At 40.1% G+C, this 72,089-nt stretch overlaps 1 protein-coding gene across 1 annotated transcript; it reads left to right on the top strand.

The window, feature by feature from the left end:
• The first annotated feature begins 14,074 nt into the window (after positions 1–14,074).
• On the top strand, positions 14,075–25,178 carry NUCKS1 (nuclear casein kinase and cyclin dependent kinase substrate 1). Its single transcript, XM_075196147.1, has 8 exons — positions 14,075–14,581; positions 16,767–16,810; positions 18,739–18,844; positions 19,745–19,803; positions 21,544–21,687; positions 22,266–22,421; positions 23,371–23,517; positions 24,004–25,178. The coding sequence occupies exons 1-8, from the start codon at positions 14,565–14,567 to the stop codon at positions 24,213–24,215; spliced, it is 885 nt and encodes a 294-aa protein (XP_075052248.1). The 5' UTR covers positions 14,075–14,564; the 3' UTR covers positions 24,216–25,178.
• Positions 25,179–72,089: the final 46,911 nt, after the last annotated feature.

The following is a 72,089-nucleotide window of genomic DNA, read 5'->3' as shown; positions in this document are numbered from 1 at the left end:
GCAGAATGGGAAGACTTCGGCGTGAGTTGGTCAGCTTAACATATATTGCAATATTTGGAATTAACATTCCCTATTTTTAATATCGAAAGTACAGCATTAATTATGTGTTTAAAGAGTTGGAGAGTGCAGAGTATACCAGTTTTTTGTCTATACAATGTGGGCAACCCCCTCCTGCACCCCAGTCTGTACATGGAGAGTGCAGAGGATCTATGTCTGTTTTTTTTAATAATAATAATAATAATAATAATAATAATAATAAATATATATATATATATATATATATATATATATATATATATATATGAACTCATGACCCCGATGCTGTGAGGCAGAAGTGCTAACCACTAAACAACCATTCTTACCCCTAATGTATGTATGTATAATAACTTTATGAAAAAAACAAGAGTTGATGAATGAGATTATTATTTAAATGTTTTGCATGGTTATATAACAATGTTTGTGTGTAAGAGACATTGAAGTAAGTCCAGAACCAACCTGCAGCTAATCAGTGCACGTGAACTTAACTGTCTGAGGAAAATACTTAGAGAAAAACTTAGGGTTTATATACGTATTTATTGTGTAAATAAAGGTCACTTTGTCAACTGATGAATTTAAAGACTGGAAAATCTAAAGGTCTAGATGGAGATGAAGAGTAACCATGCTAAAGGTTACTCCTCTCAATAAATAAAAATATATGCAATTTCTCTGTATCAGTGAAACTCTCCTTTTGCAAAACAACTTTCTCCATGTCAGCCTTCCTGGACTAAGAAGCTGCAGGAGACTTAAACCTCTTTAAGTACAGTCTCTATAAAAGTCTGGCATTGTCACAGTAGGTTGGAAAAATCTTTGTCTCTTTGTGCAAGTCCCACCCTATGATGTTTTTTTTTTGAGTTTAGACCTATTTTCTTACTCTTCAAATTGAAGAGCATAGTTCAGCATAATTTTCTTGTATTCTTTTATTTTTATATTCATGGTATTAATCGACTACTTCTTGGCATGCCCTGACTTCAGAAGCCTCCTCCTCTCTTGTATTGGAATACTGGACACGGTCTTTCATAAGAGTTCACTTTATTTGTTTCCTGCTTATAGAACCACTCCGATAGCCTCTCTTCATGTGGCATCCATGGAAATCCTTCCAGTTGGCCACACTAATATTTTTCAGTAAACCAATATCATTTTTAAGCACAGTACTGATATCCTGCCAGCTAATCATCCCTCTAATTATGCCATCATAATTATGCTTGGTACCTCTTCTCCAAAGGGTCGACAATATCTAACATCTATTGCAACACCAGAGAAATATCTGAATATATTAAAGTAAAATCCGGACGTAAATTTAAAAATCCACCTCTCCTGTTAATACAGAGTTCTATTTGGTAGAGAAGAAAGATCACACTTTGACCTTGCATAGACTACTGAGGCCTTAAATAAGTCAAAATCAAAAACTATTATATTCTCCCCTTGATATTGGACTTTTCTGTTGTATCTGTGGAGCTTCATTTTTTCAACTAACATGAATCTTAGAATGTAATCCTCATAAAAGAAGGCAGCTTTCAATATTTGGGATGGGCATTGCGAGTACCATGCCAACATTTTCAAATTCTGCAGACATGTTACAATTACATTTTTTGCCATTGTCTAATTAAATGTTGGGACAGCTTACTCTGCCACACGGCTCCACTATGCTATACGGGGTTTGTTAAACCTATTTTTCTCATCAGTTGTTTTGCTTTTTGCTAGAAGTCTTCCAAAGATATACCTGTGTGTAGTCAGGAACAATTTGAAATTAGTCATGCAACATTACGCATTGTGCCAAGCACTCCATAGAGGCGAGCAGGAAAATCTAGGATGTTGAGGTACCACAGTACCCGAATGTGCGCACAGTCAAACATGATGTTCAGTGGCACATTGCCAGGATTAAATCACTCCTTTGAGTCTAAATTCTCTTTGTGGAAATTGTTTTATTTAGTGGATAAAATACAGTGTGGAGGAATACTCTTTGGCCAAGGCATATGATGTTTATGGTCTTTTTTAGTCAATAAAACTTAATTTAACCCATCCTCTCAAGCCTAACAAGGGCTGTATTGAGACCACGGGTAACTGGTAATAGAGGTTACACTGGAGGAAACCTGTGCTTGTGTTCCTACAGGCTCAGACTCCCTGCCCTGCTGATAGTACCCCTGTTTAGATACACAAACCCAAATCAGATGCATTGTGGCACCTCATGTAATATTTCAATGTAGGTGTGAGTAGATGTCTGTGATGTCAGAAGCTCCTCTATTTAAATTGCTCAGTCTATTGTCTGGTGCCTGAGCAACATGTTATTGATCTTTGTGTATAATACTGTATGTCCTCCTATTACTGACCTGACATGTTCCTGATCCATCTTCGTTGCTTTTGACCCTGGCCTGCTTTACCGATTCTGAGCCAATTCTCCTCACCCTAAACTTGGCCTGTATATTTAAATTTAGTTCCTTTCCCATCCTTCTGTACAGTCAGTTCTTGCCTACTGAGGCTAGTTCTGGGGGCCACAATCTGTGGGTTCCCCGATGGGTAGTCTATCACTCCTTTGTAGGAGTCCTTGGTGAAAACTGGGGTTTCTATTAGACACTTCACCTAAGATGTAGCCAGTGACAATCACAAGCAGCAGAGTGGGATTGTTACATCCCCCTTTGCTGGTAGTAACAGAATCAGGAAAAATATGATCAAACATAAGCTACTAGATCCAGTGTTCTGGTCTCATCTGCTTCTGTCTGCCTGCACAAGGTCCTTCTTTATGAGCTTAGTCTTTTCTATATAGTAAACGCAGACTATTCTGGATTTTCAGGCTGACCGGCAGCTGGAAGAAGTTTAGTTATGGCTTTGTGTGCTGCAGCTGTCTTTTACGTGTCATCTGACAACAGGGGCTCTAAAATGACTGCAATCTCTGTAACTGAGTAGAGAGTACTGAAATACATTGCAAAAAAAAGGGGAGAAACTGTTTTGGACTACACCTTAAAGAACCAAAATATAAAATAAAACTGTTTGCATCTGTTCATATATAAACCTATACTATTGCACACAAGACCAGGGGACAACAGAGTACCGGTGAGGACACACTTTATTGGAAATAGGGGCTGCTATAGGTGAAAACCATTTGTGATTCTATACCTTTATTAGAATGCTGGGGCAAACATTTCAGCACGGTCCCTTTAGCCTTCAAATGACTGATAACAGAATAATAGCTCACAGTTTACTGCATAGCAAATGTCATTGTAATCTCCAACATTGAATTAAACAATTGTTCACTTTTAAAAACAATTGTAAACAAATCACAACCCCCAGTTGGTAATAAAGTTTATTTACTAGACAGAAAATAGGAGAGAAAATGAGAAAAAATAAAAGGGGGGGGGAGTAATAAATGAAAAGGTACATATGTGATTGACTTTACATAATACGTGACAAGAATGTAGGAGCAAACTTAAGACACTAAAGACATAACAGTCACAATGACAAGCATCTGTACATTAGCCTCTGTCATGATAATATACAATATAATATTTGAAATAACAATGAAGTTCTTATTGCACATTTTGATCCAAATCTGAATGTCCATCTACCGCGACTAGGTGACCTTATTCAGATTTGTACCTATCATCTGAGTAACATGGAGACATACATCTCTTTGTTGCATCTGCATACAGGTTATAAATAATGCTGGTAGGACCTAGCTGAAATATATGTATAAATGTGTTATATGTATAATGTAAACATATTAAATGATGCAAGGCTATCCATCCTATGCTCCTCTCCGATGTCCAATTACCTTACCCCTGTGCTTGCAACTCTCACTCATGACTCCAGCTTTACCTAATGTCTCCCAACCTCTCCCTCATGTCTCCTTTGTGTACTTATTTCTCGTGTTCCAGGTAACCCCTCTTCTCTAACCACCTGCTCCTGTCTATCTATGCTATTAAAGTAATTTTATCGTTTTAAAATAAGCATTGCCCAATCAATTGTATGTGTTTCCAAAGCACAAAGTGATTTATTTTAGCAGATGTAAATAGTCAACAATTCAATACATTATTATATTATGATAAAGTACAGTACAGCCAATACCAAAAGAAAAGTACATACCAATGCTATCGCAGGCGCTCGCTGCGCACCCCCGGGACCCGGTACACATTATATCTGTTAGAATACTGTGTCAGAGTTGACTGAGAGCCAGGGAGTGTGCAGCTATGATTATATACAGTACAGTTACACAGTAAACAATAGAGATGACGTAGATTGTTTCTATAGGTCCAGACGTTGGGTGGGTCCAGGGTAAACAGATCATAGGTTGATTCAATCTAAGGAATCCAAAGGTGGGGGTCGTCTCTCCAGGGGGGTCTGCTCCTTTCATAGCCAGCATCATACAAAGGATTATTCCCTAATATCAATAACTAAAGTATGCAATGTGCGATCTCTTCGCCGACTGCACCGGACAGCTGCTGATGAATAGGGTTTTAGTATGATACCAGACATGCCACCTTTCCCACAACCTGAACCATATATATCACTGAAGTGTACGTATAATCATTATATATATATTTATATATATACTACTAATAAACCAAATATTATCTGCTCATAAATTACAGTGTGACGAAACCAATATGAATATGAATTATATAGATAACTAAATGTTGTAATGCGAGTGTGTGCGTGCGTATTTTACCGTGCGATCGCACCACGCCACGTGTTACGCGGCGTACGGATTGCAATTACACGGCAAAACAATATTAAACCAATATACTTTCGTTCATCCAATTATACGACTTCGACAATGCCTCTATCTGCTTCTGGTTTTCCCTCCCACCAGTGATGTGAATCAAGGATATGTCTGTATAGAATCCACCCACAGCAGTCAACCAGAAAGTCAACATCTTAGTTAGTGATTTTCTTTTATAAGGAATAACAAAATGTGACACAACATGAAGCAATATCTAAAGACCTGTATATAGAGCAGGAATAAGAAACAACTGACACACTCTACAGCACTTCTATAACCAATTAACGGTGTTGCCTCATCATCAATAAATAAGGTTGAAGAGGCATTCTTATTTTTGCAAAACCCTGATATGCAATGTAACAGTTGTAGCCCCTGACCATTTGTTAAATGTAAAAGTTTATATGATGAATTTAATTCACCGTGATATTAGTTATCCATCTCCAACATATTCAGTCTACACCTCTCGAATCCATCAGAGTGCCAAACCATCATTCTTATCCCTCCTCACAACTGAACCACCTTTTATAAATGCCATACTCCAATTATAGGCTACACTCTTATAGGCTACACTCTTACTACCTTTTTCTCAGTTTATAAACCAAAACTCCATACATAGCTCTGGGGATATTTCAACATTGATATAAGCAATCAAACTCCTACCTCTCTCAGTTATTATTAACTCTAATATACATCTACTAAATGTATTTTATTGTACATGCTGTAAATAGCATTCTTTAAGAAACATTGCACTTGCAGTATTTGCAATGCATCTTGGATTCTCCCTGTGGCTTTGTCCATGGTGCTGACACCAATACATTGGACATTTCTCACACTAGCCCCCTCTCCAACATACACTATATGGACAAAAATGTTTGGCCACACCTGTCAATTATTGAACGGAGGTGTTTCAATCAGACCCGCTGCCAGAGGTGTATAAAATCAAGCACCTAGCCATGCAGTCTTTATTTGCAAACATTTGTGATACAAAATGGGTTGTTCTGAAGAGCTCAGTGACTTCAAGTGTGGTACTGTGATAGGATGCCACCCATGCAATAAGACGGTTCGTGATATTTCATCCCTGCTGGATACTCCATGGTCAACTGTAAGTAATATTATTAGAAAGTGGTAGTGTTTAGGAACAACAGCATCTCAGCCTCGAAGTGGAAGACCAAGTAAAATCACAGAGTGGGGTCAATGAGGCGCATGGTGCGTAAAAAGTCGCCAGCGCTCTGCTAATTCCATAGCTGAAGAGTTTCGAAGTTCCACTGGCATTAATATAAGCACAAAAACTGTGTGGCGGGAACTTAAAGGAATGGGTTTCCATGGCCAAGCAGCTGCATGCAAGCTTCACATCACCAAGACCAATGGCAAGCATTGGATGGAGTGGTGTAAAACAGACATTGGACTATGGAGCAATGGAAATGTGTTCTGTGGAGTGACGAATCACGCTTCTGTTTGGCAGTCAGATGGGCAACTCTGGGTTTGGCGGATGCCAGGAGAACGTTACCTGCCTGACTGCATTATGCTGTGACGTTTGGTGGAGGAGGGATAATGGTGTGGGGTTGTTTTTCAGGGTTTGGGCTAAGCCCCACATCTCCAGTGATGGACAATCTTAATGCTTCAGGATACCAAGTAATTTTGGGGAATGCTATACTTCCAACTTTGTGGCAACAGTTTGGGGAAGGCCCTGTTTTATTCCAATTTGACTGGTGGTTTGATGAGTTTGGTGTGGGAGAACTTGACAGTCCCGCACAGAGCCCTGACCTCAACCCCATCAAACACCTTTGGGATGAACTGGAACAGAGGATTGCGAGCCAGGCCTTCTCGTCTAACATCAGTGCCTGACCTCATAAATGCTCTACAGAATGAATGGGCACAAATTACCACAGGAACACTTCAACATCTTGTGGTAGGCTTTCCAGGTAGAGCAGAAGCTGTTATCGCTGGAAAAGGGGGGCCAACTCCATATTAAAGTATATGTATTTAAATACAATGTCATTAAAGTCCCTGTTGGTGTAATGGTCAAGCATCCGAATACTTGAAAAGGTCTGGGCGTACCCTTACCTGCCTTGCTCTTTTGGCTCCCAAGAACCTTTTGTCACAAAACAGCATTGCACAATCGTCATGAAGTTTCCCACTCCTTGGTGATCTAGGACTTTTCTAATCATGGATAATTTTTTTTCCCCCCAACCCTCCCCATTTGTACTGCTTTACAATCAGGGCTGGATTAAGACATTGTAAGCCCCTGGGCTAGGGATACTGTGAGGCCCCTATTTGTCAAGCAACTTATGCCCAATTTGATATTGGGGCCCCCAGTAATATCAGATTGGGCATAAGTCGCTTGATAAATGTTCATTTTAATATACCTACTCAGTATTTTCAAAATGCAAAAAAGAAAATCCAGAGTTCTCACAAAAAAAAGTAATAGGGAAAACTGTATAGTGTAGTATGTACCAATGGATTATGACATCACCACATATATAGTGATTCCCTTACATGCAACCAATAGTTTCAAAATAGACCAAATAAACGTGCCACTTTATATCCCAATAGCTCAAGGTACCATAAAAAAACAGGAGATAGAGAGGTAGAAAAGACGCTGCTAATAATAAAAATGGGGGTGTCCTTCACCTGCTTTGGTCTATTTTGGGATATTCTGTGTGTATGTTAAGGAATTTAGACTGCAAGCTCCGATGGGGCAGGGACTGATGTGAGTTCTATGTACAGCGCTGCAGAATTAGTGGTGCTGTATAAATAGAGGATCATGATGATATTGGGTGTGCATGCAAGGGAATCACTATATATATATATATATGGTGATGACATAATCAATTGGAACATACTTAACTATAAATTTTTCTATTATCTTTTTTCCTTTTTCTCTTTTTGCTTGTTGTTATTTTTTCAGTCCCTGCGCCCAGTTATGATACCTCCCTCCCCCCAGTGATGTCAAAATCATTTTCAACATATTAAATTATATTTATAATTTTTAATTATATATACTTCTTTCCTTTTTGCTATTTTTTTCTGTCCCCAGGCCAATTCATGATCCCCCACCTGGTGATGTTATAATCCATTTGAATATATTAAACTATATATTTTTTCTCTTTTTTTCCTTTTTTATATTTTTTCTCCCCCCCCCCCCCCAGTCATTATGTATTATCTGCGCTCCTCTTCTACCTGCCTTGAGCACTTACCTACTTATTTCCTTGTAGTCCTCCTCACCATTCTCTTGTCGCTGCAGCAGGTGTGGTTCTGTCACTGTAAGTGCGGCCACAGTGCGCAGTAAGATCCTTTGGGAGAGGATCTCGCGAGAGTGAGACTATGAGTCATAGTTATATTAACAGCCCCCCACATTTAATAAAATGAGACCCATATTGAATTAATAGCCAGAAGCTGCTGATGCATTACATGAATAGCCCTCACATTACACTAATAGCCCCTTACCACATTACTTTAATAGCTCCACTACATTACTACAATCCCCAACTCCCACACTACCATTACAAATCACCCCTAGAGGGGAAGAACACAATGAATCTGGAAGCCCCAATACAGTACCGATCCTTATTCTCAAGCTTTCCCTTTTGTGCGGTTGTGTTACATTTGAATGCAGCACAACTGCACATAATATGAGTATCGGCAGCATGCAGAAATGTACTGTGTTTTTTAATGAACCCTCTGCCCCAAAACAATGGGTATGAGGCCATAAAGGCACAGAAAAATGCAAATAATTTAATGGAATGTGTTTTATTTTCACATACATTTACATGCTTTAACTGGAGTTAAAACTCTAGTAAACTGCATAGATTTAAACACCAGTGGGCTAGTTCACAAATTAATGCAAAACCCACTTGCTGGTCACACAGATGCTGTATTAAGCTATTGAAGTATGAAAGCATCATTTTCCATGGCAGAAAGATGCGGCTTATAAAATGCTACTAAGGCACCAGCCTACATACACACAGACATATAAATTATGAGCTTAACATATAGTTTTAACACAAGTTAAGTGCATGTAAAAAAATACAAATCATTATATCAAGAGGACATACATAGTTGCTCTTTTATGTGCATCAAGGTTGCATTCCATTATTTGAAATGCTACTTGTTCCATTTTAGTGTGTCTGACATGTGATCAGTGTAAGTTCTCAATTACATTGACACCTTACACTGATCACAATAGGAGTGCATTGTAAACATAATCAGATGCGGTCAAGAAGCAGTTACACATGCATTTGGCTTTAACAAGATGATAACTTCATGTTTTGACACCAGAAAGCAGTTAAGAAACAGAAAAAAACAGAAAGGGAAAGAACAATACTGATGTTGACAAATCAGATGCAACAACACCAAAACATATGACTGAAATGGTGCAGTTTTTTTGCTATATTGCATTTATTTTGGTGTATAAAGTTATTAATAAAGATAATCATAAGACAAACTAAATTAATTAATAATAGTTTATATATTCTGAAAATATTACGTTTTTACCAGTAACATTTATAGTGTTTATTTGATCAGCTCTCTATTTTTTCTCTGGATATTACTTTGTGTATTATCCATTAACAAAAAAGGACAAAAAGTGTACACCCAAACTATTCGCATGAGAGAGCATTTTAATTCTGTGTACTGTTCACTGTCTCAGACAGGCTACCTTAACAATTTATAGCATTAATTTTGTGAAGTATTGATGAAGCCAACAAGGGAGAGTGCACAGAATTAAAATGATTTTTCACAGGTGAATGTCTGGTGGGTCAGGTGTACACTTTTAGTTCATGCTATTTCTCACTGAATGGTGCCCAAGGAATAACATTAAAAAAATATATAAAAGATCTGGTCATAGGTCTGCTTTCCTTTAAAAGTTACTTATGTGCAGATAAACATATGTTAAAAGTATGTAAAACTAAACAGGCGTGTATATAATTGATAATTATTAACCACGATATTTCCACTAATGTGAAAAAATGAACGTTTAAAATTATTTATTAATAAAAGATTTTACACTTGCATTTTTTGTATATAAATATTGACAATATTCGTAAAAATTGTTAAAAAAAACCAAAACAAGTAAATGCTAAAAAGAAATTCAACAAATTATACAAAGAAGTATGCAAGCAGGTCACAAATTTAGATTCTCAAATTTCCACTACAATGGGGCTGATTCAGAGTGGGACATGCGCCAGTTTGCATAGCATACATGGATGCAATTAACAGAACAAATTGCATGGCATATAAAACCAAGTCAGCATAAAACAAACAGAGACAGAGAAGGATGGAGAGTGGGCAGACATGAGACACAGGGAAGAGAACCCTAAGAGCTGACATTCTAAATGGACTGGGTAATGAGAGAAAAAAACAGAGCAAATGGGACAATAGCCATAGTGGGGTTCACTATGTGTCACGGTTCAGGGCAAAGAATAGGATTCCTGGCTCTGTCTGAGTTGACGCTACTCTGACCCGAAGGTGCGGAATCTAACGAGGCAGGTTGCCTTCACCAGGAGCCTCCCCAAGGAGGTATGGGCTTAGCTTCCCCTGCATTGCTGGTTGCGGCCCTCCAAGAGAATGTCAGGCGAGACCTATGTGAAGGAGGAGCTCAGGAGGAATTACGGCAGTGAGGGCCGTAAAGAAACAGACAGAAGTTGTGGAGCAGTGCTAGGGCACAACGGTAGAGAAATACTGGAACAATAGCTGATCCCTATGGGATGATGCGCAGAGATGAGATGCACTGAACTGTGGGGTGGAAACACTGGGACAGATAGTAGAAGTCTATGAGCTGATATCGAGAGAAGAATTGCACTGAACAGTGTGGTAGGAATACTGGAACAAGTATTTGACTCTATGAGATGATGCACAGAGATTAGTTGCACTGAACAGCGGTATAGAAATACTGGAACCAATAGTCAAACTCTATGAGCTGATATCCAGAGAAGAGTTGCACTGAACTGCTGTGTAAAACACTGGAACAAATGGTTAAACTCTATGAGCAGGTATCCAGAGATGGGTTGTACTGAACAGCGATGTTGAAACACTGGAACAAATAGCTGGAGCAAAGGGAGCCACAGCTTGACACAGTCAGGGTAGACAACAAAGAACAGACAACTTGAGTGTCAGCTCAGGTGCCTTAAATAGTGTCCTAATTGGAGGGCTGGATGACTGGGAGCAGAGAGGAGGTGTTAAATACCAGGACGGGTCTGCCCATGGCAGCCACCACCGAACAGATGCGGCGCTCGGCACCTGGGAGACCGCCGTCTGTAGTAGGTAAGTATATTGGACCCCTTGTACCAAGCGGATGTGTGATTCTATGGAGCAGAGGTCTGCAAGATACTGAGGCCATGAAGTAGAGAGGCCTAGATTGGGCCATAATGGTGCAGGGGCCTAGGTGGCACAGAGTCCTAGAGAGTTTAGATGGTACAAAGACCTATTTGGCAACGTCCAGGATGGTGCAAGGGCATAGAATGCGCAGGGGCCATGATGGTGTCTACACTAGGAAGTGTAGAAGTCCAGATGGTGGGAAAGGAGGTATAACAGTGGCAGTTCAATCAAAGTGGTAAAACAAAAGCAAGGCAATACTATGGCAAAGCAATACTTTGGCACAGCAAAGTCATAGTACAATGCAAAAGGCAATGCAGTACAATAATGTTAGAGTTAAGAGCAGTAAGCACCATGGCAATCAAAAAATAGTGTGTATGTGGGGAGTGGTTGCTAGTGGCAGGAGAGCAGCGAAGAGACTGGCAGAAATGAATTGGTGAGGAACCAGAAGCAGTAAATAAAAAGGACGGGGTCAGAGTAGGAGAGCAGGTATGGAGCAGTTGGATTGTGAGAGTAAAGCAGGGAAACAAAGAGAGAAAACAAAGATAATTACCAAGTTGTCCAGGACAGTGAAATAAGAAGTGCAGTGGCAGGCTGCAGTTTGTTACTGGGAGGTATCAGAGACTATTCCCTGTGTGTTTCCTGACACTTTGTCACACTAAGGGACAGATTCAATTTGGAGTGAGGCAATATGATGTGTCTCCAGAACAATCCGCAGAGAAACATAATGTCAGAGTTTTTACAGGAATTTCCACTTATTTTTCCTTGCGTCCCATAGCAGTGCACAGAAAAATGAGCCGAGATTCCTTACCATAATAGCTGGTAATATGCACATCTGAAAATTGAGATGAAGTTCTGCACTTCACTCTGAGTTGAATCTGTCCCTTACAGGAGATTCAATTCAAAACAATTGGCTATGGAGTGCCTCCTGAACAGTGCATGAAGGCACTCTGCAGCAATGTTTCTCTGCTAATTTTTCCTTCCAGCCCACCGAGGTGCACAGAAAAATGAGAAGATTCCTTATCGTAATAGGCGGCAATGTGCGCAGCCAAAGAGCACATTTTTATTGATTCTTCCCTTTAGTGTAGAAATAGTCCAAAATGGCCCACAGCCCTACAGCTTATGCGTGATAAGAAATATAAACTGTAAGCTCCTATGGGGCAGTAGTGAATGACTACAGTCTGTACGGCGCTGCATAATATGACTGGTGCTATATAAACAATAATAAAGGCAATGGTTGCCACCGTTCCTTTTCCTTGAAGATAACTCATACTTACCAACTTTTCGGAGTTGGTGTCCGGGAGCCTCCCTGGGACAGGTGGGTATGGGGGGGGCAGGGCACCGAAATCACGACATATTGGCCCAGTCCCCGTGCCAAATGCTGCGATTCCCGGAGAATCGCGGCATTTTGGTCCAAATTCGGGCAGATTGCCACACTCTCCCGGGAGTCCAGGAGACCCACCCGAAATGCGGGAGTCTCCCGGACATTCCGGGAGAGTTGAGATAACTTGTATACGTAGGAGAGGTTTTTTATTGTACGGCAGACACCACTCAAAAGTGCTGCAGGAACCGATTCTTTCAGTTTAAAAACAAAATTGTCTTTTCCACTTAGTATGGATAACTTGGTATTTATTTTAGGGCTGCTACCAGTAAAGACTTTCGCTGTATATTTGTTTTTAATTCATCAATTATGTTGATTGTTTAAAACATTTCTCCGGGGCATCTTCGTTGCAAAGCTAATAAGCTTTGCAGTACGCGTGTAAAGTGAAAATACGGTACCGCAATATCATGGATTTCTCTTCGCAACCCTATTAGGTGTACACGGAAATCTGCGTTGTTGCGGTAACTGGACTCATGCAGCCGAAAGCTAATTGAATATGCCCCTCTATCAATTTCCTTTGCCATAAAAGAACAATACAATCTTCTCAATTTATGCATTTCAATATAGTGTTTAGTGCTTTACATTCTATGTCCCAGTGAACAGCTGCAGAGGACTTCTTTTTTAGAGATATATTTTTCTTTTCTTTTTTTTTTATTTATTTATTTATTTATTTATTAAGTGTGAGCTTCTGATTTACTCTTGTGATGCTTGGTTAACCTGACATTTTTTTTTTAAAACCGCCACAAGTACCGAAGTTGCGTTTCTCATTATTAAAAATGGATCAGTATTTTTCCCTTGGGGAGAAAACCTCGCAAAATGCAAGATAACACACTGTGTCAATAGTAAAGTGCATGTAAGTACATAACCAAAGAGAAGCTATGAGCCAAAATTAGGTATATTATTGTCATATATTTGAAATTGCAATTATTTCAAATTACATTTCATTATTTTACTTAAAAACTGGTAATGTAGAGCCATGACACGGTCTGTTAACAAGTTGTAATACATGGTTACATTTGAGAAAGCATTTTTCCTCATTTTTGCAAAATAGTGCAGGTTAACAAAATATATAGAAAATGCAAGTTAAAATAAAATTTATATTACTGAGGAATATATATTCTTAAGTTGCTAAACACATTTATTTACAAACTAGTGGATATTGCAAGCTAAAGTATTTTACTCAAAATAGAAACAAAGCCTGCATTTGGCAGTACTCGAACTATAGCCATTTTCATGGAATAAATGCAGTTTACATGCAAATTAGTGTTTTCTGACGAATCTGCAGTCTCGCGTCCTTTCAATAAACAAAGAAAATAATTCCTAAAACATATTCGTGCTGATATCCCTTTAGATCTCCATAGTATTTTTATAAGGTGACCGACACTTTTAATAGTATAACATGCAACATGATATATTGGCGAATCTGCTGTCCTCCCAACCCATGGCCGACTCCATCTTCAATTTCTCTGTCAAATGTGACCTCTCAATCACACTTACTATCGCTTCTGCAGCCGCGCCACCTACCTAAATCTAGTAGCAGCAAATTATCTCTGAGAGTGATGTTTTGAATAATCCAATCATTACTCTGCTTGTCTTGCACCACCCAATGTGCGTACGAGGCGTACACACAGCGAGATAGGCTGCTCCCTTGGCTCAGGGGCTTGAGGCGGCGGTTGGGGAGGGGGGGATACGCAAAGCGAAGCAGCGACACATTGCAGTTTAATTCGAATTAGACTTTTTAGACCCGTAACGGAAGGGGAAGGCTGAAAATTACGAAGATCTGGTACTATAGGGTACCTGATTCGTTCGGGTGCTTTGCCGCGATAGATTCAGCCGTCTGCTCCGCCTCCCCCGGTTTTCCCGCCTCTTTTCACTCCTTGGTCAGACGGCCATTAATGCGATCTTTTCCCGGGGAAGGAGGGATATCTGGAATTCTTCTCTCTGTCTGTGGTAACAGAACTGATACGCCTGGGCCTTTTTGCTCACAGCCCCCCCTCCTTCAACAACCCCCACCCTCCATAAAGCGGCCTCTCTGGGGTCTCTTACAAAGGAAGCCGCTCTTTCCCCCCCGCTCCCACCTCTACAGTCTCTAGTCGCTGTTCGGAGTCCGCAGGAACCATGTCCAGGCCGGTCAGGTGAGTGCCGTGTGGTAAGAAGGCCTGTGAGAGCAGGCCGTGCATGTCTCCTCATCAGCTGCCCCAAGGCATCGGCTACACGTGCATTGTGCTATATATGTATCTCCATAGGAATACGCTGTGCATGTAGAATGGCCATGTATACCGTCTGTGTATGGATATATAAATGTGTTTTGGTAGTATCCAAATGTGATACAGTATTAGGATTAAACTCCTACAGTTTCCTGTAATATTTCAGTTTACATGCACAATTAGAAACTATCTGTTCCATTATCGGTCCCCAGTACCAAGACAGTATGGCATCTGGAAGATTGTGGCCTTTCATCTTATGTTAGGTGTAACTATCAGCAGTCTGTTGTACTTCTCTGGCTCCTAAGTATTCACATTCTCCAGTGTCTCTACGGTCTATACTTTTTTTTTTTTTTTACATGTTTGAGGTGATTTTTGTGAAAATATTTTTAGTGTTAGAAGTGCTGCTAGTACTGAATTTACAGTATTACTATTTGAGGTGTTTGAAGATGTTTTATACAAAAATAGTAGGTTATGTTGGATACATCTTAAGATCTCTATGTAAATGACGCCGTGAATCGTGGATATTGAAGTGGGCGTGTGTGACTAAGACCTTATATAAAGTGTAACAAGCGCGGGTTTCTGTTGTATACTACATGCAAAGCTGGGCTTTAAGCCTATATACAAGGTTACGGTGGGCTGGCAGCTGGTTCTGGGGGAAGGGCAAAGATTGTGTACAACGTCTGCAACACATTGCTCTGTTCATGCCTATCCGAACAAAGGCTACACATCTTCCTACCACGATTTTGTGGTGCATGATGTTCCATTGCTCCACTGTAGACGAAATTGCAGGATGGCCATACAAATAGTTATTGTAAGTTTTTCCAGAAAATAACCCTTCACTCCAACAATCTTTCTTCATGGTACATATTTGCAAAGCTAACTGTTGCTATATTTGTCTTGTACATACCAAGTCTAATGCACAATACTGGTTAAATGTGTTCACATATTCTACTTGTATGCATTTGGTCTGTGTTAAAAATCTTGCTACTATGGTATCAGGCCTTACTGAGAGAGTTTATTGAATTCTTTATATTTGATGTTATGGGAGATTTTATGTATTTGTCTTTGACTTGTGTGGCTATATCTTGTGCAGAGTTCCCTGCCTATACTTTAACCTTGCTATTAACTTTTTTTTTTAAGTCCTCAAAGTTCACTGAAATATTTGTTTGAATTGATCTCCCCAAACTAAGATTTGCAAACTTTATTTAATAAGACTTTCTTCTCCCTTATGGGTGAAAACAGAATATCCTTCTGGGTAGCACCAAAGCTGGCCTGACAATCATTATTTGATATAGTGGAAATTGACAGCTTCTTGTGTGTAGTCAGTCATCTTTTCCTTGGGCACTGTGCAACATGTGGAGATCCAGATGTTAAGCTCTAGTGGTCTGATCACATCTGATTTGGCTCCATACATTTGTGGCCAAATTGAACAATGATTTTGTTGCTTGGGTTCGTTTTCAAAATCAGTCAGTATGTGGACTCCCCTAAGGGTCAATGTTTGTAGTTGGCAACATCATTGTTGCAACAATTAAAACACTTTTAAAAATAGTCATGTCCTTGCTAAGTTTTTTATTCTACTAAATGCTTGGGGGTATGTGGGAAATGGCTGCTGAAACTTAATTCCTGTGTCCATTGAAATATACATCTCTAGGTTGTTTTCTACCAGAAGGCAGCGTATAAATGTCCCTTAATGATAAAGTGATTTGCAAATTGTACATAAACTTTAAACGAAGCGTCAAATTACCTTGTAAAAAGTGATTTCTAGAAGTTTGAATTTTTTTACCCTCTTTTAAGAAACCCTTCTTAGGCCTCATCAAGCCTAACCTCACATTACGCCAAATTGGACAGTGTTGTGTTGATAAGACTATCCACTAGGGACTAGGCTGAGACCACTAAGTTAGTTAAGACTCCACCCACATATCTCTAAAACAAATGGCTTTTTTTTTGTACACACTTTCAAGGAAAGGTGTCTGGAGAATGCCACTCCCATTCTGCTTTTAAAGGCAATTCCACCTGGTTAACTATTTTCTTTATTTTAGGAGCTTGCTGTAATATATTATCCAATGGTTAGTGTTCACACTAATGCTAATTTGTGCTTTCTTCTTTTCAACAGGAACAGAAAAGTGGTTGATTATTCACAGTTTCAGGATTCTGATGGTATGTGGGAGGTGTCTTATAAATTCTGAACTAAATGTAAAGTTTGAAAAAATGGTGCAGAATACAGATATTAACAGTTGAGGCGCAGTAGTTGAATTTTGAGCTAGAAAACCGTAACATTGCAGGCGGCCCAGTGTTAGCGACATGCTTACTTGAGATGAAATTCCTGAATTTGATGGTAATCTTTCTTTTAAAAGGATTCTCTACTAAGGGTGAAAAGCACACATGTCACTATACCGAACACATCTCCAACTTCAGAAGCACCTAATTTTTATTTATGGTGTTTTTATTGTAGCTTTAAAAGGACAGTGTTTTTGCAGCTCACTGGTTGCAATTAGTGCTTAGCACTTGTCTAGAATGCCGCTGTCTGTTTAAAACAAACTGCTTGAGTGATTAAAGCACTCACGTGACATTCTCCTTATTACTCATGTAAAAGATTTTCATTTGGAACATTTAAACCCTGCACTTTAATTATAGCCTTTAAAGTGCACATGTAGCACCACCTAAAGCTAAATATTGATTGTAATGAAATGGCAATACCCACCAACCTACTGTCTATTTTAAAGACTCTCACTACAGTTTGCTTTGCAGAACCAAACAAATTACCTGCCGTTTGAACTAACGTTAACCTTCTACCCTTCTGTACATCACTTGGCCTGTTCAGATGTCAGGATGACAAATTATAGCTCTTTGGTTCTTCCTGGCAAATAACAGTGAAATGAACCTTTAAGCGAAGAAGGAACTATCCTTGTGTATGTGTGGTATGCATCTTAAAATGGTCCTGTCGCCTATGTGAAGGCATCCATTTTGTGGTCTCTGTTGCAGTTTTATGAATATTAGTTAGGGCATGCTTTGGTGATGTCACTGATTTGTAGCAAACCAGTATGCTAATTACTGGGTCAGTATATGGTTAATAAAGCCAACACTCTTTGGAGGAATTCAATTGGCCGCGCTATTCTCGAAAGTAACGTGGCCAGTGCATTATTAACGTTCATACGGTAACTTTAACCCAGATTTCTGCAAGCTGTGAGCAAAGTTAGCGTTAAATATTACTGTAGTAACTGTAATAGTACGCAGGCCTTGTTACTTTCGAGAGTAAAGCGACCAATTGAACCCCCCCCTTTGAACATTGACAAAATTGTATCTTCAACTTTTACAAACACACTTTACACAGCGATCCCACAAACACAACTTATCATTCGTGAGCAATTATAACTTGGGTTTAAAAGTGGTAAATACAAGAAACACAAAATAATTATTGAAAATAAGTATATACCTACAGGAAATGAATAACAAAGCACAAGTGGTCATTATTTGCTATACAGAAATACAATAGTATAAATTTAATTTAAACCTGATTAACTTTTAGTTAGATCTGGTTGAACACATTAATTAATTTGCTAATGTACACATTTTGGGGTGCTAGCTTGTAATAAGTCAGGCTCAACATTTCTACAAATTAAAAATCAAATTGTTGCCTCTGAGTGAGAATTTAATTTTATCAAAGTAGTGAAGACCTTCAAAAAGTTCATGTACAACCATGTAGAGCTGCTCTTACCCTCACTTGTCAATGGGCTGGTGGGAGATGCCATATGACTGTATCCATTAACTATGTTTAAGGGTTGATGCCACATATCTTTTGAAAGGGGTAAATGAAAAATTGCAGTAATCTTTGCAACTATGCAGTGTCTGAATGGTATTAAACTATGGCATTGTGCTTGTCCTGCAGCCATATGAAATTCAATTGATTTTGATTACTCATAGCTAGTGAGTGAGCACTGTAGCTCACTGCACATTTTGTGTCTAAATTCAGAGTTCATGAGCCCTATTGTATCTTCCACAAATTATCTTAATTGTCTTTATCCCCAAAAAACCTTGTCAGTTTAATTTATCTTTTTAAAGTGATTTATTTATTTTCCTTTCTGTAGACGAGGACTATGGAAGAGAATCTGCCCCACCACCCAAGAAGGCTCGGGCATCTACAAGAGAAGTGAAAGAGAAAAGGCGGTCTGGTAAAAATTCGCAGGAAGACAGGTAAGAACACTTATTCAGTATTGTCTTCCAGTTATAAAATAACTGTTTGTATGGATTTGTACATCCTTTAAAAAAACTGAGCTACTCGGTTATGATGAACAATGAATCGGTAATGCTTGTTAGCTTTACTATGTTCAAGCCATATAGGGGCAGTCAATTAGCTGTGAAGTTACAGTACAAAAAACATTGCTCATTGTTGCTCACACCTCTGAGGTGAGGGCAAAAATAAGCGAGGACTAGCAGAAACATCTTTGAGACATACAATGTGCAAGGTTACCACAGGCCCTTGCTGCTAATTGAATATCCCCTATAGTGTGCATACATTTTGAAATTGGAAATATTTAGTTTGAAACTATTGGTCTAGTACCAAACCAATATACATATGCTTTTCCTGTTAAATTAATCCTTTAAAATAATGAAGTATAATAACTAGATCCTATGAGTGTAGATTACTTTATTTTTAGTTTATTTTTTTAGTTCACTGAAATGTCAATGTAATTTGCCCACATATATGCATTGAAGTACAGAGGCTTGTGTTTTTTTAAAAGCGGAAAAATCTGGATTCTGCATCAATATCAATATTCTGAATATTTGCCACTTATACTTGCAGCTAAATTTCCACATAGGGAATTGCCGTGGAGTCCATCCCTTCCAATAACGGTCTTGCAATTAGTGTTCGCACTCCCTTCAAACTTAATTATGCATATTGAGTGATCACAACTGAGAAAAATGCGAGTTTATAAAAAAAAAAAAAAAATTCATACTTGGTGTTTTACAGTGCAAAAAAGTATTTTTTTTTGTTAAATGTAAAGTTCCTCCAGTAGAAATTAGGCAAGGCTGCTGTTTCTTTAGAACATTTAGAGGGCAAAAGATTTTTAACTTTGTCGTCTTTTTAAAAAGTGATGATTCAGAAGAGAAGGACGTCAAGAAAACCAAAAAAGAAGAGCGTGACTCTGCAGGTAAAATTAAACTGCATGTGGCTACTTTTGTTTTTGGTACATCTGTTTAAGGAAGAAGGCCTTTCTGTGATGCCATTGTTTGCCTCTGGTTCCTATATCTTAGTCCTGCTCATCCACTGACACACCCCTTACAACAGTTACGCTGCAAAACTATCCCTACTGATTACTCTGTTGCATGACTCATATTGCCTATTGAGGATGTTTAAAATGAAAAAACTACTTTTTAGTCCTGTTTTTGCATGGGATTTCTTTCTTTAGTAATCCATGCTTTGTAATTAACTGATACACTAAACAAGGTGACAGGCTGTCAACATTTTCAGGTTATACTTTAGAACTTGTTAAAGTTTTGGTGAATAATGTGTCTTCCTTCCCATCACAATAATAGCAGCCCCTCCTCCCTAGCTTGTTACGCTGTTGCATCAGTATTCTGAAGCAGTAACACTTGAAGCCATAGTGCTATTTATTGTGTCCAGACTTTTGACTGTTATGTAGCTGGACTGAATCGGTGGTATGTTGCATTAAGTGTAGCTGCAAGAAGCTCTGTGTCGTTATGGAGGCCTAATGCCATTGGTTTATTTGGAACCCCCTATTGCTTTTAAAACAAACTCCCATTTAGAGAGCTACTCGCCTTAATCTACCATTTAACAAAGGCTGTAGTAGAAGCATTTGTTACAAGCTTAGCATTTGCGTGTACATTGATGTCTTTTGAAATATTTAAAGATGTGTTTGCTGACCCTGTGAGCTCAAATTGTTTACAAATATATTGTTACTACAGTCTGTTTAGTCTTCAGTAACACACTATGGAGGTCTGGGTGGCTTGAGTCCTCCAGTGCTATGAGAATCTGCATGAGGCAGTTCCTAGCTGCAAATAACAGGCAGAAGTGGGTACCTGGTGTCAGTGTGGCCTATTTGTGCTAGGAAACTTAAATTTGTTTGAAACGCATGGGAATAATGTATTCTTTTGACAGATGCTTTACATTTGTGTCCTCTTGGAGTGTTGTGCTTGGACAGGATCTGATATAAGTCCATCCATGCACATGTGTGTTTATTCTTCCGGGACAGTGTTTGGGGAAACCTTTAGATACAATCTTTGGTGTCACAATTGTTGAAACAGAGATAAATTTGATCTGTTCCAATAGGGGTTACCTTTACATTAAAGTAGGGGAGGTACGTTTTAATGACCATGGCTTTTTGGTCTTCTGTTTGTTTCAAATACTTGTCTGTATTAGGTTTAGTGTTACATTCAAGGTTACCAGTTAATATAACTAAAGCGTAGCATAAACATGTGGGACACACCAATTCTTAGTCTTAAGAACAGTGACTACACATGGTTTTAATATAACTAATATTTTAAGGTGTAATTCCTCTTGCCTTTAAAATATTTTTTTTCACTGCTTTGCTTAATACACCCTACACACTGACATTTTAGAAGACAACCATTTTGCTTAAACATGAATTTAAATGCAGGAGATCTCAATAACATTAGGGTATTTGTAATGAGTTGAGGTAGTGTTCTGATTCTTCAGTTAGCTTTTAAGAAATGGATTTATTGTCTCTGCACCACTAATGTATGGTTATAATCACTTAAATGAGTTTAACAAAAATCACTGATGACTGTATGACACGTTCGTTTTTGTTTTCTCTTGGGGTTTTGAGTCAAACTACTAATTTACAGTTTGTGCCTGTCTTGGAAATTTGGCTAAAATGTTTTTTTAATTTGAGTTTTGTTTGTTTTTGAAGAGGACTTTGGCAGCGATGATGACTTGGCCACAGGGGATGGAAAGCCAGACAAGGACTATGAAAGTGCAAAAAAGAGTAAAAAAGGCAAAAAACCCACCCCTGAAAAGAGGCGTGGTTCCAAGTCAAGGAAGAGGTCTGCTCAAGGTAAGTTGTATTCTGATTTCCTCAACTGCCAAGTTCCCATCAGCAAGCCTCATTTTGGGGAAGTTTGTCTCAGAATCTTTCGTTTTTACTTATTTACGAAATACTCTTGTAGATTCTTTCTACAGTGCAGCAAAATATAGTCATTTCAGTTGTGGAATAATGTGTTTCAGCACCCAAGGCAAAAAACTCCAAAACACCCGCCACTCTAGGTATCAACGTAGAGTGATGGTACTGATGCCTTTTAGCAATACTTTGAATGCAATAGAAAACAAACAAACAAGCCCCCTACCACCCCCCCCCCCCCCCCCCCCCCCCCCCCCCCCAACAATTGGCCTAACAAGCTATTCAAGTGGCAAAATTCTCCTTAGAGGCTTCTTCAAAACCATTTGAATGATGCGTTGAAATAGTAGAAAACAGGTGCTGAACCTGCCTTTCCAAGCTCAAGGCAGCTGCCTTTTCTGTCTAGTCCTTTTTCCCTAATACTAAACTGATAATCTGATATCCCATATCTTTTCTATATCTGATATCCCATATCTTTTCTATAGCTTTATTTTTATTTCTGGCTTTCTTTTTTTAAGATGACAGTGATGATGAAAAGGAACAACGTAAAAATGTCCGCCAACAAAGACAAGCAGCATCCAAGGCTGTTTCCAAGCAGAGAGAGATGCTGATGGGTGATGCTGGCAGTGAAGACGAGGAACAAGAGGAGGAAGACGAAACACAGTTTCTGGAGAGTGAGTTAAAGGACACTTATTTATCTCCAATGTGGAACACTTTTCTCCATACTGATGTCTTAACCCCTTCCTTGCTGAGGTTTTTGTTCCTGTACTGAGGCAATTTTTGCACTTTTTGGGCTGGTCATGTTGAAATGTCATTTTTATGTGTAGTAGCCACACAAATCATGCAATCTTTCTTATTTTCCAGAAATACCTTTTTAGGTGTTTTTGTTATTAAAAAAAATAAAAATAGGGGGTGCAATGCACAGTAATTTCCAGACTGTGGTAAGTGTGTGGATGAACTTTTTTTTTTTTTTTCCCCACATACCCATGTACCAATAGCCACCTTCCTGAATCCCCTGACTTATTTGCTGTAGTGTAGCAATTTTATTGTCTGATCACAAGTGATCAACAAGATCTACAGTTTCATTTTAGTGTTAGAAATAAGTTCTTGTACAATGAAGTTGCAGTCATTTTTATTCATGGTAATGGATTTGTCACAAGTTGGATTATGATGTAGGACAGTTTGTGAATGAAAACAAAAATGTTAGCTGCTGATACATTACTATATTCATCCTTGTGTAAGGCTTACAAGAGTATATTCTGCTTTCTTTTCCACGTGTTTGCTTTTTATAGGAATACATGCTAAAAGTTGTATTTTCTTAGAGCAATTTTATGAAACCACTCCTGTAGCTGTATAGCCCTCCCCATTTATGCAGCTACAACCAGATACAGCTTTCTTCATTGCAGTAAATATTTTGAACTATAAAAGGTTTTACTTCACTGACGCTTAAATTTGGCATGGCAACCACTTACCAGCCTTCATCCACTGCCATAATTAGCAATTGGCTGAACACCAGGCTCAGTGGCTGGTAGGTGTAAAGGTGCGGGAGAAGTTGTGCAGTGATTAAGACACTTCAGCTTAACATTCTTTGTTTAATAACTGAGGGTGCTCGTATTTTCTCAGAGGATTCCGGCAGTGATGAAGATTTCATGGTGGAAGATGATGATGACAGTGATTATGGTCGATCAAAGAAGAAGAAGAAAATTGTGAAAAAACCTCTGCCTGAGAAGAAACAGAAAAAAGTACCCAAGCCCAGGCTAAAAGCTACAGGTGAATATTTAGTTGACCAGTTTCCATAACGATCTATGGCTTTGCAATGTGATCATTTTAACCCTAAATGTCATTATCTGCAAGATGACAAAAATGATTGGTCTTCTTACACCAATATCACATGATTATAATTTTATGTGGAAATCTGCTTGATTTGAGGTTAAACTTGTTTTCTGAGTGTTGCAAGACAAGTCCCAATAGACTCTAGCAGACTTCTTCCAGGAAAAGGATTGGTAGTTCCGCAGGGCACTCCTCTCCGTTTGTAGTTATAGGGCATTTTATAAGCACACTAAATGAGATTGTGGTGAAGGCAAACATGTCTGTCTGCATATTCTTACTGACTTCTAACTAAAATCTCTGGGTTTACGGTTATTTTCAAAATGCTAGGTTGACCATGTTAGTCACATCTACTTGTAGAATTGAATAAAACAAGCTGCATTTTTTGTTGGAGTTTCTATTTGGTTAAATAAAAACCTTTTTCTGCAGTAACGCCCAGCCCAGTGAAGGCCAAAGGAAAGAGCCGCACTGCAGCCTCAAAAGCATCCAAGGAAAAATCTCCGTCGCCCAAAGCTGAGGAGGAGGAAGAAGAGGATGATGAACCAGAGACGCCACCGCCAGAGAAGAAACCTGCCAGCCCTCCACAAGAGAAGTCTGGGGAAGAGGCATCTGATGAAGAAGCTCAGTCCACAGAAGACTAAACCTTGTGTTTTGGGTGGGTTGGGGGTAAGGGTGTGAGGGTGATTGTTTGGGGAGATTTTATTAATAAAAAAAATAAAAGTTAAAAAAAACAACCAAAAAAAAAACAGGTGGACAGATTGGGTTTAGAACGCGACTTAGAGTATTGCTTGACTTCATCTCCAACTCTGTCTTTAATTTCTGTTTTAAGTTACATATGCGCTTTTTTATTTTATCCAGCAAAAGGTGATACTTTTTGCCACTATTGAGGTTAATGGTTGGTAGCTCCCATCCCCAGTTAAAATAAAGCCATGCACATTTTTTTTAAATAAGTTTGCATTGTGACGACTTGTATTTTTTTTTTTTTTTTTATCCCATCCTCAATCCTTTGTCATTTTTTTGTTTTTGTATTATTGGATACAACTTTAGAGATGAGATCTGGTAATCTGCAAATTAGAATGCTGTTTAGTAGTATTTGGTTATTTTCCTCCTGTTTCCCTAATGGGAAGCTCGCCAACCTTTTTTTTTTTTTTCTCCCACCCCTCTTATTTGGGCCTGAAACAGTGACACTAATGTCCCGTTTATTGGCATGTTCTTAATGGTTTGTTTGTTTTCCCTTTATTTTCAGACACTTCTAACTTTTTTTTTTTTTTTTTAATGGCAATGAATTGGTTTTTCAGTTCCTTTAAAAACCAAAAAACTCTTCAAAAGTCCTACAAAGCTTCTACATTTTTAACAGTTGTAAGCTATAAGGTGCTGTGCCACGCAACAATTTATTGCAGGCTGTTGCCGAGGTTTCTATTATCCTGACCTTCTCTGCACACCCAGGTATTCTCTAGTCACATGCTTTAAATTTGCATTGACAGCTTTGAAGGTATTGACTAAAGATATGTATATAACTTCTGAAAATTGTTAAAATTAATGTAAGCAAACATGTAATTTTAATTGTTGGAAGCCATCTGATAAAAGTTGAAAGTGAACTGTTATCACGAGTCTTTCCTTTTTTTTTTTTTTATTATCCCGCTATAAGATAAATGTACAGGTAGTTTGTGTTGCACCACAATTGACTTTAGGTAGGCTTTGTCTATTGGTACGGTAAACATTGAAGATAAAAGGAGTCTACAAATTTGGGGAAACACTAGTGCTCTTTAAATCATGGCAGTTTGTTCTCTGTCCTGTTAACTTCATTGTTCTAGTACAGTGTTGGCTAACCTGTGACACTCCAGGTGTTGTGAAACTACAAGTCCCAGCATACCCTTCCAGCAATAAGCTGCTATATATTGGCAAAGCATGCTGGGACTTGTAGTTTCACAACACCTGGAGTGTCACAGGTTAGCCAACACTGTTCTAGTATATTGTATACTGCAATATATTAAACTGCCCACTCCCCTAGGATCTGCAGTTAAGGTGCCACATTGAGTAGAAGAGACTTGATATCAAGACGGATTTGAAAACTTTTAACAATACATTCCAATAATTTGCCATACCATATTCTTTCCAGTCTTGTGTACCTGAATCTCTAGGAGATTTTTGTACTGGGTTACATGCTTGGCATTTATACAGGTGAATATATTGCCTTTTAAGAACTTTCATATTTCCAAGAAAAGTCTGATCTGAGAATTATTATATTTGAAGACCAGATTTGTTTGTTATCCTTTTGCCCTCTTACATTCCATGTTAGAAGCAGCATGTGCATGCTATTAAAAGGAACAAATTTGGGGACTTAAAGTACTTTAAGCTATATCCGAAATAACCTATATAACTAGCAAAACACAAGTGCACAATTCACAACATTAAATGAATAAAAACACTTAATAAAATTGGACAAAAGAAATGAAGCCTAAAGCAACAGCTGTTGTCATGTTACTGTAAAATTAGAAAAATAATGTAGCTAGTTTGACACTTGTACCAGGTACTCCCTTCCTTGCTTTGCATAATGTATTCCTGTACTCAGACTACTGTCTAAACACTGCACTGACTTCTCCATCTGCGTAGTTTTTACTTGTATAAATGCTTTTAATGTGTAATTGAATCTTTTGAGTGACAGCCTTAAGAATAATTCTCCTAAACTGGGATTGGTAGATGTTGTCAAATCCATTAGAAAATGCTAAATGAAGGTGTGAATTGATGACCAACTCTCCCTCCTTTACAGAGATCCCACTTTGATGCCTGTGCTCTACAGGTCGTTCCACATCAAATCAACACAATTTTGGGAAAAATTCTGCCTTACATTCTCTAATTTCAATTCATCATTTATTTATATAGTGCCACTAATTCCGCAGCGCTGTACAGAGAACTCATTCACATCAGTCCCTGCCCCATTGGAGCTTACAGTCTTCCCTAATATAGACACACTCACAGACGGACGGAGGGAGAGACTAGGGTCAATTTTGAGAGCTGCCAATTAACCTACCAGTATGTTTTTGGAGTGTGGGAGGAAACCGGAGCACCCGGAGGAAACCCACCCAAACACAGGGAGAACATACAAACTCCACACAGATAAGGCCATGGTCGGGAATTGAACTCATGACCCCAGTGCTGTGAGGCAGAAGTGCTAACCACTAGGCCACTGCTGCCCTTAAATTTGGTATACTAATTGCAGACATGGGTTTAAAGAAATCCCCAAAATCTAAGGCTGATATGTGCACTGGTTTTGAAGTTACATACCTTTTATAGCTGTAATCTTTTTTACGAAAAACTTGCTGTTAACGTTTTGTTAAATTGCATTTCTAGCTTACCTGTCTGAGTTTTCATATGATATATATACCACAACATAATGCTTCAATCAAGATTAAAAATGTAAAAATTCTAAATTTTGACTCAGACATTTTTTTTTAAAAGGAAATCTCATTGTTCCTAGTGTTAATAAATCCAGAGCCTTATTTTGGGATAATCTGCTACAGGAGCTTTCAGTTTTGAGTGTTTCATGAAATTTTTATTGAGGCAGTACACATCTTAGAAAATAAAACTTTTTTTTTTTCCCCAGTCCACTTTATTAGATCAATGCACGTTCCTCTTCAGGTGTGTTTCACTTCTACACAGCCGTGTGAACTTAAGTGGAAAGACCCGTTGGAGAAGGGGTTCTGGGATAAAGAGACCCAGCAGACTGGGAGCAACACTACTCACAATAAAAAGCTTCAGTCCCCTGGACAGGCAGAGAAGAAAAGGCACAGCACATGAGGCTGCTGCTGATCATCTCCATGAGTCAGAGGAGCATATGATTGGCTCTTCTAATCAGCAGAGTCTCATGGGAATAATTTCCCAGGTAGCCCAGTCTTAGTCTGCTGTGGTGGTTAAATTCATGTAGAGCAGTGCTTGCAGCAGATTGTGTTTAAATTGGTTTAGAAGAGTAAAGATGGGGAAAGTGACAGGAACTTTGTTGTTTTAGCCCATTTAAAAAGGCTAATCCTACTTCTAATAAGGGGTTGAGAACTGTTTCAGAATGGATGTGTAATTTTTTTAATAAGTTGCAAAAGTTTGTGCCAGCTGCAGAAAACAACTTGGGACACTTTGAAAAGAGCAATAGGGTCAATGTTCAGTTCCTCAAGATAATGTAGTATCAGCTCCCACTTGCTGACATCAGACGTAATGTAAATACTACTGAAAGATGAAAACATTAATAAAGTGAAAGTGACATTCCTCCATCCAGCTGGTCATTCACCATCTTTTTCATACCCAAGGAAGCCAGATGTGTTATGGATTACTATGGTAGATGTTCTGTTTAAGGTGAATCCGTTAGACAGGTCGAATGTACGGAAAATGCTAAAAACAAATGAAGCCTTCAGCCAGTTTCAACCCATCAAATAGTAGCATTCATGCAGAGCAGCAGCACCAAATAGTAATGTTCTGTAGTAAGCTTTTTAATAATATGTGAAAGACATAAAATTTTCAGAAATGGTTTAAATATTTCAGTATTAACAAACTGTGTCATTGTACATAATCTAAATCAAAGGATTTTTTTAAGGAGCTAAATTAAAATAAGTTCCCATTTACATTATTTTAACAGTCCAAAATGAAAGCTGTATCATATGATCCCAAAATAAAACATTGGGGATTTATTAACAACAGTTTGAACAATTTTTTAGTTGTTTTTCAAAAATTTTAAAACGTGGCTCTTTGACAAAATTTTGATTTTGAAAATATTACATTTTTAATTTGAAACATAATGCTATGTTATATATCATAAGAAAGCCCATATATTTAGGAATTGATTGCATTCATCTGCGGGTTTATTGTATTGTGTTTATTCAAATGGTTTAAAATGAGACTTTTCACAACTCTCTAGATCAGTTAGATGAGCTACAAATGCAATTAAAAAAAAAATGTTAAAAGCACAGTGCAGCTTTAAAAGCATATAACTTCAAACTGTACATATCAGCCTAAGATTTGGAGGTTTTCTTTACACTCTTGACAGCATTTATTTTACCAAATTTCATTACAATCTGAAACACTCAGCTTGAAACCCTGTGTTGATTTGATGTGGAATGACCCCTACCTGTTTTATGTAGTGGAGACTGCTCTCGTAGAGTTTCTGGATCCTTTCTTCTGTTCCTCTTGTATGTCTGTACAATGACCTTTCTGATCCAACTTGTAGGAGTCTGTATGGGGTGTGTCCTTGATAAGGTCCTGTTGGAATAACAGCTGATCTTTCATTTTAAACAAATTGCTCAAGGTCCAATCAATGTAACATGTTCTGCATGGTATTAGCTGGTTGTGGACAGAGAGATGGAAGTCTAATATCTTGATTGATGTGGAAATTTGAAACGAAATATGAAGGCAGGGTTAAGTCGCCATACCACCTTGTCCATATAGATTAGAGATGGTCACTGACCCCCGTGTTTTGGTTTTGGATCTGGATTACCGTCATATTTTGGTTTTGGTTTTGCAAAACCGCCCTTGCGTGTTTTGGTTTTGTTTGGTTTTGTTTTGCTATTTTTGATAAAAATACCATTTTTTTTTGGTCTAAAATAAGCTAATTTAGTGCTCCACCAGTTTCTTAGATAAGTGAGGTAATTCTAAAGCTAATAAATTGGGAAAAAACATTTTAATCCCTGGTAGGCCGTTCTTAATGCGAACACTTGTCTGCAAATTATACAGTCAAACCTGGTTGTCTACCTCCTCTATCTTTGATTATTGGCAATGTAGCCATCGTCTTTGGGTGTATATTACACCCTACACTTGTAGTTGAATATTAAAAAAGCAGCCTGCACAGACTGTGGAGCTAGAAAGTAAAATTAAATGGACCACGGTACTTTGGTGGCTATCTATGCATTTTTTTTTGGTGTGTGTTTTTTGGGATGATTTCAAAAGATGGTGTAGTTTGACATCGCCTTTCCCAGATGGCGTACTGGGAACACTACCGTCAGGACTGGTGACATAACCTGGTTGCTCATTCTGCTCAAATGTGGACTGCTTTGAATCCATTCTGAGCCCAAAGCACTTGTAGTGCTACAAATTATTTTTGACACTGCTGCAATATACTTCTTTTTTCACAGCCAGAAAAATGTCTGCAAAACAATTGGGGACACCCCAATAGCAAATGGAAGTGCTAAATATATAAATATATTTCTTAATAATGTGCTGCTATATAGTTCTTTTTTCACAGCAAGATAAATTTCTGCAAAACAATGGGGGACACCCCAATAGCAAATGGAAGTGCTAAATATATAAATATATTTCTTATTAATGTGCTGCTGTATAGTTCTTTTTTCACAGCAAGATACATTTCTGCAAAACAATGGGGGACACCCAAATAGCAAACGGAGTGCCAGAAACTGAACAAAAAACTCTCTTCTCCTCTTACTGCTGTTACAACTGATTACAATGCTATTGAATACAATCAATCACTGTCCCTGCGCTTATATAGCCAGTGTGACCTAACCCTGCTCTCTCCCTGTCAAATGTCGATGGATTGCTGTGGAGGCTGGTATTTCTGCTTTTTAAATCTCGCGAGATCCGAGCTCAGAAAAACGAATACGTCACAATGACGTTTTGCCTCGATTTCGAAACCGAATGGGCCGGAGAGTACCGAGCGTACTCGGCTCGGTACTCGGATACCCTAAATTCGGTTGAATTCGGATCTCGGGAACCGAGCTCGCCCATCTCTAATATAGATATTTACAAAAAGTTATTTACACCATAAATTATGTAATTTGAGGATTCGATGTGCAGAAGTTGTTGCACCAGAAAAAACAAGCCACTTTAGGGAGACTTTTTTTTATAAAGGCTCAAAAGTATCAGAAATGAAAGTATCAAAGACCTTATTAAGAATACTAAGTGCTGAAACAGATCTGATATGCTTGAATTCTTTACACTACTTGAAAAAAAACAACTGAACAATTAGATAATCAAATGCTAGCCTTAAACGCAGACACTTGAACTTTAACCTCTTCAGGGATACCGGCACATTTTATTTAAAAATAGCAGTTATTTTTAATTGCAAAATGTTGAAGTTTGGATCTATACCTATAAGTAAATCATTCAATATAATCAATATTAAAATCTAAAGACAAAATATTTACAATTTCTGTGCATTCGATTGGGACACATTCACAAATATTCAACAACAATTTACAACATTAAAGTGGTGTATTTTTTAAACATAATTAAAATTTTGTGCAAAATAAACAGGTATCTACTCTAGATACATTTAGGAATTGATTATACTCATCTGCGGGTTTATTGTATTGTGTCTATTCAAATCAATGTAAATAGTGAATATCCACATTTATGGGCATTTAGCGCTTGTAGGTATTTTTGAGTCAGTGTATTTTCTATATGTATTTTTTGTGCCAGTCTGACTGCCAGCGCCTGTTGATGACATGACTCCCACTCTGTGGCACGTGTCTCCACTTTTCCCGGATCCTTGCTAGGGATGTACATCGGTAGTTCATCTTTAAATGATGGCTGGGATTCCTCCATTGAAATTTTCAATGTGATGGTAACTAACCATCGCATCAAAAGAATTAGAGGGAAAAAAGTATTCATATGAATATGACCGGCTGGCGATGGGACTGGCGGCGGGATCAGGGTGGGGTGCGGAGTGTTGGCTCACTGCAAGAGGCGGAGTAGGACAGAACAACAATCCCCCCCCCCCCCCCCGCCACCAGTGACTGACTGCTGTGATACACACACAGTGCTCATGCAGGCAGCTGATTGAATGTGGGACTGTGACAGGTCTGTGTGTCATTCTGGCTGTAGTCTGATTTGCTCTATGAGAAAGTGAATGCCAATCAGTTAACAATGTGAAAATGCTTTGAGTTACTCAAAAGGCTCTTACATTATAAAAACAAAATTGAAATGCCAAATTACTGCGTCAATGTATTTATCAGTTTGTTTACTGTTAGATATCTTGTTCGAAAGATTTGCTGATGTCACCAATACAACAGAGTTCCACGCTATTGACGAAGTGATCATCCAATTCAAAGGAAGACCTAGAGGCAAACAGTACTTAAAATCCAAGCCCAAAAAGCGGGGCTTCAAACTGTGGGTGAGGGCATCTCAAGGCTGATATGTCTCAAAATTTGAAATGTACCAAAAATCCAACTTCACGATTACAGAATCTGGTGTGATTAGTGATACTGTGATAAGACTATGTGACAGATTAGAAGATAAAAACCACAATCTTATTTTGGATAATCTTTTTACCTCTATACTTATTATTATAAATCTGATGGTAAAAGGAGTTTTTGTTATTAGTATCATTAGACGAAACAGAATGAAAGATTCTGACGCCAGCCTCGTCACCTCTAAAACTTTAGTGAAATGTGGTAGATCAATTTCAGTGGCCACATCAATGGATAATGTAGCAATTTTACGATCGGCAGATAATAATATTGTTCATATGATCTCTACATAAGCAGGAATAGACCACAAGATGTTGTATCCAGATGAGACAGAAAATGAAAGGAGTATACCCAAGTAACAGGGCCGTTTGCTATCAAAACAACAAGATTATGGGGAGAGTAGATATGTGCGAGATAGGATGATTGCTCACTACTCTCATTCAATCAGGTATCAAAAAATGTACCATAGGATTGTCTTCCATTTTCTTAATGTTTCTATAGTAAACGCATTGTCACAGTCGCTATGCTGATCGGATCCTTGTAGCCTGTCTGGCTTGGTGCTACTCAGCACAGAGGTGCGGAGTCTAACGAGGCAGATGGTTTTCATCAGGGACCCCCACAAGAAGGTGTGGATTTTGCAGCCTCTGCCCCGCAGGTCGCGGTCCTCTGAGTAAGTGCCAGACGAGACCAGTAGAGAGAAGCCAGAGACTGGGAAAAGGTGATGATCCAAGAGAGACTGAAGAAGATCTGAAGGCTGCTGAAAATTAGGAGAGCGGCAGAAGGAGTGACCACTTGGGAATAGCTGCAGAGTCTGCTGGGACACAGAGAACGATGGTCTGTGGCACGTATGGAAACCACTGTGGTTAGCTGCAGGGTTACTGGAGACAAGGAGCAATATGCTGCGGCAGGTATGGAGACCACTGTGGTTATTTGCAGAGTTGCTAGAGACAAGGAGAAATAGTCTGCTGCAGTTATGGAGCAGGAGAGCAAACAAAGCCACATCTGAGTGCTAAAGAGATCTGACTCAAAGAACAGGCACCTTTACTTGTGGAACAGGTGCCTTAAATATCCTTAGTGATAATTAGTTTCCCAATGAATGGGAGAAGGAGGTGATAAAAGCTGTGTCTGCACATGCGTAGTCCTGGAAAGGAGACTAGTGGTGTCAGGGGGAGCTGCAGTGCCTGGAGCCCGGCAGGATGCTCAGGGAGCGTCGGCAGGTAAGTGCGCCGTTCCTCGAGCATTAGGTTCGCGGGTCCAATGTGTAACACGCATGGATCCTTTTCAAAAATAGCAAGAAATCAAGCTTGAGTTTACTAGAATTCAAAGTGGGAATTGCAGCAACAATAATTCAAATGGACCAATACATGAAAAAAGGCCTTCTAAATCTAATGTGAAAACACCACCACCACAAAAAGCAAAAAGTTGGTAGAAGATTGTACCTGAAATAAAATTGGATGGAGTTGGACATTATCCAAAAAAAAATAATCTTAAAAATCCTCCATGATGACACAACAAAAACTGTACCGGACACACTCGCTACATTTTCGGCAGGGCCATCTTTTCCATTGGGCAAGATGGGCAGCTGCCCGGGGGCCCCGTGGGCAAAGGGGCCCCATAGGCACGGCTCTTAATGAGAATTAATAATCCTGCAAAAGAAAAAAACCTGCAAAAAAAACCTACAAGGGTCACTGAGCAAGTACACCTATCTATCTCTATATCTATATCTGTATCTGTATATATCTATATCTATATCCGGGGGCCCATAATGTTGTTAAGATGGCCCTGATTTTCGGCTAATGCAAAGATTCAATGTGTCCGGAATGTATGGACTTATTTCATACTTAACAACCACCTAAGACCAATATACACTTATGTGGCCAGTTAATTTTTCCGGCTTTTCAACACTTTTTATCTTTTTATCTATATATATCAGAATATCAGCTCTTTCCCTATTTTGGATTTTATGTAATGCCTCATTAATTATCTGATCTGGGTACCCCCTTTCCTTAAATCTATAAATATATATCTGTGTCTGCCTATCACATACATTTATATTCGTACAATTTCTCTTAAGACGATTAAATTGTAAAGCTGGTATATTATTTATCCAGTTAACCAAATGACAATATAAATAACTATTTGTATCAACTTGCTTAAAATGTTTTCGTTTTAATCTTGTCATTCTGTATTTCTATCACTCAGGGACGGGCTGCGCTGGTGGGGCGGGGGGGGGCATATGGGTGAACAGTGAAGTGCCGCAGATGTGCGTGTGGAATAAGGTAAGTGGGGGTGTTGATTTTGTGTGTGTGTGTGTGTGTGTGTGTGTGTGTGTGTGTGCAGTATATATTGTGTGTGTGTGTGGTGGGGCGGGCAGTATATAAACTATAGTGTGTGAGTGAGGGGGCCAGTATATAAATATAGTGTGTATGTTTGTGTGTGTGTGTGGGGGGAGTTTATAAATATAGTGTGTTTGGGCGCAGTATGTTAATATATGTGAGGGAAGGGGGGGTCTTAATATAGTGTGAGGGGTAGGCTATTTAATGGTGGAGTGCAGTTGGGGGCTAATCATTTAATGAGTGCTATTTTATTTGTGGGGTGATGGTGGAGCAATTTAATTTAATATTGGGTCGTATTAATTTAAGGTGAGGTGATTTGGGGCTACTAATTGAATATGGGACTGATTTTGGGGAAGAGGGCTATTTATTAATTTTAAATATTTAATTTATTGCTGGGGCTGTTTGGAGGGAGGGAAAAAGGATTATGTATTAAATGGGAATACTATTAATTTAATGTTGGGGCTGGTTGGAGGGAAATAGATCTATTTAGCAAATGTGAATATTAGTATTTTAATGTTGGGGGTGGAGGGGGCCCTAATTCTAAAACTTGTGTGCTACTGATTTAACACTGGGGCTAGTTGAAGTTTTCTAAATCTCATGTACCCATTTTTTTCCCAAATATGGCCTCCAGCATTCCAGGATCCAGACAAGTGGTGAAAGTGCCCATCGGTGAACTGCAGCGTCGGTTTTCAGGTAAGTCTGTTTAAATTTTAATCGGTTATTCCTCAATTTGAATTTTATTTGTAGGTCTCCTCGATGACGGATTTGTGGTAATATTTTTAACAATTACCAGCGGTTCCTAGATAACACCATGTCTGGGTTCTATAAATGCTCTAGCTGCAATGAATCTAAGATTGTAGATACTGTAAATAAAACATTGTTTGACTCTTGTAATATTAAAGACTTTAAAATTAAAAAGTTAATGAATTGTAGGACTACTTCTGTGGTATATCTCATTGAATGTCCTTATAAATTAAAGTATGTAGGTAAAACAAAAAAAGCTAGAGTTAGAATACAAGAACATGTTAGGGCAATTAAGAATAGGTCAGAATTACATTCGGTTTCAAGGCATTTCAGTAAGTACCATAATGGTGACCCCTCTGTATTACGATTTAAGGCAATAGAGCATGTCACTTTGGGGGATAGAGGTGGAAATCTAATGAACAAATTAGTGTGTTGTGAAATGTTTTGGATATATAAACTTGACATATATATCCATATATATATATATATATATATATATATATATATATATATAAAACACACCAGCTTTCACGTAAGGAATCTGAACTCACCTGAACCCAACGGTTCAATGGGAGGTCTCTGAAGCATTACCAGAAGCAAGTTCAGGTCCCAGGGTGTCATAGGCAGAATATAATGGGGCTGTATATGCAGAAGCCCTTGAAGGGAGGTTCCCACCTCCGTCATATCCACTATTTCCTGCTGGGAAAAAATAGATATGGGCCACAGGGCGAAGGACCTGCCCACAATCAAGTGATCCTGTACCAGCCACCAAAAAAGGGAGAGACGGAACTCGTCTGGGAATCCAAGTGGACAGGGGAGCCTGACCATATGCTCAGGAGTGCCCACTGGAATATGGAGACCATTAGTCTCAAAAGCCCCATGCAGATGAGCATGGAAGAATGGTAGACTGTTAGAATCCTTCTCACTGTGATCTGGAGCAAATGCACTTTGTTTTCCTGGAGAAAAGTCTTTTGTGCCCTCGTGTCCAGGATAAGCTCTAGGAAAATCATCCATTGACAGGGAGTCAATTGAGATTCCAACAATGCTGCCTTAGAATCCAGATCGTGAAGGTGAGATGCTGCCTCGGAAACTGATCAGCCTTTATCAGCAAGTCATCCAGGTAAGGGACGATGCTCATCCCACAGGGACTGTAGCTGCGCAGCCATAATATTTAGCGCTGTGGAGAGGCCAAATGGAGGTGCCCTGAACTGATAATGTGAGTTTTCCACTGTAAACTGGAGAAGAGACTGATGGCCCTTCCAGATGGGCTAATGAAGGTAAGCATCACAAATATCAGTGGAAACTAGGAAATCTTGAGGCCCCAACCGGTGTATCTCCATTTGGGGCGATTCAATGCAGAATTTGCCAACCCCAAGGTGCAGGTTGAGAGTCTTGAGATTCAGGATGGGTTGGAACGAACCATCTGGTTTAGGGACCAGAAACAGGAGTAGCACCCCTGGCCTCTTTTCCCCACTGGCAGAAGACATCCGTGGAAAGAAGCGAAGCAATAGCTTGCTGCTTTGCTGTTCTGTTTACGGAACAATGAGGTAGAGTGGTGTCAAAGAAATGATGCAGGGACCGACCCAGGAGATTGATCATGTAACCTCTTTGCTTGATCCCCAATATCCACTGATCCTGGAAGTACACTGCCCAGTGATCTTTGAACAGCAGCAGGCTGTTCCCTACCCTTGCAGTCATGAGGATGGGGGGTCCCTTCAGGCTGCTGGTTTTTCCCAGAGCTTGGACTCTGGGTGTCTCGTCGGATATGAGGATCTGTCCCACTGGGAGTTGATTATAGGCACAAAAGGTCTGCCCCTGGCCGACTGATCTCTCACCGATGAACCATCCCGAAAGGGCTGGTGATAGGGCCAAAACCTTGGAACCCGAGGTCTAAGGGACATTCACCGAGAGGAAGGTGCTCTCTTGTGACCTGACAGATAATAATATCTAATTCTGGCTCAAAGAGGACCGATCCCGAGTAGGGAAGACCCTCCAGGGACTTTTTTGACTCACCAATGCCAAGACTGAAGATAAAATTGAGACTGCGTTTTGGGCCACCTCATACAGGTATCCTGAAGCCTCCTTCAAATGCAGAGCCAGGGGAAGAATTTCTGAGTCTTGTAACCCTGTGACCAACTGGTCGGCCCAGGTCTCTATTACCCTTGTGACCCAAGCAGAGGACAGCATGGGTCTTAGCGTAGATGGACTTCAGAAAGCCCTCTACCTTGTGGTTGGTGCCATCTTGAAAGGTCCCTGAATCTTGCACAGGAAGTGTAGTATGCTGTAGTATGGAGCTAACCTAGCCACAGATGTATCGACTTTTGGCACTTATTCCAGGTGTGCCAGTTCTTCAGCTTGCAGCAGGTAAAGGGCAAGAAATCTGCATGGTATGTCGAACTTACGATATGTCTGTTTCCAAGCTGACTCAGCTATGTCTGTGAGTTCTGCAGACAGTGGGAAACATACAACATGCTGTTTTCTGCGTTTACAGAGACCTGGGTTGGCCGACCAAGGTTCTTCTAAATCCGAAGGGTCCATGTCCCGGCGAACAGCCAGTACCAGATCCTCTATGCCCTGGTTTCTGGAGGGCTCTTCCAAGTCCCCCACCTGAAGGGAGTCAGAGTGGTCAAGGAGCTCACCTTCCTCCTCTGACAATCCCTCTTAATCAGAGACCGAAAGGAGAGGATGAGTGGAACTATGATGCTTGTGGCATGCCTCTGGGGTCTGGGTGAGTCCAGGCACCAACCCCTAATTAATGAAGCGGACCAAGCAGGTTAGCCCTGAGAAGGGTCCCGGAATGAAGGAGTAGATGCAGGCCCAGCAGTGGCCAGAACTGCCTCCTCCGGTTGAAACCGATGCTACAGCCGTCGCAGATAAAACCAATAGAGGGTGAGCAGGGGGGATAGCCACAGCGAGCACTGGGATTTCAGCCGGAAACAGGTGAGTATCTGAAGCACTGCTTACACTGACTGCGCCAGTGTAATTGCCCACACCAGTTCCTCCATCTGGGGTGTTGTGCTACCCAGGGCTTGCTTATCTTGGGCCCCCATCTCACAGTCTACACAAACCGCCCCCGGGTCCTGCTGTCCACTAGGAAACTTAGCTTTACACTTGGAACAGGTGAAGTATTTTACTTGGTGTGTTTATTCATTGTCGGACATTGTCCCTTTAACAAGGAGCAGTTGCCCCAATCACCTGCTTCTAGCACAGTAATAAGGGCAAGAATTTTTTTTACCACAGGATACTGACCTGTCCCTGTAATAGATATATATATATGTGCATATGCCTGAGAGTATTCTCTATTATGTTATTAAGCCTAGTGCACAATTTGTAGTCAATAAAAATATAATGGCCTATATCTATATATCTATATATATCTATATCTATATCCGCTCTCTCTCTCTCTCTCTATATATATATATTGTGGCAAGAGCCCGCTACTGCAGAAGCACACGCGAACAACAACTTCCTTTTTAGGGTGCTTTATTGTCAGGATGGTAAATGTTTGACACCGTATAATTGTACAACAATCATGGAGACCCTAAACACTAGCTATACATAGTCCAGCTCTCTCTCAGGACCAGCCAGCTCACCCAGCATTGGTCTCAGTGCACAAATGATATAAACAAACTTTTATACCTGATACTCCTCCCCCAGCCTTAGCTTGATGGACAGGTGACACACCCACCTTCTCTTTAAAAGGAAACGCCCATCACTGGCTCTGTAATTCAGACACACCCTGTCTGTCTGCTGAGAGGAAGGATTTCAAGTCATTTAAGTTAAACCAAACTTAAACTATTGCTTTTCATACATAGGTCTTTACATTCAATCTAGGTGCATTACTGCACAAATGTTTTACTCTTACTTCCCTGCTTTCTCTGCATATTGCCAGCTTAATGCCTCCTTTTGTTACATATCCCTCTCCCTAGCGTCTCCAAGTAGGGGGATGCGGACTTCGCGAGGAGCGCATATTTTCGTGACAACGCATCTGCATTTTTGTGTAGAATCCCGGGTCTATGTTCTACTAAGAACTTGAAATGTTGCAGTGCCAAGAACCAGTGGGTTACCTTAGCATTTACCTCCCGGTTGTTCTGCATCCATCTCAATGGTGCATGGTCTGTTATTAAGGTGAACTCTCAGCCTAGGAGATAATAGCGCAGAGCTTCTGTAGCCCATTTTATGGCGAGACATTCTTTCTCCACAGTGGCATATTTTTGTTCCCTTGGAAGCAACTTACGACTTGGGTACAGGACAGGATTTTCTACTCCATTCTTCTCCTGTGACAGGACTGCACCTAAGCCAACACCAGAAGCATCAGTTTGGAGGAAAAACCTCCGGGTAAAATCCGGTGCTTGTAGAACTGGGGAGGAACAAAGAGCTAACCGAAGATCAGACCAGGCGGTTTCTGCAGAGTCAGACCAGGTTAATCTATCTGGACAACTTTTTTTTAACATGTCCATTAGTGGAGCAGCTCTAGTGGCGAAGTGGCTTACAAACCGCCTGTAGTAACCTACTAAGCCTAAAAAGGTTCTTAACTGTGACTTTTTCTCTGGTCTTGCCCAATTTTTGACTGCCTCCACTTTGTCTAGCTGGGGTTTGACATGCCCTCGACCAACAACGTACCCCAAATATTTGGCTTCTCTCATGGCTATCGCACATTTCTCTGGGTTAGCTGTTAATCCTGCTGACCTTAATGAAGCTAAGACCGCCTCAACTTTGGCTAAATGTGATCCCCAGTCTGGGGTATAAATCACTATATCGTCCAGGTAAGCGGCTGCATAAGCTGTGTGAGGTCGTAGCAATTTATTCATGGCCCTTTGGAAGGTGGCAGGTGCCCCATGCAACCCAAAGGGTAGGACTTTATATTGATAGAGACCATCAGGGGTGGAAAATGCAGTCTTTGGCTTGGCCGTGGAAGTCAGGGAAACTTGCCAATAACCCTTTGTTAGATCAAGGGTTGTTAAATAATTGCTACCAGCAAGATTTTCCACTAGTTCATCCACACGTGGCATCTGATAGGCATCAAACTGCGACATACTGTTTAGGCGCCTAAAGTCATTGCAGCACCTAATTGTCCCATTGGGTTTCGGGACAAGCACAATGGGACTATTCCATTCACTAGTGGACTCTTCAATTACATCTAACTGGAGCATCTTCTCGACCTCCTTCCTCACATCCAAACGTCTGGCTTATGGAATACGATAAGGCTTCTGCTTTACAATGACTCCTGGCGCAGTGACAATGTCGTGTTCGATTAAGGTAGTGCGCCAAGGAATGGAACAGAAGACATCCCTGTTCCGGCGAATGATTTCTTCAGTCTGTTGTCTCTGCTGAATGGACAAAGCTGGCTCTATGGGCACTTCAGACTTTTCAATGGCAGTACTCACTACCTAAGGAGAGGTTTCCTCATCGTGCCTGTCACGGTCACTAGAATTCTTGACCCAGCATTCTGCTAGTTGTTATCACTACTCTCAAGGCGCAGAGTCTAACGCAGCGGCTGGACTTTTCAAGGGACCCCCACAAGAGGGTTTGGGTTTTTGCAGTACTCACTACCTGAGGAGAGGTTTCCTCATCATGCCAAGGTTTAAGGAGGTTAACATGGTATATTTGCTCCTCCCTTTTCCTACCTAACTGGCGGACTCTGTAATTGACAGGGCCAACAGCCTCTAGAACTTCATATGGACCCTGCCAATGGGCGAAAAGTTTGCTTTCCTGGGTGGGAACCAGGACTAGGACTTTGTCCCCAGGCTTGAAAGATCGAACAACAGCACTTTTATCATAACTTTTTCTCTGTCGTTCCTGAGCCTCATTTACATGTTGCTGCACAATGGGCCCTATCTTTCCTAGCCTCTCATACATTTGTGACACAAATTGTACCAGATTTGGCTCCCTGGGAACTTGCTGCTCCCACCCTTCTTTTAACATATCCAAGATACCCCTGGGCTGTCTCCCAAACAATAACTTAAAGGGACTAAACCCTGTTGAAGCTTGAGGTACCTCACGGATGGCAAACATCAAATAGGGAATAAGAGTGTCCCAATCTTTTTTTTCTTGAGCCACTGCTTTCCTGAGCATGTGCTTTAATGTGCGGTTCCACCAAGCCATCTGTTTGTGGATGGTATACAGAGGTGTGAAGCGCCGTAACCCCTAGCAACTGGCACATGTCCTTCATTAGTTTAGACATGAATGGAGTACCCTGATCTGTGATAATTTCTTTGGGTATTCCCAAGCGTGTAAACATCAATACAAGTTACTTAGCTATGGTGCTGGACTTTATGTTTCGTAGGGGAATTGCCTCTGGATACCTGGTTGCATAGTCAAGCCCCACTTGTATATATTGGTGCCCACGTGCGGACTTTTCCAGTGGCCCCACAAGGTCCATAGCTATCCGTTCAAAGGGAACTTGTACTATTGGAATTGGAATGAGAGATGCCCTGTACATGGGTTTGGGACAGGTTCTCTGACAAATGGGACAGGACCGGCAATACTTTTTCACTGCCATGTGTACACCGGGCCAGTAAAACCTAAGCAAAACTCGTTCCCGTGTTTTATCCTCCCCTAGGTGTCCCCCACAGACATGTGTATGTGCTGCCTTTAACATTAGGGTTACATGGACCTGAGGAACCATTAATTGTTTTACTTTATCCCCCTGTACAGTAGCAACTCTATACAGAAAATTATTTTTAACAATAAAATATGGTATACCTTCTGCAGGCTGGGCGGCTTTTGCTACCCCATTTACCTCAGTCACACTTTTGAAGGCATGTTCCAAAGTGGCATCATTAAGTTGGTCTCGAGCAAAGTCCTGCAAAGGAAACAAAATTGGTATTGCGGACCAGTCCGTATCCTCACTGACAGGCGGGGTGGGCTCATCTGCGACATCACCGACCAATGCTAGTTTGGACTGTCCATGTTTCCCCGCAGGTGGATGCTTTTGTGGAACTCCTGCTGTGACTCCCAGGATGGCATTCCAGTTTGGCGGTTCCCAAAGATCGATGCCCAGATGTTGTGGATTCTTAGGCGGTTCCTTTAAGACCGGGCTTCCGACCGCTGCATCAATTGCCGGCATGTCCGGCCGGATCCGCTCACCGAGGACATCATTAAACAGTGGGAGGTCTCACCCCAAAATGAGTGGATATGGGAGTTTAAGTGCTATGGCAGCTACCACCATAACACTTTTGTCTTTGAGTGTGACTGGTAGTATTGTTCTTTCATACTCCTCTGTCGTGCCATGTACGCAAAGAACCTTCACCTTGGGCAACCGAGAAGTTATGGTTTTGGGTAAGGCAGAGCTGGAAACCAATGAGAGTTCACTCCCCGAGTCAACCAAGGCCAGAACAAGGTTTTGGTTGATTAGCACAGTCACCCGGAACAAACAAGGACTTCCTGATGTGGGACTCATGGTAAAATAGCTTGGAAATGCAGGCCCCAATATGTGCCACGGAACAGTCCATGGGTTCCGGTAGTTTAGGATACTCTGCCTTAAAGTGGCCTGGCTCACCACATTCAAAACACTTCAGATTAGACAGCTTTGCACCTGGCCCTTGTCGAAGTCGTATAATTGGATGAACGAAAGTATATTGGTTTAATATTGGTTTGCCGTGCGATTGCGAAGCGTACGCCACGTAACAACGTGGCGTGATGCGATCGCAACGGTAAAATACGCATGCACACACTCGCATTACAACATTTAGTTATTTATATAATTTCATATACATATTGGTTTCGTTACACTGTAATTTATGAGCAGATAATATTTGGTTTATTATTAGTCTATATATATATATATATAGTATGATTATATGTACATTTTAGTGTTATTAAAGGTTTAGGTTATAGGAAAGGTGTCATGCCTGATATCATATTGATCCCCTAATCATCAGCAGCTGTCCGGTGCAGTCGGCGAAGAGATCGCACATTGCATACTTTAGTTATTGTTATTAGGGAATAATCCTTTGTATGATGCTGGCTATGAAAGGAGCAGACCCCCTGGAGAGACGACCCCCACCTTTGGATTCCTTAGATTGAATCAACCTATGATCTGTTTACCCTGGACCCACCCAACGTCTGGACCTATAGAAACAATCTACATCATCTCTATTGTTCAAGTGTAACACTGTACTGTATATAATCATCGCTGCACACCCCCTAGCTCTCAGTCAACTCTGACACAGTATTCCAACAGATATACTGTCCACCGGGTCCCGAGGGTGCGCAGCGTGCTCATGCGATAGCATTGGTATGTACTTATCTTTTGGTATTGGCTGTACTGTACTTTATCATAGTATAATAATGTATTGAATTGTTGACTATTTACATCTGCTAAAATAAATACTTTGTGCTTCGGAAACACATACAATTGATTGGGCAATGCTTATTTTAAAACGATAGAATTACTTTAATAATTGGGGGCTCATGAGTTTAGGAGTTACGTTATCGGTAGGTATGCAACGCTCACGGTATTCAGTTCCTCAAGAAAGGGTGGATTGACGGACGCGTCACATAAAGCAGGAAAGAATGCAATGTGTTTAAGACCTGTGGTTCACTGTGTGTTGCGAAACCGAATGTCCGTTGTTGCATAGACTGAAGGAACGCTAATTGGAATCTAGGGACAAGAAAGAAAAAATGTTTCTTTTTATTGTCGTTTTATGTTTTAAAGTGTGTTGCATTGCTGAGCGTATGTGTATTTCCTGCTGAGCGTATGCGAACTTCTGGTAGATTTGCCACGTGGTTAAACAATCGTCTTGATAGTTATTATATGTGCATAGTATAATTACTTGTGAAAACCTCTGAGACATTATTACTGTTGTTGGAAATTTTCAATTTTCTGCGCAGAAAAGGTGTATAGTGTGTGATTTTGTAACGTAGATACACTGTTTATTATTCATTGTGCTCAGTTGCTGTCTGACGAGGCGGATTGCCCAACTGAAGGACGGTATACAGGGCAGGTATACCGAATGCGAAAACGTGGTTTTCGCAAAGCGCTACCAAAAGATCTCAAGGTTTGCTAATAATTAGTATTGGTAGGCTGTGCGATCTAACCGCATAACAACCATCAGTGCGAATTGGTGAAGCAGCTAGGAGGAATTATGTTGGAAAGGCTGGTTGATTGTATCGACTTTGTTCTCCCAGTTATAATAAACTCAACAGATTTTTGTGGTTTAGCCAGGGTATCGAGGAGCTAATAGCCCTTGGGTCCCACAGTGATATTGTCTGTGTTAGGGGTCCTTGTTTAGTACAAGAGGAAGCGAGTGGACGCGGCTTGAGCAAATACGTCCACGGCCAGTAAGAGATCTCTAGCGGTGATTGTAGCAGATGTTGAAATCAGTGTCTTTGTTTCGTGCTGAAGGTATTGTTCAACATGGGTGCTAAGCATACGCTAGAGATGGCCAATGTACTGCCTAAAGAAGGCCTTATTGATTCAGCGACATTTATCATGTGTAAAAAATATGGTGCATACGCAACTGTGTATTGTGACACGTGGGTCGAAATGACCAAAGATTGTGATAGGCCTTTTCCAACAATAGGGAGTTTTAATGCAGAGGTACTTAATAACGTAAAAGATAAAGTACGGTTGATTAAGTCAAAGAAAGTGAGAAATGCACATAATCATTGTTTAAAATCATGGCAAATGGAAGGTAACACGTGACAGAGCAGCGAATGCACAGCGGAAGTGAGTGTGGCGAAAACCGCATGTTCAGCAGAAGTAAGCGTACCGGAAACAAGCATTCCGGAAGTGTGCATTGCTAAGCGTGGCGAACTGAGCGCAAACACGCCCCCGATAAATTCGGTCGGGGCGGATAGTACAGCCAATACCAAAAATGTAAAAACTGTAACTAGTATGTTGTTTTAAGTAATGTTAAAAGTAATGTTTCAGGACAAAGAAAAGGAACGATCCCACCAGCAGGGGCAGCGGCTGGAAGTGGTGAGAATAATGTAAAGGTTAACACAGGGGGAGACATCCATTGTACTGCAGCAGCAATTTCAGCAACTAGTTATAGTGATTGGGTAGACTTACATCCTGTCTGCACAACAGCAGTTCCCAATGGGAAAGTGGACAGAGATGGTGATATTCCCTTAAAACATGTAGCAAAGCATGATACATGCACTAGGTCTGAAAAATTTTCAATTTTGTCTGATTTCCCTGATCCTAGGAAAGATTTGACCAAATGTCAGCAGTTTATTAGATATTATGGTAATATGTATGAGCCAACTAATAACGATTGGCGAGTATTATTGAAGACCTGTCTTCCTCTCAATACTGATATACAAAGTTCATTAAGGATTGTATGTTGGAGGAGGATGAATCCTTAACTGAGGATGATAATCAGGACAATATTAGACAAATAATCACACGGTTGGCCATATATTTTCCAGTGATAGTGGACTGGAGTAAAGTTTGTACTATCAGGCAAGAGGATAGTGAAAATGCAACAGACTATTTTTGCAGGGTTCTGATAGAGATGGTCAAATATACTGGGGTATCAGACATAAAAGATAATGTATATTACAGAGAGGTTGCTGTTAAAGTTCTAATGGATGGCCTCAGGGAAAACTTGAAAAGAAGGGTGCAAACTTCATTACCATACTGGAGAGGAGGTACTGTAAGTGCTCTCAGGGAGTCAGCTATAGGACATGATAGAAGTATGAATAAACAGAAAGAGACACTAAGTGATAGGGTAATGATGGTAAGTATCCCAGCACTAGAGGGTCTGCACACCCGACCACCAGCATACAACCCACATAACAAGAAACATAGAATAATCAGGTGTTTCAAGTGTAACGAAGAAGGCCATTTCGCAAGAGAATGTAAAAAGAAAAAAACACAGAGTGATAGGTTAATGATGGTGAGTATTCCAGCATTAGAGGAAGAATTAAGAAGAATTAAGAATTAAGGAAGAAGTTTTACAAACCACTTAACCAAAGGAATTTGAGATATAATTTTTCTAACCCATCGATTGATAAACCTGACCAATCCAAATTAGCTTTAGAGAGTTTCAATAAAGGGAGGGACTCTTACTTCAAGGAGGTTAATAACATCCAATCCACACTGTACCAAAAAATCAACCAAGTGGAACAACTTTCTAGAACACATTTGGATAAAGAAGTAGACGATAATCTTACCCTTTTTTTAGAACTAGCAGAGAACCCTGTACACCAAACTACGACATGCCCAAAAGACAATCCCCGAATCAGTTCAACACCCGCTGTTTACCAAAAGGAAAAAACCCCAATAAGCAGAAAGAGACAAAAACCACTAGAGGAGGAAGAGGAGGTAGAGTTGCAAGGGGCAAAACCCAAAATAAGAAAACAACCTTAAAAGGGAAAGGTATATTCAATTTGAGCAACACCACGCTCACCTCAGTTCAAACAAATATACTAGATAAAGGCCTTAAATTTTCCCCTCAACAACCCCTGAATAAATTTGATGTTTATATAAACCTGCATAAGTTCGTACGGAAACTTACCCTAAAGAAGTTTTTTGCCGGGAATGGCAGAACAGTTATACAGGAAGAGACACCTACTCAAGATACTAACTTTGTACACTCCAATCTCAAAGATAAATCTACATTCTACCCACAACATGTCAAAGGCCCGTATATCACCACCTTTCAGAAATTAGTAGAATCAGAAATTGATAAGCTACCCATTAATAGACAAAATCGGAACAATAATAACCTCAGCACTAAGGAAAGGAAGGCTTTAAAGGACCTCCAAACCAATCCTAGGATAATAATAAAACCAGCAGATAAGGGTGGGGGTATCATCATTCAGGATAAAGAACAGTACTTAGAAGAGCGAAATAGACAGCTCAATGATAGAACCATGTAAGAGCCCCTGAAATCAGACCCCACCAGACTCTACCAAAAAGAACTATTTGACTTTCTCACTCCCGCTTTCCAAAAGGGAATACTTAACAAAGCGGAGTTTGATTATCTTTATGTCAAATTTCCTAGGTTACCGGTTATATACCACTTACCCAAAATCCATAAATCCCTAACTAACCCACCAGGCAGACTCATTGTTTCGGGTATTGGGTCACTCACTACACACATCTCAAGTTACATAGATTCCTTCCTTCAACCATTGGTCTCTACCCAAAAAAGCTACCTTAAGGATACTGGTCAAGTTTTGGAAAAACTTGGGGGTACCATCTGGCAGGAAGGCTATATCTTGGCAACCTGCAATGTCACTTCCCTGTATACTGTCATTGAGCATAGTAGTGGATGAGCCCATGTCCGGGACATTCTCACCCGTGAATCCACTCTCTCACTAGAACAGATCGATTTCATCATAGACGCCATTGCATTTACCCTGAACCATAACTACTTCTGGTCGGAGGGGTCATTCTACAAACAGGTTCGCGGAACAGCGATGGGCGCGAAATTTGCGCCCAGTTACGCGAACCTGTTTGTAGCCTTATGGGAAAACAAGGCCATTTGGAACAATAATCCGTTCCTACAACACCTTAAACTCTGGTGCCGTTACATCGATGACATCCTGTTCATTTGGACAGGAGACATACACAATCTCACCCATTTTCTCAAATATATTAACCAGAACAGCCTTAACATTCAATTCACATCTAGCATTAGCACTGAGTCCATTAATTTCTTAGATCTGCAGATCTTTATAGAAAACACCACAGGGGTCATTTACCTCCTGCAATGCCCCTGTGGGCTGCAATACGTAGGCAGAACTATCAGGAAATTACACATCTGTATATCCGAGCATCAGAGGAATATACAGAATGGGTTCGACAAACGCAGTGTCTCTGATCACTTTGCCAAACACCATTCAAAGGACCCTTCCCTTCTCAAATTTATGGGCATAAAAAAGGTTTTTAAGCCCTGGAGAGGGGGGGATTACATCAAGTTTATGTCCAAAGAAGAATCCAAATTAATATTCAGCATCAAGACCCTTACACCATATGGTCTAAATATAGACTTTGAGCTCAATCATTTCCTCCATTAATTTCAACAACCACCTAGAGCTTACCCTTAATAACCATTAGCCCTCAATATATCAACCACCTCTTTTTCTGTGATACTGTAATTCTGAATTTCCCAGTCCCATCCCATAAGAATGGACACTTGTCACCTGCACAAATAGCTAAAGAATTATACTAATATTGCTTTCACTACAAATGACTTGTAATCCTTAACTATAAGGAACATGGGAAGCAATTCAATCTAACCCACTAGGAATCACTTTGTGGACTAAGGAACTATACCAATGCCGTTTTTAGTACAAGTGACTTTCAATCCTACATTTGAGCCAAGCAATAAGGACAACGGGAAATAATGCAATTGAATTTACAAAGACTCGATTTATGCGGTATGATACGAAGGTTCAGTTCATTTAATTCTCCCTGTATACACGTGGATGGTGTTTACAAAACAAGGGGAGAACCTATCCTCATCTAGAATGGACTAATACAAATCGCGGATTGGACAATCCGGCTGTACATCATCTGCAGGCCCAGCCCAGGTCACTAACCATTGGAGCACTTCCATGAAATAATATATTTAAACTCCAGCTGTGGCCTGCAGCACACTATCGATCCCTGAAGAAGCCTAGTGCGAAACGCGTTGGGTTGACCAAGTTCTTGCCTTTCACGGGCACCACACACACACTAGAGGCCGCCGCTTTGGGAAGCGAACGGATCCATCTCACGCATGCGCAACTCTGCTAAGACCATGATACCGCCCGCGACTTCCGGGTTTGCATCATCGCACTCCAGCGGGACGGCACAAGCGTGCTCATCGTATCGGTTTTCTTGGCACTAAGCAGGATTCTGTGGAAGGACACTACAGCCCATCAAAAGTGAGGGTAAGTCCTCTATCACCAAGCCTATCTTAGGCATTCTCTATTGGAATCTAATGTCGGCTGACAAACCTAAAGGAGAATTTACATTTGCCAAACCTGCATAGGATTGACTTTGTCGTTATCTCTGTTATTCAGTGGACTTCATTAGCCCTATCAGAGAACCGTGCTTTTGTGGTCTGACAAGCCAAAAGGAGAATTCACATTTGCCACATCTGCATATTATTGACTGTGTTGTAATCTCTGTTATCTAGTGGACTTTACCAGCCCTATCAGAGAACCGTGTTTTTGTGGCCAACATGGACTTTTTTTTACAACATATAACTTTTTGCCTGCTTTCATGTTATACAAATTTGCCTATGTGCCTTGTTTATTTTATTATGTCAGTGTGATTCACACTGCAGCGTTGCCACATACATATAATGCCTATCAATAAATCTGTATACTATTTTCCTATCTGACTTTTTGTTCCAAGCTCCAAGGGAGTGTTATACATTTACACTGTAGGGTTGTTACCCGTTTACTGCCTTCATCAAATCCGGTTTTGTTATCACTCACTGTCCCCTCTGTTTCAAGCGCCAAGGGAGTTATATCCAATCTAATCCTCCATTAGGGTTGAGCTATCCCTATATTCCCCCACTCCCAGGTGGCTGCTTATCCACTGACACGCTACAATAAGGAGCGCTGAACACCCATTTCCACAAATTATGCTATCAAATTGGCCCTAGTCTCCCTGTCTGTGTGTGTGTGTATGTTAGGGAATTTAGACAGTAAGCTCCAATGGGGGCAGGGACTAATGTGAGTGAATTCTCTGTACAGCGCTGCAGAATTAGTGGCGCTATATAAAGAACTAATGATGATGATGATGATGATACTTATAATTTAGTAAATGGATGTAAAGGAGATAAAAAGTTTTGCAAACTACTCATTTGTCATAATAAGTATAGCCACCTAACACCAGCTGGTGGGTAGGTAATGCTGAAATCACTAAATAGTTCACGGTACTGAAAGTCGTTGTTAATACAAGTCACATTTATTCAGATCGCTCACAATGGCTTCACCTGGTACAAATTAAGTCTGAAAACAACTTATCTTTTAAGAACCAATCTTACAGTTTGCTGAGGAAACTAGGAGTTATTTTGCTTTAAAGAGGTATATACAAATTTAACTCTAATGGGTGAGATTAATCCGATTGCAGAGTGTAATGAGAATGTTACAATATCCTATTGAATATTATTAATATTTACTGGAAAAGGAGTCCAGAGTCAAAATGAACACACGGTAATGTATCAAAAATAATTTGATACAATTACCTTGCTTATAATAGCAATCACTTTAAAATTTGGCTCCACAATATACAGAGGGGACAACTAGTCACTATCGCATAAGAAGAAATTGCACTACTGAAGAAAAATTGATATTGACCTCTGGCTTGTTGACTTCTCTTCTGGATCTCATTTCACACTTTGCAACCTGCTCGGCTCTCTCCCGGACTGTCTGATCTCTCTTTCACCGCTAGAAGCTGTTCTGGGGAACCCTGACCTGCACGATCCCTTGCAGCGAATTCCAAACCTCCTTGCAGGGATCCTTGGTGAAGACTAAGGATGCGATAGACTCTACGCCTCCAGACTCATCAGTGTCAATTCTAGCAAGTAGGCAGCATCCTAATTGATCAGTGACACAAGATTATTGAGTTAGATTTTGGGTAGGTCATCTTTAATAATGTAATCATTTAGTTTAACCATACAGTGGCCTTACATATTAAAACTAAGATTTTAAACTCAATAAAACCACTCTTAGTTTGTGTGGATAAATAATAAAAGTTTGGGTCTACACAATTCATCATTGAAATTCACAGGTTTTTTTCCATTATTGCCAAATGAAAAAGAAATCTTTGTACATTTGTAATGTTTGACTTTATAATTTATGTGTATCTGTGTAACTCTCTGTTGGTGCTAAATTACTAATAGTAGTGATCCTTAAGTCAGTTGAGAGGAGCTCAGAAATATAATATTTTAGTTACTTTATGTCTGATGGATGATTGTACAATGTAGAAATAAGATGGAAGCAATACTATACAACTCATTTGATTGACAACTCCAATGATTTTATGAAATACTATTATAATAAACTGTTAAATATGTTATTATAGGTCACTATAGAAAATCTAAGTCTAAGAAACATAGAAACAGTTTTTTAAAACCTATTGTACACTTGCTGCTAAAAATAGTGGACTGTATAAAATAATAAAACAATTAGTTCTGGTATTCAGGTTTTTGGCAAAGTAAATTATTAATGTGTTTACTTATATGTGTGTTATGAAAACACCTCTGCTAGTGTTTATATAGGTCTACAAAAAATGATTGCTTTCAACAAGAGAGTGTCTCTATTTAACATTGCTCTTATTTAATATTTCCTTCCAATTTCTTTTATTTATCTACTCTGAAGTATGCAGGACCGGTTTAAGGGTTCTGACCGCCCTAGACTAATACACCCATAGTGTCCCCCTATATAATTTATAGGCATATAGAAATACTTCGGAATATCAATATTCAGGAGTATTCTCCAGCATTCTAATTTAGACAGATTGTGTATTCTCACTTACTTGTTCTTACTCTTCTCTCTTGCTTGTTCTTGCAGCTTCGTTGTCTTCTCGCTGGCTTCTGGAAAGTTGGAGACCTATTTTGAATATGCAAATATTGTATTATAAAGCAAAATGTTAATAAACTCTGAATGATTAGGCTCTTTAGTTAAAACAAAACACTCCATTATGGCCAGCTGAAAGTACCCCATTGTACAAGCATATATAAGCAATATCTGAGCATTTGTGATCAATCAAATACAAACCTCTATCAGCCCCATCTCCCTGATATTTAGTATTCTAGTGATCACTGAGACCACAGAGAGCATCCATGTAACCGCCACCCAATAAAAAGAACATGCCCCCCAAAGCTGTTCTATTTTTTAAATATCCCCTCAGCCATTTCATTACCTCAACCTGTCTTTTGCTTGTTCTTGGAGCGTTGTCCGTTGCCTGGCTTCTGAAAACTTGGGAGTCCTGTATTTAAAATGTGCAAAAATTGTATTATAGTGCCAAATTTTAACAAACCCTGAATGATACAAAAAAAAACCTAGTACAGACATAGACAATAAAATATATGAAATTTATTTACACTCATATAGTAACATTTACCAGCCCTGTCTATCTAGTATTTAGTATTCTATAGACTGCTGAAACCACAGTCAGCATCCACATCACCGCCACACAATACAGAGATCCTCAAGCTATTTCATCACCTCCCCCACCAGCCAATTCATCCCCCCTATCAACCCGCACCAGACAGTGTATGACCCCCCTATCCAATTCATTAACCCCCCCTTGTAGCCAGTTCATTACCTCCCTATTGCCATTTTCATTAATCCCCCCTATCCAATTCATTAACCTCCCTCTAGCCAGTTCATTACCTCCCCATTTTCACTTCATTAATCCCCTCCCCTAGCCATTTCATTAACCCGCTCCATCCAATTCATAAGCCCCCCTATCCAATTCATTAACCTCCCTCTAGCCAGTTCATTACCTCCCCATTTTCACTTCATTAATCCCCTCCCCTAGCCATTTCATTAACCCGCTCCATCCAATTCATAAACCCCCCTATCCAATTCATAAGCCCCCACTCTAGCCAGTTCATTAATCCCCATTTGCACTTCATTAATCCCCCTAGCCATTCCATTAATCCCCCCATCTAACTCATAAGCCCCCCCTCTAACCAGTTCATTACCTCCCCATTTTCACTCCATTAATCCCCCCTATCCAATCCATACTAGCCAGTTCATTAATCCCCCCCATATCCAATTTATAAGACCTCCCCTCGTTAGCCACATTAGCCAGTTTATTAATCCCCCCCAGTCATTTCCCCCCCTCCACATCCAATGTATCTCCCCCCCCTGATATTTAACAAGCTGCACTTACCTTGCTGTCTTCTGTTCCTCCTCTCACCAGCCGGCGCTTCTGTCATCTTCACACGCAGCTAACAGCATCTGACGCTGTTAGCTGCACTGTCACTGTGGGCGCGCTCTGTGTGATTAGTGTGGTCACGTGAGATGTGAGATTTCACGTGACCACACTAAGCAATACACTGACTAACAGCAGCAGCTAACAGCTAACAGCATCAGATGCTGTTAGCTGCGTGATTGGGTATAGGAACAAGCGGGACTGCCCCCTTGTGGCCAGGGGCAGCCCCATCAGAGGAGAAAGAAGCCGATCATTTGAAGAAAAAATAAACAAGAAAAACCCAAAACAGCTTGCTAGTGTGCCGCGCTGCGCCCCCCAGGACTCAGCGCCCCAGGCTGCAGCCTGGTCAGCCTAGTGGTTGATCAGGCCCTGCCTGCAGCCACTTCATTACCGCAACCCATCCTGCAGCCACTTTCATTACCTCCCACACTGCAGCCATTCCCCCTCCCTCCCCATTCAGCCATTTTCCTTAACTTCCCCTGCAGCCATTTTCCTTACCTCCCAACCTGCATCTATTTCCCCTTGACAGCCATTTCCCTTATCTCCCACCCTGCATTCATTTCCCCCCCTGCAGCCATTTTCCTTACTGCCCCCCACAGCCATTGCCACCCCCTGCAGACATATTTCTTACCTCCCCCATGCAGCCATTTTCCTTGCCCCTCCTGCAGCCATTTTCTTTACATCCCCCATGCAATGATTTTCCTACCTCCCACCCTGCATCCCCCTCACTTGCAGCCACTTACCTTACCGCAACTTTATTTTCTTAAAATGTCAGCTGCATTACAAAAAATGGACTATTCAATTTCCTTTGTGGTTTGATTTACCATGAGAGCTAATTCACAGCTGAAACCCAATAGATGTTCAACAAGTGCACTCCGTCCGACCATATAAATCTTTACACAGATCTTACTTAGTGAATGATCTTTAGTGATTGGACACCAACTGTTTAAAAATCTAGCTCTTTGAGGAGATATACACTTGATTTCTACTTCTGAACGAACTGTCTGATTATATTCAAATTACTTTTTTCCACCTTGAAGAGTCTACCTTATCGTGCTTTGGATCCTTCAGAAGACATATATCGCTGTGCATTGGAATGATATATGGGAATATTCCATTAAGTGGACAATAAACGGAATTGGAGTGGGGAGACTGTATAATACCGGGAAATCTCTTTGCTTTATTATCTAAATACCTCGGAAGGACCATTTTCTTTCCATAAGTCTTCTCCACACTGCAAATCACATCTTTGCAGCAATATGATGTGTCAGGTGTATTAAATTTATTTTAGAAAACGTCTACGTGTCTATTGTGGAATAATAATTAGGTGCTTTTGACTTTTCAAATAATAAATACACTCTTTTTTTGGCATATTAGTTTCGGTATATTAATTTTATGCATTTGAAAATTCCAATTTGCTCTGCCATAGTATTTTTTTCTGTTTCTGTATTTCTGTTTTTGGATTTCAAACAAACTGTGTGCATATTGTAATACTGTCTGTCATATTATTTGTGTTCTGTATACTTTAAGCATTGGTACTAATTTGATATATATTTAATTCCATTTAATAACGTTCAGTGTTCTTAAATACATCTAATTAAGGTCAATCACTTATAAATGCTACTGAACTGAAATACAGGGGATTGCTTGGTAACGATAACGCTGGTTAATTTAAAGTTTGAGTGTTGTGTGGGATATAAGTTTAGGGAGAACATATGAGCTCCTTCAAAGTGCAAGTTTTGAAAATAGGTTGATGGTGGACAAAGATTGCGAGTTTGACAGCTAATTTTAAAACAGCAATGTGTATAAAAGCAAATCTTTACCTTTAAGCACATTGCCATTTTAAAATTAGATGTCAAACCCACCAAATATCAGCGAGTTGCAAAATGTGCTGGTTAATCCATTTACCCCTGTGAATGTGACAGTAGAGAATTTCTTTAATTAACTCTATAGAGTTTGTATCTGTTTAGTGTTAGAACAATCTGCTTTGGAGCCAAAGTGAAGTTGAAAAAAATGAGAGTGAAGCTGGATATTCACTACAGAAAATTCCTTCAGATGTGATTTCTGTAACGATTTTACCAATGACTGAAAGTCGAGAGCATGCAGATTTATGTGTACACATGTACATGATTTACCTTCAGATCTGTACGCTTCATCTCTCGTAACCATCTGCTGAAAAGATTTTGACTCTGCACTCTCTACAGAGATCTGCCTAAGCTGCTGGTCGCGAGGGCATACGCACTTCCATATTTGCCCGACATTGTTCCATTATTGATTCGATCTTTAGTCGAATTAAATCAAACAATATGAAGTGCTTCGATACAATTAAACATAATTGAGGCAGCATACACACTAATGCGATATCTTACCAAGCGGCCATTTATCGTGTGATTGGCGCGATAATTCCATGAAAAGCCTGAACCATTTAATATTTCAACCATCAGTTTTTACACATTACCATTGGTTATTCCGTACTTAAGGGCCAGTAGTAACTGTACAGATTATACCAGAAATGACCCCCACAAGTTATCCCAGAACAATGATCCAATACAATATATTATTAGGGTGAATTCAGTGAACTTGGTGGCTAGCTGATAGCAGCTCCATTCCCTGCCCTCCATTAAGATCAGGAACAAATTGATGTTCTGCGCAGGACAGAAATCCGGATGCCATCAATCAATATTAGAATAGGTTGATAGCAGTTAGTTTCCTGTCATATGCTGATTTCAGCTTCCTTCAGTTTAGGCAGTGGCGGAACTACTATTGGTGCAGCAGGTGCGATGCACCGGTTCCCATGGAGATAATGGGGTCCATTGCAAGGGAAACTAGTGAGCTGTGGGCCCCGGTTCCCTCCTCCCCGCTCACTTGTACCGGGGCCTACAGCTTGCTAGTCCCGCCTCTGAGTGTAGGCTGACTCTGACCTAGCAGAAACATTGAAACTGTCTACATGCCTCCGTCTCCTGTGTGCTCTTATCAGATGTTAAGCGGCAGGTAAGGTCAGACAGGGACCATGATGTGTTCCTATATATAGGGGAGGTAAGTATTAAGGTACTACTTTGCCTTGCCCCATGGCTAGTTTCTGTTGGCTGAGGTGACAGTGACAATGTGGGAAAGACAAGTCAGCAATATTGTTATCCAATTTTATAGTTACATTAGACAGTCTGAACTATGGGCACTAAAAACAAGATAAAAAGATTAGAAAATCAAGCAATGAAAAAGGGATGAATAGCATCAAAGAATCAAGTAGATGAGTAAAATGGGAAAACAATTGTATTGAAAAGTTTGGGTCTGGGGCCTGAGCTGAAAAGATTGTGTGGCCTTTCCCATGCCACACACACCAAACTACTCCCATATTCAAAACTTTTTTTTATATTAAATAAAGTAACCCTATTTATTAAAATACAGTATTACATTTATTGAGATACTGTTACGAACAAGTCCACCGGAACATGCCTGTCACATGGTTGTGAAAAGGTTTATCAGTTTCAAACAACCTAGTCTGTCTAAAAATGACTAACCCCACCTCTCCCCCCAAAAAATAAACCTTACACTCACTACTATGCAGTCCTGCCATCATTAAGATTTAGTTCAAAAGCTGACACTCTTAGGAAGTTTTCAGTTACTGCTTAACTTATCCCAAAATCCACTCACCACCTAAGTTACCATAAACCAAACAATTCCCTGTAAAAATCGTAGCTTTAGAGAAACAAACATATCTGACATATGAATTGTTTAAGAACACAATGATTGTATGATAATAAATCGGATTTGATGTGACAAAAAGTCACAATGCGTATTGAACAAAAATTGGCCTACATAATAATAATGTAAAACAGTTTCTTAAACTAACACCCAGAAACAGACTATTGCACAAACATACTCTTTCATGTAATATAATGCCTGGGGAAGACTAAAAGTGTTTCAAGATAGTAGACTGATTTCTAAACCATTTCTATATCTATAAAACATTTTCCTTTTTTGCCAATAACCCTCTCTGTGGCATCACTGAAAGAGGTGTGCTGGTATGTTAATCTGTTTTGCAACCAATTTATTGCCCTATTTTCCAAGAGCATTTCTCGCAAAGCTTTTTATAAATATACCTTAATGCTCTGAAAGATAGCTGAGATACTGAATTACTTCCAATAGACATGGTATAATTATCTGCAAATATATACACAAATAACAAGATACATCATCCCTATGGGTTCCTTATGGCACATGTATGTGTCATTGACAAAAGTTATCTTGTTGCTTTCAGGTTACAAATGTATACAGAGGTCTTCTCAAACATATATTTAGGAAGTATTGTTTTGATCAATTGTGCTTCCTATAAGAAAAATATATTGGATCATACTTGGATTGCCCAAATATTTAAGCCAATTGTTTAGGATCCTTTTAGGGTAACTTTTAACTGGGTAAAAAAGGATTGATAGCCCCTCTGGGGTAACAGGGCACCTCTGCGTAAATAATCAAGGTACCGTAAGGGGACAGAAAACAGATCCTTGAAGTATGTCTGTTTCTTTCATCACAAACATTGACCTCCATGTTTGCTTATGCACATTTTTACTGGACACCATTTTGACTAAAAGCAAATTCAGATTTTAGGATAGATAATATCAACATTAACATATTGTTTTCAGAATTATCCTAAGTTAGATACTAAGCTATAATCATTTTTGATATTGTTTATAAACTTGTTCTCAATGTAACTTACTTGTAACAATTTTTTTAAATTGGTCTTATCACTAACATATTAAGTTCCTCTAGTCGTAGTCAGGTTAAAGATACTTGGAGTAAAAGGCTGTAAGGTTTATAATGTACTTTTTGCCGAATAGTGGGGGCAGCAATTTTATAAGCTAAATAATTCATAAAAAGCTAGTGACATCACATGCATAACTAGTTAACTCAAGTGACTAATTTTTCTGCGTTTTAGTGCTTCTACTGTTTGTAGGTGATAGGTACACTTCATGGTACCAAAAGATACCTCCTACCTGGTTGCCGGTCACCAGGCTCCTACCCGGATACCACCTCTAGCTATTGTGGTAATAATAAACTACATAACACAGAACTGGTTGTCTCTTTGACAGCCAATTGGAAGATAAATATTTTAACTTATTGGTTTGTTTAACATGTGTGGGCAATATCCTAGCTCTTGAGCCTGCCATGGACAAACTTTAAAGACAGATAAGTAGGAGTGGGAGGAGAAAAGGATTGATTTGAAACGGAGAAGTGGAAGGATGCAGTAAAGCAATTAGCTTAAATAGAAGTAAGTGCTGAGAGTTTATGAGTCGGAACCAAAAATGATTAATGTAAATAAATAGAATGTATTGAAAATAAGTAGATCTGCAGATATCCAGGTCCTGAAGGACTCTGGAGAAAAGTAGAAAAATATGGAGTTGTGAGCAATGTAAGTACCAAAAAGAGTCAGTGGACGTAAGGTTCTAAAGAATGAAAAAAATAGGTCCAATTATGTGAGGTAACAATTCTCAATTTCAGGCCTAGCAGTTGGTAGGGTTGAATGAATGGAGGCAAAAACCACTAATTAAATAGTGGCATAGAGAGTAATTTATACCCTAATTTATAATTGTATGCTAATTTTCTCAAGTTCCCCTATTATTGCACACTGCACAAATGAAGGTCCATAGCCAAAAGAGTAATTCCAATGTCCTAATGCTCATGTTTTCTCTTGTGTATGGGATACATAGGTGAAAACTTATGTCAAATCTCAGTCTGCTTTCCTGTTAATATATTGTCTTTTTGTGTTTATTGTCATTTTAAAGTTTTGCCGTTTGCTTTAAACGTATTGCTTGTTGTACGTTCATTTAGCTATTATCTAGGTCATGAGACATAGGCTACATAAGGAATGCCTTTATTTAAATTGTTCTATTTATGGCATTTGCATTTTCTTCTGCTTGCACCTATGGTAACCAGGGACTGTCATGGATAGTACAGAAAAACAAATCATGTTTTGTGGTAGAACATATCATTTCATAGAGGTGTGAAGTTCTGGTGATACCATTTTTAAGTTCCTCATATGCTTTGTTATTCTGTGGAAGCCATTCTCACTGTGTTTTCAAATTTGCATTTTGGAGAACTTATAGGGGTAAATGTATCAATGTCCGGATTCTTCAACTCCGGCGAGATCGGCTTCTTCAGAGCTTAAATTTAAAGCGGCGCTGCCTTGTAAAGGGAAACTCCTTCAAGCGGGCTCTTAAAACTCACCTGTTCCTTAAGGCCTACCAACCATCCACTTAACCTCTCACCTCTTCTGGTTCTCCCCTGCCCCCTTTCTCTCTCCCCGTTGCTTCACTGGCTCCCTTATGTACCTGATTCTGTTTACCCTCCCTTAGGATGTAAGCTCGTATGAGCAGGGCCCATCTTCCCTCCTGTCTCCATACCTGTTCTTCCACTCCGTCTCTACTGTATCTGCCTGCCTGGAGTTTCTGAAGTACTGGTACTTTGTGTTTATTGTTCTGTACTGTCTTACCCTGTATAGTCTACTGTTTGTACCATGTACGGCGCTGCGGAAACCTTGTGGCGCCTTACAAATAAACGATAATAATAATAATAATAATCCACCAATCATCCAAAACAATTTATGAAGTACGGGAAGCAGGGGCTAGCTGTAACAATTTAGTACCCATATTCAGGAATGATGGCAATATGCCCCTATAAAGGTGTGATATAACCCACAGTAATCTCTATCTATCTATCTATCTATCTATCTATCTATCTATCTATCTATCTATCTATCATTTTGTGTGTATACAGAAACTGTCGGCTTTTAGTGTTGTTGAAGGTGATGTTGCTTATTATGTTGTGTCTTGGCACACATCTTGGTTATCGTCTGCTTCAGAGCTTTCTCCACCTAGTTCCCAGGCACATAATCTTTTCAATGTAAGTGGTTGTTTTTAACAAAAATGAATGTAACATGTTGGATATTTTTAGTGTCGACGGTGTAAAGGAACTGTGACTAAAAATGTCAAGAATTTTATAAAGGGCAATAAATCTGCGACCCAGCTTGGCTGAGAGAAAGACATCATTTAATGTTCCTTGTGAGTAGCCATACCTTGTCCCCAAATTGAGACATAAGAGCTAAAGATCGGCATAAAAGCTAGATTAGGCGCTAAATGACCCTATGAAAACATATTGATCTAAGCTGCAGCTCTCAAAAAACAGAATCTGCACCTGTATCAAATAGACCAAAATCAAATGAAAAAAATAGGAGAGTGCTAAGCATCTACATATATGCATATTACTTGGATATCAAGATCATTACTAATTTTTTTGAGATGTTATGTATTTTGACTTCACTAGAGGATATATAGAAGGATCTTCCTGACTTTTTATAATCAATTTAATAATATTTTTCTGTAAATATAATATTTATGTACAATTATGCCTGTTGAATAAATGTGGATATCAGTTTTATATATCTAAGTTAAATATCAGGTTTTAGCTGCAAAAGTTTTTTTTAGTGGAAACTGCCATTTTCAAGTTTCTTTGTGCTTTATCCCATATATTGTTTGTAAGTTTTTATTTTCAATGGACACAGGTAATAATTATAAATGTAATAGTGACACAATAATGCAAAAGAACACAAAATACAAAGTTCAAAACATACACAAGCTCAAGAAGGGAGGGGGATGATAGGGTGGAAATTGGATAAGGAGGGAAGGAGTTGCAAGTGGAGAGAGGGACCGGGAGAAAGAAACATGTTTTCCAAATAAATGGATTTAACAGAGCTGGAAAGAAAAGGTTACTCAAGTGGAGGTAATGTGAGGAACTTACCTGCTCCATGCTCCAGCTCCCATGCTGTGCTGTCATTTCCGGCAGGCAACTCTCTTCCGTATGATCATGTGATTGCAAATGGGGAATTTGAGCTGTTGGGAAAATCAGAAACTTATGCTAAAAAAATAACAACAAGCAGTCCATCATCAGTTAGGTCCCTTCTCTCAGCTAGATCCCGACGCCTGCAATCTACACCCACAACACCGTCCTCATCAATATCCTCAGTAGCGATCGGAGTTAGTCCTGCATCCAAGTTGGTAAGGCTAGATGACTCCTCCACTATCGTGGATTTCTTAGAAGAATTCTTGAGCATTAGTCCCACTGCTGCTGCTGCTTCTGCTGCTCCTGCTGTTGGGGGTGAATCTCCATCCAAGAAGCAGACCAGAAGAAGACTACTAGTAGTTTACAACAATTGACTGTTAAACAAACTTTTGCAAGAGTAAGCAAGTATGAAAGCTGTCACCCAGTCTCAAAGCGGATCACAGACGCCATGGCGACTATACTAGTATTAGATCTGCAATTTCCACTATTAATGCAGCGGGTTTTAGATAGTTACTTGAGATCTTGTGTCCCTGTTGCCAAATTCCATCACGACACCATTTCACTAGAAATGCTATTCTTCACCTCTCCCAGAAGGTTCATAAAAATGTAATTATTGGGCTACAAAATGCCATTCTACCCACTGTACACTTAACCACAGATATGTGGACAAGCGGAAGTGGGCAAACTAAAGATTATATGACTGTGACAGCCCACTGGGTTGGTGATTCGCCTTCACCAGCAGGAACAGCAACAGCATGCACCCAAGTACGTCACATTTGTTAGAAGCAGGCTACTCTGTGTATCACCGGCTTCACTAAGAGGCATACAGCTGACAATCTGTTACAAAAACTAAGGGATGTCATTGCGACATGGCTTATCCCGCTTGGACTCTACTGAGGATATAAAAGCAGCTTGAGAAACTGAAGGAGGAGATATAACAAAGCAATTACACTAAGTATGTCAGACTTGTAGATCAAGTACTTTATTCGCCAGGATCCAAGAGTTATCAAAATCTTGAAATCGGATCACTACATTTTGGTGACTGTGCTTGATCCTCGGTTTAAGACCTGTGTCTTCTCTTTGTTTCCAACTGACCCAGATCTGAAGAGATGCAAGGAGCTCCTGGTGAGCAAGATGACAGCTCAAGTGTTACATGACAGGATGACATCTCCTCCTTCAGTTTCTCACTCAACTGCTGCTAGGAAAAAACTTAGCTTTCCCAAGAGACCCAGGGATGATGCAGATGACTCAGCACACCATTTTGACATCTGGTCTGGTCTATAAGAATTAACCAAATGACACCTCTGCCGTAACTCCACCTGATCCTACTATCAACATCCAAAGGATGGTGGAGGATTATTTTCACGACAGCATAGAAATAGAAACATCAGAAAGTCCCTTTTCATACTGGGAGGAAAAAAAGGGAAATTGGAGACCCATGTACCATCTCGCTTTGCACTGCCTAAGCTACCCACCCTCCAGTGTGTACTCGGAAAGAGTTTCCAGCACAGCCGGGAACCTTGTCAGTGATCAGCGTAGAAGGCTACTTCCTCAAAATGTGGAAAAGATAAAAATGAACTTCAAGTTCCACGAGAAAGGCCTTTACCGCCAACTACATCAAAATACTGAGACTTCTGTAATGGTGTATTCCAGCGGTGATGAATTAATAATGTGTGAGGATGATGTACAAACTGATGAGGCTGAGGATGAGGCTGAGGATGATGACAACAACTTGCCACAGTAGAGTTAATTAACAGCACTGTTACCTTAGTTGCCTTAAGCCCATTTTTAGCAAACCAAGCACTTCAGCCACAAGAAGTGGCACTTTTGTGGCTGAAGTGCTTGGTTTGTTAAAGTGTGCATGTCCTTTTTAAGATACAACATAAGGGCGGGTGGGAGGGCCCAAGGACAGTTCCATCTTGCACCACTTTTTCTTTCAGCTGCCGGTATGTGCCAATGTTACCTATATGTGCTATATGCTGTTGTGTGCTTAGCAAAAATCTTAGACACCCATTGATGATACAGATGACTCAGCACAATATTTTGACATCTGGTCTTGTCTACTGTAAAAGAATTGACCAGAATTAGTGACACCTCTGCTGTAACTCCACCTGATCCTACTATCAATTGTCAACATCCAAAGAATGGGGGAGGATTATTTAAAAAATTTTGGAACGGTATAAAGACAACAGTTTTATTATCAAAGAACAACATTGCTTGCAGAAGTAATGTAAGCATGGATGTCTAAATAGATGTGTATATGCATTACCTTCCACTTTGCTGCTGTTTCATCAAGTGTTTGTAATCTGCCGTGTGTTTGAGTCATTGCTCTGTCGCTTAGCATCCAGCCAGGTCGCTGCAGTCTTTGTTTAAAAGTGTATGAAAATAATATTGTGACCTGTTAGATGGTCAAAATTGACTGCAAATGACTTGAAATTAGTGTTATTGATGTTAGTAATAATATAGGGGGAAACAAAAGCAAAAATATGTGAGTTTAGGGAAAAATATAGGGATCTTAGAAAAAATTGGGATCCAAAACCAAAACCTAAAACCAAAACACGCAAAGGCGGTTTTGACAAAACCAAAACACGAAGTTAATCCAGAAACAAAACCAAAACCAGAACATGGGGGTCAGTGAAAATCTCTACTCTTTACTATGATTTTGGTTCTCCTTTGTACTGTGCAGAGAGACTTGTATATCAGACCTACACTTACCTTTGACTACCTCTCCAAATCTCACTTGTACTGCACAGGGCAAGATTGTGTCCTGGAACCCGGCTATATCCTCTGACCATGACTTGCTTTCCCCTCATTACTATTATGTAGGTACATGTATCAGATCTCAGACCTCCTTCAGGCCGTTGCCTCTTTTCTCAGACTTTTACATTTATCCCAGGGCTGCAAGTCCATCCCACCTGACAGCAGTTCTTTGTGAAGACTCCATGACTTAGTAGGCCAGTGTCAACTCTGACTGAAAGAACACACCCTTGACAGTAACAGTTTGCTCTGACCATATGATGGAGTCATCTGGCAAACCCCCAGCAAGATATCTTTTGGAGCATCTTGTTAGTCGGGTCTAGGAACAAGAAAAGAATCAAGCCAATCTCTTACAATACCTGCAGGGCCTCTCTACCCAACTTGATACACTACAGAACACTCTGGCTTTACAAGCAACACCACCAGCTCCCTCTCCTCTAGTGTAAAGCTCTACCCACAGCATCTCACTGCCGGATTCCTAAACCTTCCAAATTTGATGGTGATCCTAAGGTTTGTTGTGGATTTTGTGGATGGAGCTTCTACCAGACAAGGTGCCCCCTCGAGGTCATATCTATTCTCTATCCTTGTCTGAATCACAAGCTATGTCTGTGTATATTGAGGACAATTTGAAAAGAGGCTTCATTAGAATATCTTCTTCTCCTGCTGGCACTGGATTCTTTTTTATCAAAAAGAAGGATGGTGGGCTCCACCCATATATTGACTATCAGGGTCTTAACACCATTACCATTAAGAATATCCATCACCTTTTATTTTGGAATTATTTGACAGGATTTGAGCAGCTACCATCTTTACCAAGTTGTACCTCAGAGGCTTGTATAACCTGATTCGTATCAAGAAGGTTGACGAATGGAAAACGGCCTTAAATACTCAAGATGGTCATTTTGAATATTTGGTTATGCCCTTTGGGCTGTGTAATGTGCCCCTTGTTTTTCAAAATTTCATTAATGAAATCTTCTGGGATTTTCTTCATCGCTTCGTGGTCATCTACTTGTATGATTTTCTCTTATGTTCTCTTGATCTTGTCTCTCATCACGAACATGTGATCACTGTCCTTAAATGACTTCAGCAACATTAATTGTTTTGCAAGTTAGAGAATTGTGTCTTTGAGTAGAATCATCTTCCCTTTCTTCTTTATGTGGTATTGGGCTCTGGACTCCAAATGAATCCTCAGAAACTCAAGGCTATTTTAGATTAGCCCCAACCTGTCGGTCTAAAGGTTGTCCAGTGATTTTTAGGATTCGCTAACTACTGACGACAGTTCATCAAGGGGTGTGTCTCACTAGTTGCCCCTATTACTGCATTAACCAAGAGGTCTGCCAATTACAAATGTTGACCTCCCAAAGCTATAAAGACTTTTGCTATGCTCAAAAAACCATCCACCTCTGCTCCTGTTCTCCAGCAGCCAGACTCCACTCTTCCCTTCTTCCTTGAAGTGGACGCTTTCTCTGACGGAGTTGGGGCTGTTCTGTTTCTGAGATCATCCTCAGGAAAATTTTGCCTGTGTGGGTTTTTCTCTAGAAGGTTTTTTCCAGTTGAAAAGAACTATGACATTGGGGATAAAGAGCTTTCACTATTAAGTTAGCACTGGAGGAGTGGAGACACTTTTTGGAAGGAGCCTGTGACCATCTATACAGACCATAAAAATCTTTTATGTCTACAATCGTCAACGTATCTGAATCCACAACAAGCTAGATGATCATTATTGGTCTGTTTCTCACAGAGTTCTATATATAGTATCTCCTGTATCAAGACATTATATATTCATAATCACTATGCAGATATATATGTATGAAGTAGAATTTTTATTTGTACAATAATATAATAAAATAATTTCAATAACATAATCTTACACATGGTACATATAACAGATGACAATCTGTGTGTAGTTACAATAATTGGATGTGTGTATCTATGTGCAGCAGTTAAAGTTGCAGTGGGGATTGTCCAGGGAAACAGTACCTTTTTTAATGGCTACTGAGGAAGGAAAATGGAATATATGCTAATAGATTATAGATAATCTTCTTCAGCCTCAAAACCAGCAAGTAGAATTTTTGTTGGATGACTTCCATTCATTATCAGTAGGGTGAGCTATACACCTGATGCCCATGCTGGATCATTGCTCAAAGAACCCTGGTGACTGTCCTGTAGGAAAATGGTGTTTATCCCATTTGGGTGTGATCAGGGAAATTGCAGTTGATAGGCTAAATTTGTAAGAGCTGTTATGTTTAGTCGCTATCAATAAATATTGTCCGCTGCTGTCAGGTTCCGGTCCCGCAAACGGGTACCTGTCTCGTTACCTGCATCTCATTAATCTGGAAACTGGCATGTTCTAGCGCAGGCCTGTCCAACCTGCGGTCCTCCAGATGTTGTGAAACTACAAGTCGCAGCATGCCCTTCCAGCTATCAACAGGTTGTCTACTGGCAAAGCATGCTGGGGCTTGTAGTTTCACAACACCTGGAGGGCAGCAAGTTGGACAGGCCTGTTCTAGCGTCAGGCTCATTCCATTCATTCATCTACTGTCAGATCTGCGCAGGTGCAAGGTCTGTTGCACTTCAGGACCTCCTCCCTCTTTCTCATTGGCTAAGTGTTATTGGAGCACTATGGATTCCTGGATTCACCTGTTTGATGCCTGTTCTTCAAGCTCACTTCCTTCAGCCTGTGGTTCTGGTTCCTGTTCTCCTTGAGGATTGCGTGCACTTCCTGCATACCTGAAAGTGTCGTCATACATCTCGGTGATATTTTCTATTAATTTTGCCAGGTCTTGTATGTACTTTAAATATATATATAAATATATAGGGTTCCCTGAGCAACCCTGATGGGGTCTAATGCGACCATAGTTTTAAATCCTGTAGTTTCACTAATTAACTTTGTAGCTACAGGTTCTTCTCATGGAATCATATTTGTTTTGCCACAATATTTATACGGTGTTTGTACGTATGGGGTGATGTTGTTCTATGGATATGAATCATTTCATCATGTGTAATGGTCATAACCTCGGGAACCAATTTACCTAGAAAACATTAACTTTGAAACTCGGAATTAACCAGGAGTAAGCCCTTCTTCCACAAACATATTACACATCATCTGGGAGGACAAAAGTTACAGTACGATCATTGATAATATTGCATAACATTTTGCCAAACCTCCCCATGTCTAGTGTCTTCATCTGTTCAAGACAAGTTTCGACATGTATACCATTCTGACAATAGCCTAAAGGAACTTTCCAATGAATACTCTCTTATGTTTGTTGACATGCCTCCGTCTATGATGTCTGTCAGTATTTCTGGTTATTGGTATTCTAGAGAGTCTCCCATCAATACTGGTGTGGCGAGCTATTGTCTGATCAGGTAGGTCAGCTTGCCAATTCTCCAGTATCTTTACATGTGAAAAATTCAGACATAACAATGTCCGATCTATAGAGTATTTTCGAAGCTTTAGACTAGGGGACCTAGTGATATTATATCTTCCTTCTATGGGCATCCCTCTCCGTAATTTGAGGACCTCAGAGATGTTCAATAGGAACGGTACTAATCCTACTTTTACGACTTACCTTGTCCGTCGCTCCGTCCGGAAGCTGCACTTCCAGTTTTCGCGATCACGTGACCGCAACCCAGAGGCGGTCACGTGATCGCATCCAGAGGCGGGTAATTCGAATCCCCGAATGTATTTAAACTCCTCTCTGACACTCGCTGAGTGTCAGAGCAACATTTACCTGTTCCTGGCTCCTGTTCTTTGTGGATTCCTGTGTCTCCAGTCTTCTGTGTCTGCCTGTGTTTGACCCTGCTTGTTTCCACCATTCTGGCTTTCCAATCCCTGTGTACCGAACCGGCTTGCTGACTACCCTTCTATTCTTGTGACCCGTGTACCGAACCGGCCTGATTGACTCCGAGTTGCCTCCTGATTCTGTCTACCGCCATTCCTGTGTACCGAAGCGACCTGATTGACTCCGCATCTTCTGCTCCTGCAACGCTGCACTACATCTTGGGGCGAACCTGAGGACCGCGTTCTGCGACTCCTGGCAGCAAAGCCGAACCCGCCTTGCGGCGGTTCTTGGTGAACACCGAGGAGATCATTAGACTCCGCACCTCAGGTAAGCAAGCGCTAATCAAGATTAGTGATAATCAGGGCTATCTTTTCCATTGGGCACGATGTGCAGGTGCCTGGGGGCCCCACGGGCAAGGGGGCCCCATAGGCAGGGCTCCTATCTAGAATAAATAATCCTGCAAAAGAAAAAACCTGCAAAAAAAACCTTCAAGGGTGACTGAGCAAGTACATCTATCTATCTCTATCTCTATATATCTATATCTATATCTGTATTTCTATACATCTATATATATATATGTATATATATATATATATATATATATATATATATGTAGGGGCCCCGGTGCACTGCTTTGCCCAGGGGCCCATAATGTTGTTAAGATGGCCCTGGTGATAATAACCCAGTATCTGTTACACCTACATTATGTTGTCCCTGAGGCACATGAGAGCACACCCAGCACTTAGTTTGGTTTAAGACCTTACCACCTAGGGATTGATAATCATCTAGGTGATGCCCGCACAAATCCAAATTACTATTGGTCTGGCATGGCTGGATGCACCTCTCTTCAACTAGGGAGTCACAGTACTTACAGAATTAATATTCCTCAGACAATAGCTCCTCACATTGTCTCCGAGTTCCAGAGTTAGCAGACCTTTTCATTACCCCTGAACTGAGTTTGGTAACAGGCTGTATTGATTGTCCTAATAACTTCTCCTCCAAATCTAGTTCATCAGTATCACTACCGGACCCATTCTCCATCATCTGTCCACCATCACAAGAGTAGAATGTCCTAAAAAGAATAAAAATGAAAAAAATCCTGGAAAACGAACCGCCACTCCATGCTGGGATGATAGTTTGTACAACGTCCTTGGCTCAGGTGTCAATTGCTGCAGTCTTTAGGTCTCCCGGAACAGGTTCACTAGTGACAGATCTGTTGTGTCAGTCTCTGCTTTGTCTTGTACCTTCTCCGGATTGTTGACTTTTCTGCAGTGATTAGAATGGACCCAAGTGTCTCTTTCTGCTACTTTCAGAGATGTTACTTGGTATGGGCCTTCCCACCGGTCTTTTAAACAACCTGAGCGTAAGAAATTGCGGATCATGACATATTCCCCAGGTTCAACATCATGACAGTTTGTTTCTGGCATACCAGGTGACAGCATTTTGAGTTTCTGTTGCTCTTGTCTTAGCTGTTTGCTCATTTTTATGAGATATTGAACAATCACTTTATTGTTGCATTTTAAATCATCCTGTGGACCTATGATCAAATGAGGTGTCTGCCAAAAAGGGGGGCAGATTAAGAGGAGGTCTGGGAGTGGTTTTGATGTGAGTAAGTTCACTGTACAATGTTGCGGAATTAGTGGTGCTATATGAAATGCTGATGATGATGAAAGGTTTCTTTGTTTCTTTACATGCTCAATAAATTATCTGATCATCATTCAGTCAGTCAACATTTAGTCAGTTTAGTTCTTCTCATACACTGACTGGTGTAAGTGAAAAGGGATCAGGTCATTCACTGGCCAATTATATTATTGGCCTGAATTTTTTGTCTCCTTTTAATTATTGACCAAGTATACTTCATGTCTTCTTCTGTGTGCAGTTTTCAGCATTCACCTAGCTTCAGTAGACTATTATGGCTCACGCCCCAGGTATCAACTCCTAGAACCGCTTCAGAGGTCTTCGCCTATAGCAGCCGCCTTTTCCGTAGAGCTAGATGCGCTCACAGGTGCTCAGATGCCCCCAGGTCTTGTTCTCTAGTAGTAGGAGTTGATAGCCTGAGAACGTAGCGCAGGTGTTTAACAAAGAGGCAGAGTGAGAGTCCCGGCAAGGTTTTCAGGGTCACAGGCAGATCAACAGAGTCAGTATCCAGGCAAGAGTTCAAGCGTCACAGGCAATTCAGTGGTGTCAGTATCCGAGCAATGGGTAAGGGTCACAGGCAAAAAGGAAGCCTCAATATCCAGGGAAGAGGTCAAGGGTGACAGGCAAAACAACGGTCTCAGTATCCAGGCAAGGGGTCAGCAACGATAATAATGGCAGGAGCAATAACACAGCAGGAGAAGTATGCAGGGTAGCAGGGACTATAACCGGCAGGGAGGCTTGCCCCTGGATGCCGGGACGCGGCGCTGCAGCGAGAGATCGTCCCAATCGTTGCCTTGGCAACGGCCGGGACAAAGCGGAAGTGACGTCCCAGTCATCATGACGACAGCCGGGACGCTGGGGCAGAGAGGAGAGCGAGTTGCGGCGGTGCTCGGAGCCGCCGCGGCTCATGACATAGACATAGAGGAGTTCATTTAAGTGCAAAACATCCGCGACACAGCACAATTTTGCTTTGGTCCTCACATTACAATTGGGAATGAGAACCTTGATTTCCACAAAAGCACATATATTTAGCGAGCAAGATGATTGGGTTGGTGGAGGAGCAAGAGTTTACACTGTTTGAGTAGACAAATTTGGCAGAATGAGGGCGTTTTTGCCAAGTACTGAATAAGAACACTGAAGGTCCTATTTGAGCAGTGCAAAAATTAGATTTAATTTTATGGATAAAGACAAATAAATGGGAAAAACGAAACAACCCAAAACATTGGTCTGAAGAGATGTGTATTTTCATCAGTAGGAGGCAGTAAGTAACTATTACTTTCTAACATTTCACAACGGTTCATTTGAGAACAGATTTGTTTCACTCTCTTCTTGTAAAAAGTAATACTAGGTATTTTTGTGTAGTAAGTAAAACTATGTTTTTGTATGGTTTTCCAAATTTATTAATACTGTAAATACCTTTTTGCATCAACATGTTCACAACTAGAATCTATGTCCACAGCCATAATCATTAGGCTCTATGTACTAATGCGATCTCTATTTTTTAAAATGACCCAATATATTATTTGCATACAAACCACATTGTATCTCTCATGTCCTGTAACTCTAATATATAAATGGCATGACTTAATACATTTATAAAACTTATGATGCTTAAAAAAGATACCAGTACTTTATTTTGAAATATAAGCAGTACAATGGTTAATGCACAGATTATAAAATTAATATATAATACTATATAGATAGATACATTATTGGTGGAGAAGACATGTAACATATTGAATGTTGGAGATATTTATTATTATTAAATAACTTGCAACATACACTTTATACAATAACTTGATAAGGATCTTTTTTTGATAAGTTTTGAATACTTAAGTTCCATGTCTCATTAAAAAAAATCCATAAAAAATATATTAATGTCCAATTGCCATCTTGACAATTGAAAAAAATAAAAATACAACTTAATACTATTCATTATTCATAAAATTATAGACTTCAACCAACACTTTACCTGTATGCAAAGGCTTTTTACAAAAAGAAAGATTCTAAACAAAATCTATGGGGATTGGAATGGATAGAAAACCATAGAAGAAGAAAGTCGGGGTTTCAACATACTCAAACTCAAGGGGGTCTCTGAAGTTTTTCCACCACTGCTGCAAAAATTACATATCTGCCCAGGCTATCTTGAAACCCTGAACCTTTTTCACCACATACAGGATGTTACCCACCCCGGCATCTCAGATGAGGATGTTCTGTCTAACTAAAGCGCTAAGTAAGAGGTACTTAACTCAAAGTTCCCACATCTCTTGCATGCCATGTATGCCCACTCATGGTAATGGAGATCTGAGAGACAAGGCATACACAGGGCATGTGACATTCTTGCATAAACCCTTATATTAAAGGATATTTAAGCAACAAATGGCCAATCGTCTCCACCTCATGGGCAGCCACAATCACTGGCCCTTCTGTGCTTTAAATTTCAATTAATGTAAAGCCTCCCATGAAAGGAGAGCCAGGCAATGTCTCTGTACTTTGGGAATTCACTAGAGCAATACCTGCCCTACAGACACCTCCCAGGCAGTCCTTCAATGAAGAGCTCTTGACCACCTCCACTCAAATTTGCTATCACCTCATCACCTTCAAACAAGAAATACTTAAGTTGAGAGTTACCCATGGGGAACTCCAAAACACTTCACTGCAAATCCCCCTATTCATGTACTGAGAAAAAGAGACTGTCAGGATTGCCAATATAAAACCACGAAAAGAGCGTAATGAATGAAGTGGTTTTTATTAAACACTGGTTACAAAGATTTCAAGATGCAGTACGATAGGCTATGGCAGAAATGACAAAAGAACTCAGTAAATAACATATGTAGAAGGCGATGGTTTGCAGGACTTAACACGCAGTAGTGAAGATGACATACTAGGTGTGACAGTCTGCAGAGCAAGGCACTGAAGATAACGGCCACAGGATACGAAGGTGATGTTCTGCGGATAGATGTGCTGGAAACTCAGAGAACAGGTAGCAATAATTTGCAGAGCGTTACCACAGGACAGTGGAGTAGACACAGTGGCTGAGATGATCTGGAGATAGATGTGCTGGAGACTCAGAGAACAGGTAGCAATAATCTGCATCCCAATAATCTTACTGGGAATTTTCCCGGTAGGCCAGGGGCCTAATGAGGTCGACTGTAGGCTGCTTGATGGTTTTTTTTCATTACATCTTTTTTTGCTTTGATTTTTTTTTTTTATCATTGGGCGCCGGCTGACAATCAGGGCCAGCCTAACACAGTAACGGCTTGGAGGGGGGGAAGCAGGGGCCCCCCAGATCAGAAGTGCCAGTGGGGGAGCATCGTTGTGGCTGGTCCTTGCTTCTTGTAGCCGCGGAACATATATCTTAAACCCCCATGCGTGCCCTCGGCCTCATCCTATCCAATAA

The sequence above is a fragment of the Mixophyes fleayi genome, chromosome 2, assembly GCF_038048845.1.
Source record: "Mixophyes fleayi isolate aMixFle1 chromosome 2, aMixFle1.hap1, whole genome shotgun sequence".
In the NCBI taxonomy this organism is placed as follows: Eukaryota; Metazoa; Chordata; class Amphibia; order Anura; family Limnodynastidae; genus Mixophyes; species Mixophyes fleayi.
Note: the sequence above shows the minus strand (reverse complement) of the source record. Positions and strands in the feature narration are given on the sequence as shown.

What these genes read in the sequence shown, in the direction of transcription:
- NUCKS1 (XM_075196147.1), top strand. An exon ending in AAAAATTCGCAGGAAGACAG is followed by an intron (nt 18,845 to 19,744) that starts GTAAGAACACTT and finishes CTTTTTAAAAAG; the next exon opens with TGATGATTCAGAAGAGAAGG. An exon ending in AAGGAAGAGGTCTGCTCAAG is followed by an intron (nt 21,688 to 22,265) that starts GTAAGTTGTATT and finishes TCTTTTTTTAAG; the next exon opens with ATGACAGTGATGATGAAAAG.